Below are 72,089 nucleotides of genomic sequence, written 5' to 3'. Positions count from 1 at the left end.
TTGGTTATTTTAAATGTTTCAGTGGCCATTATGGTAAATACTGTAATTCATAACATAGTCCTATTGCACGTACGAGATCGCCATGTTGTTACAGCTAATTATATATGCATGTCAAAGGTCAATCGGGGATAGCCGTGTTAACGTAAGTTTTACAACAATGGATGCCTGCGTTATTCTTGAAGTCGTACACCGCGGATCTTTTTGATTGGCATTTTTTAATTTTGGTATATAATATATAGATATATCTTTAAACAAAATGGATACTGGCGATCAGACTGGATGATTTCTCTCATTGGAAAATAAAGGCGTTGCGTTCATTTCTGAGCAGCAGAGGACTGTCGATAATAACTTATATAGCTCTCGCTTTTGCCGCAAGTAAACTGCATATGCCTACAGTTGTAGAAATAGAGAAATCGAAGTTAGATTCCTACAATTTTTCTTAAGAGTTGGTGAAGTTGTATATTGCCTGATCCTTTGTTAATTTTTGATAAGTGGGGGGGGGGGGGGGGGACGAAAAACTATCTAAAGTTGTGTTGCAAGGTATTGTTTTGACAGCTTTCCGTACGGATAAGTTCGGAAATTTCTGATTCTATGTGCCTGTTATAGATAATATATATACATTAGCTATGCTCGCCCCAACAGTAGCAACGTAAACATATTACGTCATTTTGTGATCACCACAGTCGATTTCATCTATTCAAATGTAGGGTACCGGAATCTGCCGAAGTTTGCCGAATGCATAATTTGTACTTAAAGGGAAAGGCAACCCTAACCACATTGTTGCTTTTATGAATAAAGTATTACTGACTGATATCGTAAATGATAGTCTTTAACAACAAAAATCCTTGCTTAACGATTAAATCAATATTAATCAATCATATATTTAAATTACCCGCCGCTAAGAGAGCGGTCATTGAAGTTTGATATATGACGTCACACCGTCAGTTCCAGTTGATATTTCATCACTGAGCAGCGCTGTAAACATGACAAGTCACGAACAGTTAAATTTGGAGCCGTATAGATTTGAGCTCATTCTTTCACAAGTAGAAATTAAGAAAAGACGTTTAGTCAAGTCGCAGACCAGACAGACGGTATGTTTCTTCATACAAATGTCACGAACCTCAACTTGTCATTACGCAAATGATGGATCCACAGTTTACATGTACATAGTCTTTTCTTTTCAGATGACTTGGTTGGGTCAGGAATTTCGGCAAAAACCCTTTTTTCACATCTCCTCTTCACATTAGTCTAGTTAACTGATTGACAGAAAGGCATCAACCTATTTATTCGTAAAATCTACCATATGCACATCTTTCTCATCAAAACCGGAACAGACGGTGTGACGTCAAAATTATTGATTTTTGTGATCTTGAATACAAAAGATTTCCACATCATGGCAGCCTCTATAGATGGCGGAAATTTCAATTTTTAACGTTTTCAAATTAGTACTGACACTTATCTAGGCCGTATATGAACAGAATGGTATGACACATTTTTATCAAATGATTAATTCTATCATTTATCATGTAAATTTTTTTTGGGTTGCCTTTCCCTTTAACGTCTTTATCAGCGTAGTTACGTAACGCCGAATGTGTGTGTTTATATGTGTATCAAGGGGAAAAACCAAATGTTGTAACAGTCTAACGGCTCGTGAGAATATAAACTTTGATAAGGAATGTGAGTCCATATATCCTTCCAAGAATCCAGATAAGTAATAGTATATAGACACACTATGTTTGGTTAGTATTCTTTTATTATTTGGTACAATTTACAATTCAGTTAAAGCAATACAAGGTGTAAATGACGGTAGTTTTAACCATCCAAGCATGCACCAATCAACTCTTATCGGTATAACTAATATAATCATCATAAGACCTAATGAAAAATTCAGCAAAATCAATATGGGGATATTGCTTGAGAGTATACTTACAATGAGCGCTTCGTATAATCCCCCATAGTACTCAAACATAATCGCCATGTACTCGGACACAGGAACGATTATTGCCGAACATAATCGGATTGTTGAGATTGAAGTCATACAAAGATCATTTAAGATGGCATTTGGCATGAGTAACTACACATTTCGTTTGTTTTAAAATATTACATCGTTTCATGAACGACTTGAAGTACTATAAGTGTAAGAAAGTATTAAATAATTACAAATTTGACACGCGTGCGCATTGTCTCTCCTCCGAACTGGTGACCTCCGAGGTCAATGCTCATTAGACATAATGAACAGGAATTGCTGTCTGGAAGACAACAAGTCATGAATCGACATTTTCTGCTGATTCGATGGGTTTATTGCTTCAGATCCAGTTTGATTCAATGAAATTATATATATTCCATCACAAATATGTTATTCTATTTGTTCTTTTATTTTTCAATTTATCTACCGTCAGTTACAGCTTGAAAGAAATTAGCGAGCGCGGATAACACACTTATCATTATCATAGACTTGTTCCTATTCTAAAGATATTAATGACTGTGCGTATTCTTACGTAAAGATGAAATTGTACTTAGCCTAAAGTTTTATGATAATGATGTATGCCATCATATTCTGCATTGTTTGTTTATTCTCTCTTGCAGAGAATCATTTTACATTACTTCAGTTAATAAAAGCAGTAAATGGAACGTACGTTAAGCCGATGTAACACAACATTTCTCTATTCTGATTATTTGATATAACAGAAATGCCTTACATTGCATCTCTCTGCCCACTACACCCATAAATTGTATTTGTACCTGCCTGTATATGTTATGTATATACACTAAAGAAATTTACCGTGATTTTTTTTCTCAAGTCTTTAAAATTAAAACGACCCCCCCCCCCCCCCAATCAATATTTCGCATTGTGCAATACGCACATCGCTGTAGAAGATTAAGAAATATTTGAAAGTAAAATTTTTTTTAAATAGATGTATCATGCACCTCAGATAAAGACTGTCAAAGTGTTGCCAATTCAGCCTGTTTTTCGGGACTCTGCAAATGTGTGTTCACATACATACGCAACGTGGGAACAGGCGTGTGTGAGAGTAAGTTTTTCTTGAATATTGTTATCCTTGTGCCTAATCAACATGCAGTGAAAGATGCCTGCAGATTAACACAAAGCTTTTATTTCTGGCCTAGAACCATCAAATACAGGTTATTGTACCTCACACTATGACTGTGGATTTGGAACATGTGACACGAGCAAAGCCCCATACATATGTGTCTGTGAAGGAACTTACCAACAGGAGTCCAACTGTCGACTGAAAGCTTGTGGCGGGGGTTAGTTTAGAATGTTTCCTCTTATTTCACTGTCGACTGAAAACTTGTAGCTGTAGCGGGGATTAGTTTAGAATGTTTCCTCTTGTTTCACTGTCGACTGAAAGCTTGTAGCGGGGGTTAGTTTAGAATGTTTCCTCTTATTTCACTGTCGACTGAAAGCTTGTAGCGGGGGTTAGTTTAGAATGTTTCCTCTTATTTCACTGTCGACTGAAAGCTTGTAGCGGGGGTTAGTTTAGAATGTTTCCTCTTATTTCACTGTCGACTGAAAGCTTGTAGCGGGGGTTAGTTTAGAATGTTTCCTCTTATTTCACTGTCGACTGAAAGCTTGTAGCGGGGGTTAGTTTAGAATGTTTCCTCTTGTTTCACTGTCGACTGAAAGTTTGTAGCTGTAGCGGGGGTTAGTTTAGAATGTTTCCTCTTATTTCATAACGTCTTTTGAGAACAGTATTGAATGATATTTGTTTGATAGACAATGCATCTATTCATTTAAATGAATTTGGGAATACATGTATACATTTTCTTCTATTCCTTTACAATATGTGAAATAAGGAAATTGTGTAGTCATTTTCCATTTCAGATAAGAAAATAAGTGAAAGAATATCAATTACGCGGGTTGAAATTATGATTGTTTACATTATTTCACGAATCCGCACCCTAAGGATGGTCGACGTGAACTCTATATATACGAACCATACTGCATTTATTTATTTTTTCAGGGTTGTCAACAAGACCTCTAGTAACCTCCCTTGTTCTCCCGATCGTTGTTGTGCTTCTTGTAAAGGACTGTGCATGGTGATGACCGGGTTTGGCCTCATAAAATTAGTTTCATTATTTTATTATACATAATATTAATTTTAATGAAGAGTTTGTCCATTTATATTTTACTAAGTATTCAAATGCCTCATGAAAATTTAAATCTATCTTCAATGCTTGTAAAAATATTGTAGAAATATAAATGCTTCTGGTTACCAGAACAAGCTACATGTAAATACTTGTATGTAAATAAAAAAGTAGTTTTGATTATGAGAAATGCCTGCAAATGGTCAAAATATTCGAATTCAGAAAGAGCATACCAAAATTTAGAATCTACTCATTTGAAATAGTAAATACATAGATTTACATAGAAATACCAGGAAGTATGGTATTACATGTATATGAAATATATTATACAAATTCAATATTGGTGCTCACTCGCTTATTACCCGACCTTGGTCCTTATAAGACTGCAGTAACCCGAGCTGCAAGTGCAGGTAAACGTTGTACCAGCCCCCCACCCCACCCCCCCCCCCCCCTCCCATTTCTGATTCCTGTCATGTGCGCTGACGCCAAACAGGTTATATGTTTTAGTATCTTTATTCACACACAATGTCCTCCTGTCCATATTTACATGGTCAGGGTTTTCTAGGTCTTTGACGTTATAGTTACGTGATGGCTATGTAATCCCAATTAGCTTAAAAAAAACAAAAAAAACAAACAATATACAGTCTCGGAGAAATCAGGGTCACAACTATAACACAAGAGCAACTAATTCACTGCAGGAAATCATCTCTAGAACCAAGCTATACTTTAATTTCATTTTTCCAGCTACAATAAGGAAATGGAATGCATTTCCTCCAAATGTCCAATAAAATCCTTCCCTACATGTGTCTCGCTTTAAGAAATATCTTAATACAATTGTCATTAATATTCCAAATTATTTTTACTTAGGAACCAGAATCGGACAAACTCTTTATGCAAAAATTGAGATTAGAATGCAGTGCTCTTAATCTTCATATGTTTCAAAGAAAATTATGCAATTCACCTCCTTGCATTTGTAGAGAAGTAAAAAGTGTTGATCGTTTTCTTTTACGCTGTAATATGTACTCACGAGTTAGGACCAATACAATTGTGACACTGCCATATCCACTTAATGTAGAATTATTGTTATACGGTAATGGAAATTTATCTGAAAGTGAGAACAACGTTTTTTATTTAGCCCAGAAATTTCTTGTTGAAAGTAAAAGGTTCTGAGCCTACCTCTGAAAGCTGTTCTACTATATCTAATACTGTCATATTGTACAGTATATAAAATATACTCATTTGCACCAAGGTTGTAATAAGTAGAAAACCTGAATTACCTCACCCGAAGAGTGATAACCATTGCTTTGTAACAAAAGAAATCCTTTGAGCAAGTGGTGTAAGGAAACAGGATTAAATAATGAAACAAACACTTTCTCTGTAATATCTGGTGAATAATACCTCCATCCGGTGACTGTTATCAAAAATTGTGCATTAGCTCACCTGATTTTGACATCGCGCATAACCTACTAAAACAGTATAACACGAGTTTTATGGCTGCTTTTAGAACTGTAATCTTTGACGACAAGGCAGAAGGAACATCAAGGCAAGGTAAAGGACCCCTAGAGCTATCATTCACCACTTTCAGTTTGGGGCTGTAGTGGTACCACCCGGTGGCTCCCGGGGGTCGGAACATATTTCGAGTCCCTATATCTACTCTAGGAGGGGGACACGGACAATGTAACCATTGATTGAGGTAGAGAATACTAAGGGGTACTCGATGCCATGTAAAGAAGAGCTCTGAGATACTCGAAAGTATTGTTTAGCTCACCTGAACTTTGACATTTTTCGTAACTTGTTGAGAATAATGGGGTTTTATGACTGCTTTCAGAACATAAATCTTTGAAGACAAGGCGGGAGGAACATCAAGGCAAGGTAAATGACCCCTAGAGCTCTCATTTTCCGCTTTCAATTTGGAGCTGTAGTGGTACCGCCCATGCAGTAGCTCCTGGGGTTGGGGAGAGATTTTCAGTTCCATTTGTCTATTCTACTAAGGGCGAAGGTTTCAATTTGTTGGAATATCGCAGGGGATCCTATTCATTACTCGACCCCAGACAGACAAAAGGTCCGTTATACCTGAAAGTGTTGCTTACCTCGCCAGAACTATACCATTTTTTGTGTCTCATAGAGAAGATAATGGTTTAATATGGTTGGTATGCAACAGATTCTTTTAGAAAATTTCGCGTAGTTCTAACTACATTATGTATTTTGTACGAAAGGCGGCCAGTGAAAGAGTAGATAATTGATATTGATTTATATGGTGGTCGCCACATAATTTTACTTCCGACCGCTACTTAATTTCTGGTGGCCTCCACTTAATTTAACTGGCAGTTGTCACTAATTGAATTAAATATGTAGCTTTATCAAGTTTATTGCTTTTAGGGTCAAAAGGTCAATGTCATTTCGAAACTCGTTGAGAAAAGCTTGTAGACATTCTACGGGCCACATATTTTTGCTTGGCTGATACTTCTGGGGGTGGCAGCTGGAGAAGGTGTCTTCAAAATTGTTTAAAATTCACGTCAGACGTAACATACATGTAATACTATCTAAACATTTCTCTTTTACCCAAATTTCAAATTCCTATATCATTGATTAGGCTTGGTTTGTGGTTCGTCCTTCATATCATGTGTCCAGTTCTTTAGTTCAAGCTCACATTCCTACCATTCACTACTACTATAAAACAAGAGGTCCATGGGTCACATCGCTCATCTGATTCACCTTGGCTCTGTTGATTTTCACCTGGTGTAATTTTAATTTTGCTCAAACATTGTGGCCACAACCTCGGCTCAAAGGATCACGTCATAACCGCACTTGAATTCTCAGAAGATGCCTCAACACTATTAAGGCTAACATAACCTTTGCTTTTTCTGGAGAAGGTGAAGGTCAACCTTCGAGTTCCTCCTACTATTAAATATCTTATTAACTATTTAAGGTAGATCTTCCATATTTTGTATATAAATTTCTTATGGCAATAACTTTCATGCAATACCATGATCTATGCTATTTCTACCTTCACCTTTTCCTGTGGTAAGCCCTTAACATTTCATGCATGATCTATGACCTTGTAAACCTTTTATGCATGAAATGTTAAGGGCTTACCACAAGGAATATATATGCAATATATATGCAACTTATGAAAACATTCTTAAATGTACTCGTAGGTTAAACATCAAGCTCACCTGGTTAAAAAAAATTTGGTACGAAAATAAAGAATTTGTATATGAAATATGAGACCCCTACAACTCACCATTCATACGTTATGAGCAAGATTAAAATTTCTGACAGAGCGATAGGAAAAACGATATATATGCCCGCACTATAGTTGCAGGGATATAAAAAACTTGAATCTATACAACGTGGAAACATTTGCAAAGGCGCGGGGGTTGAGGTCTACTTTGTTAATTAACCACAAGTTTGACAGACAACGATGCTCTTAATTGTAAAACTCGCGCTCAATTACTACATGTAATCATTGACTTACATACAATTGTCATGTCTTCTTTGCGTCAAATTTTTCAAAATTTCATATTCTCTAGCACCATTGGTTCAATTTCAACGAAACTTAGCAGACACTATCCCTATGTGTAAGAAATTCAAGTTTGTACAAACGAAGGAGCGTCTTCGCTTCCAAAGGGAGACATTTAAGAAAAGGGAAAAATGGGATAATGAAAGGTACTGAAAGGTGAAGATAACAAACAGTGATCAATCTCATTAATCCTAAAGGGAAAATAGAGAGTTTGGAAAACACAAACCCCTGGTATACCAGAGGTGGAATCAGGTGCCTAGGAGAACGGAGCATCCCCTGTTGACCGGTCACACCCTCAGTGAGCCCTATCTCTTGATCAGGTAAACGGTGTAATCCGTAGTCAAATCAGTATGCCAAGAACTGCCTAACAATTGGTTTGAAACACGTCAGACAACATTTGACCCAATGATAGGTTGTATTGGCAAACTAGATCATTATAACGACCATAGAATTTGCGAAATGCTGACTTTAAACGAGATTGTTTAAACCCCTGTAACATCAATTGTTTAGAAGTAACGAGCCTTGATTTAAAAACTTATCATACGTAGAACATGTTCTTGCGTATCGAATCAGTTGAGAGATATAAACACCATATGCAGGTGATAATGGAATATTACTACATAAATATGGGAAATTGACGATGGAAAAGCTCATCCCGTTTGTCATAAGGATATATCGAATCGACATATTTTGCAGGAAATTAGTTTGAACAATTATAATTTGGCCTGTACAACCCTCAAAGACCATGTATTTCATCCTTAGGTGCCAGCTGAAATAAAATTCATGTGGTCAAGGCATGTACTGAAGGATAAAATAAGAATTGGTATACTGTCTGATAAGATAAAATACTACATGTACAACAAAGTTGTTAAAGAACATCTAGAAACTGGTCACTGCGCAACATTTAGACACATGAAAACAAAAGTACGTACCATCTATCCTTCTGTGTTTAGTAAACCAGAAGTGATAAAAGAATTAGATAGGTTACATGAGGAATATGTTTTGGTTCCAGCTGACAAAGCTAGTAACAACATTGTCTTTGTTTGTAAGGCTCATTATTACAACTGTATTTTAAACGAACTTGGCATTAATTCCACTTTTGGTAATCATACTTATACTCCAACTGCCCTTTCAAAAGACGAAATTTTTCAAAACCATGCTTCAGTTTTAGACACATTTAATATTCCAGTCAATGGGTCGAATGAATATGAGTTACCGTACCTATACTGGATTCCTAAACTACATAAAAACCCTTACAAACAAAGATACATTGCTGGATCCAGTAAGTGCTCCACCAAGCCCCTATCTTTGCTCCTCACGAAAATGTTAACAGCTGTGAAGGAGAAACTTCAAACTTACTGTGCGACTACATATGCCAGAAGTGGTGTTAATCAATTGTGGATTCTAAAAAATTCTAAAGAACTTTTAGTAAACTTGATATCACAGAATTTTTCCCAAATCAATAGCATTAAAACCTATGACTTTTCAACACTATACACGACCATTCCTCACGATAAATTAAAGACTAGACTTTTTGACATCATAGACAGTTGCTTCTTCAACAAAAACAGAAAACGGAAATATTCATATCTAGTGATCAGTCATTCAAAAAATTACTTTGTTAAACACCACTCTGGTTCCACACTCAAGTACTCTGAAGTTGAAATAAAAATATGCTAGAGTTCCTCATTGACAATATCTTCGTGGTGTTTTCCAACAGTCTTGGAATTCCCATGGACACGAATTATGCTCCTTTGTTAGCTGACCTGTTTCTATATTCATATCAAGCAGAATTTATTCAAACACTTCTACGCAAGAAGAAAAAATCTCTTGCTGTGGCACTCAATTCGACATTTAGATATATCGACGACGTTTTGTCTTTTAACAATAATTAAAAGGTTGTTCATAAATATGGGAAGTTGACGGTGAAGAAGCTGAAATCATCCTGTTTGTCATACAGTTGAGTTGTCAGTTTGCCGTTAATGTCTACTTTCAATCTGAAGAACCACTGAACCAGAAAATACAAAATTTATATGAAAGATTCTTTAAAGACCCAACAAAATACCGTACGGTTTCTTCGCGGATCACTGGATGTGGGCGGAGCTCATCTATGGTCATAAATATTTATCTGGAATTTACTTGACCAAGACAACAGAGTGTAGTGTATAGTTTTGATATACATAGGACCAGTCTCAGGGCCCTTGCAGAGTTTCTGTGTCGTCATAGTGTTTGAATAATGGTTGTACTCCTAAGGGTAGCTGACACACAGTCTACACCTCTCTCTCTCTTTCTCTCTCTCTCTTTCTCTCTCTCTCTCTCTCTCTCTCTCTCTCTCTCTCTCTCTCTCTCTTCTTAAGAAATTAAAGTACGAATTATTGTTTGATTTCTGATTGTGTAATTTAAAATACATATGTATAGAGGGGGAAAATTATAATTATATTAAAATTGCATTGTTCGGGGGTCTTTTTTAAAAACAATTGAATTACGAGAAAATGGCAGTTGTGGACAGGTCAATGCTATCAAAACTCAGGTATACAGGGCTTCCTCAAGATCTAAAGAATGCCTGTAGGTACTGCTGTTATTGTTATCAAAACACCTCTCTGGGTTAGCTCCAGACCACAGTTTCTGCAGATGTCACTCCACCTGAGATATATTGTTAAATGTCTGATTGATAGGCTGCTTACAATTTGGGGGTGTTCACTTAAAATTGGGTCTTTAATTAATGCAGATGCAAAAATAACAGTCCCAGAACCACAATAAGGGATTTGGATATACATGTATTTGACATTATTTAAAAAAAATTTCACGAACAACGTACCACAAATTTAGACTATTGCTTAGCGCCCAGGGCCGCAGCAGTGAGAGTTCTTTCATTTATTAATGCCTGCTGCGAGATGGAAGCTCCGTTTAAAGGTCATATCAGAAGCTCCGTTTAAAGGTCATATCAGAAGCTCCGTTTAAAGGTCATATCAGAAGCTCCGTTTAAAGGTCATATCAGAAGCTCCGTTTGAAGGTCATATCAGAAGCTCCGTTTAAAGGTCATATCAGAAGCTCCGTTTAAAGGTCATATCAGAAGCTCCGTTTAAAGGTCATATCAGAAGCTCCGTTTAAAGGTCATATCAGAAGCTCCGTTTAAAGGTCATATCAGAAAGATCCCACTTGACTAATGTTCAGGTCTTAGGTTTGGCATAAGCGGGGCTATAACTCACGACCTTCCGGTTATGAAGCGAACGCCCTACCACTGAGCTACCGCGACCGACCAGGATCAGTAATATTGATTTGCAAACATCGACATGTAGTGTAGTTTCAAGTTTGCTCAAATTATTGCCTCAGGTTGGGTAGGACCAAAGTATGGAACAAAGGGAATATACAAGGAAAACTTCAAAAACTTTTTTCTCAGACAGTGCCTGCCATGCTTAGTCATACATGTATCAATATGCAAGCATCAAAAGATAGTGTAGGTTGAAGCAATATATCCACCATATTGATACATGCATTACTTCAACTGATGAGAGCAATGATTGATTTGATGTACGCATCAATTCATTTTATTGCTCTCATCGATTCCAGTGATGCGCGCATCAAAGTGGTGGAATTATTGCTCGCAACTTTACATTTGGAGATCGATATAAATGATTCGATTATTTTCTAATTGAAGATATCTTTAACTAATTGTAACGCTTTCACATAAGGAATTAATGCGAGCAATAATTCAATATTACTGTGGATTTGTTGAATTGAGGATGTCTCTAATTATATTCATGTAGTTGCTCTCTCTCTCTCTCTAAAAAAATTCTTGCGCGCATCAACTGAATCAATAATATCATTAATTCGATTGAAGAAAGCATCAATTCAATGTTATTGCGCGCATTAATATGATTGATTGTATATTGTTTAACGTCTCTTACGAGAATATTTCACTCATATGGAAACGTCTCGCATTAATATGATATCAATAATTGAATTAAATGCGCCCAATAATTCAATTGAAGAGAGCAATAATTCAATTAATGCGCGCATCAATTCATTCAATGCTTGCAATAATTGAATTATTGCTCTTCAACTGAATTGTAGCGCGCATCAATTCAATTAATGCACACAATAATTGAATTGTTGCTCTCTTTAAATAAAATCATTTGAAGAAAGCAACGATTCAATTATAGCGCTCATCAATTCAGCGAAATGATTAATGCTATCAAAAATTTAATTAATATGCGCAATAATTCAGAATTGAAGATATCATTAATTATTTGCGGAGATATTTAATGGATTTGTTGCGCGCATCAAATGAATTGATGATATCTTCAAATAACAAAAGATATCTTCAATTATTTGAGTTTATGTTAATTTGACGCTCAATACAGCAGTACAAAGTTGATTATATATTTCTTTAAATTGGAGAAAGCTAAATACAGTAAACCAACTATTATTCAGGTGCGATAAAATTTCGCGAGATTCGCGAGAACCTCATTATCGTGAATATCTCTAGTCGTGAACCAGTCCTTGAACGTCTGTCACAGGCCCGAAAAAGGGTCGGTCGCGAACATTACTCGCCGTGAACCAGTTTATCGCAGGTGAATCGCGAAATAAAGTAGCCGGGAATAAAAGTTGGTTTACAGTAAATGAAGTGGCGGTCGTTACATAAATTAAGTAAAAACCACCATCAATTCGCGGCCACCAACTGAATTAAGTGACCGCCGACAGTTAGCCAACAGGTGAATTATGTGGTAAACGCCACTCAGCTAAAGTGGCTACCGCCAGATAATAAGTGGTGGTTGCAATACAAGAAGTGGCTTCCGCCAGTTAAATTTTAAAGTTGCGCCGCCAGATAATGAATGGCGGTCACCACTTTAATTAAATGGCGGTCGCCAGCTCATTTAAATGGCGGTCGTTAGCTAAATCTAAATCAAATCTCCATAGTACCTACCGATGTTCGTTCACAATATTCGGGATACTAAGTCCTACGCACAATTTTCTAAGGAAGACCATTGCATTTTTCAGGCGATCTTAAAAACAGCGTAAGGTATCACACATATTTTGCCTGCTTGGAATAAAATACCTTCTAGAATCGCCTACGAGGTTCAGTGGTCTCTTTGACCCTTCCTGAGAAGATGAAAGACTAGACGTAAAGACCATCAATCTACCACGACCCACTAGGGCCACCACGTGGTACCTCTACGGCTTCAAACAGAATGCGTGGATTGATAAGTCTAGAAATGGAGAATCTTTACGATGGAAAGACGAAATCCATTATGCCCAGTAATCTCTATACATGAAATATATGTATGAAAAATATCAAAATTCAGACACCTAAACAATGCTTCCGGGTATCACAAACCTCTTCTTTAAGTGAGCTAAACAATACTTCCTGGTATCCCAGATCTCTTCTTTACATGGCATCGAGTACCCGTTAGTATTCTCTACTTCAATCAATGCATACATTGCCCCAGTCTCCCCTCCTAGAGTACATGTAGATATAGAGACTCAAAATCTGTCCCCACCCGGAAGCCACCGGGTGATATCCCTACAGCCCCAAACTGAAAGCGGTAAATGATAGTCCCGAGGGTCCTCTACCTTGCCTTGATGTTCCTTTCGCCTTGTCTTCAAAGATTAATGATGGAAAAGCAAGCATAAAACCCCCTTTTTCATTACGAGATACGAAAAATGTCAAAGTTCAGATGAGCAAAACAATACTTCCGGGTATCCCAGAGCTCTTCTTTACATTACATCAAGTACCCATTAGCATTCTCTACCTCAGTCAATGGATATATTGTCCTTGTCTCCCCTCATGGAGTAGAAATGGGGACTCGAAATATGTCCCGACCCCCGGTGGTACCACTACAGCCCCAAACTGAAAGTGGTGAATGATAGCTCTAGCGGTCCTCTACCTTGCCTTGAGGTTCCTTCTGCCTTGTCTTCGCAGATGACAGCTCTAAAAGCAGTCATAAAACTCGTGTTATACTGTTTTAGTAGGTTATACGCGATGTCAAAATCAGGTGAACTAATCCACAAATTTTGATAGCAGTCACCGGATGTATTATTCACCAGATATTACAGAGAAAGTGTTTGTTTCATTATTTAATCCTGTTTCCTTACACCACTTGCTCAAAAAAAATCTTTTGTTGATTTCTTTTGTTACAGAGCATTGGTTATCACTCTTCATGTGAGCTGATTTACAGAAAAGATTTTTGAATGCAATATGATTTCAAATGGATTGGCACATGAAAATAGGATCAGTCTTGAGATAATAAAGCACCTCACATCATATAGTTTTCCCTAGCATATCAATCTATTCATAGGTACCTAATGACTAAGATCGTAATATTCTGGTAAGCTAAATTATCAATTTGCCTTTACTTTCGTGCATGTAAGGTGAGAAATTAATTATTCAAAAAGATCAGAAAATGAAAAGTGTGGTCAATTTTGTTTCCTTCCATCCTTTCATTACAAATTACTGATATAAATTCATTTCACCATTGATGTGCAATCTCTCATGTGAGCTAAGTTGCCCATGAGTGTTGCGATTGACATTTATTAATTCAAAACATGAATTAAATTAAAAATTTCCTTTAAAATACATGTAGGTTTCAAATTAAATATTTTTCTATGAGTACTCTCAGTCCTTTGATGATTTTCCTTGGTGGCTGCTAGCTTCAGCCTGGTAACATTTATATCGTTTGACTTATCTACATGTGCAGGACAGCTAGTAGTAGCACTAGAATCATCATGATTACCACGAATCTGTTTGAGCCCTCCGGCGTGTTCCTATTCACCGGTAACTCTGTCAGGCGTGGAACCGACACGGGCGCACTTGTTCGTTCGGGGTGGTGCGTGTGGGGTACTGGAAAAAAGTGTTGTCCGGGTCAATAAGCCTCTTGTTCACGTAAAGTTTGTCTCTCACTAACACAACTTTGGACTTTTTCTTCCTTTCTGTCTTTGCGATCAGGTACAGTTTCTTTCTTCTTTTCTCTATTTCATCCGGGTATTGTTCGTTAACTGTATTCCTTCCCTCTTAGGTTCTTCGTGGCTTGTTTCACTTTGGATATGTCATTATTATAGATGCAAACTTTGCCACAATCGACCTCGGTTTTCCTCTCCGTTTTGGGTCATTTTTCTTTCCAATCCTATGGATATTCACCTCGACTTTCATCTCTGTGTTTATAAACCCCTTCATTGTCTCCTCACACACTTCATCTTCCTTTTCGGCAAACTCTCCAAAAAGTAGATTATATTTCATTGATCTGCATTGTTCTATTAGATATTCTCGCTAAGATCATCATTTTTCTTGTTCATTTCAACTAACTCTTTTTCAGCAAATCTGGGGCCCGTTTTACAAAAAGTCGTAAATCTTAAGTCCTAAGTCATAAATTTGAAGAACTTACGACAGATCGTAGGACCGTTTTACAAAACGTATCGTAATCGTATATCGTAAATTCTTTTGTCGCAAGTCGTATATGGAACTCTTCAGTGCATGAAGTTGTAGAATTGAAACCCGACGCTTTGACGCGCAGACACTGGGGAGGAAAGAAAATTGGAGCAAATTAACTTTGAATTATATATTTGCATTGCTAATTAAGCGAAGTAAATTTATTCAATTCAATCTATTGATTTACCAAACATGTTGGCATACAATCTTAATTGATACATTAATTAATAAACCACTGATTCATACTAACAGCGCACTTTTTTATCCTTTCTGATAATTTTTCTGTAGTTTTTTTCCCACTTCGTCATATAGGAGTGAGTTCCCTTGTAAATCAGACTCTAAATCTGCCACCCTTTTATCCACTCTTTTCACTTCTCGTTCTGTTGTGCTCACTCTGTTAGTGAGAGATTGCAAGTCCTTCCGTATCTCCTTTAGTGTTCCTGTGTTTGTATCCATTGTCGTTTTCAGAGCGTTTGTGTTCGTCTCTATTTGTGATAACCTAGACTCCATCCTTCCCATACTATCAACTAATGTCCTGACCATTGTTATTTCATCCTTCCCATAGTATCAACTAATGTCTTGACCATTGTTATTTCATCCTTCCCATAGTATCAACTAATATCTTGACCATTGTTATTTCATCCTTCCCATACTATCAACTAATGTCCTGACCATTGTTATTTCATCCTTCCCATACTATCAACTAATGTCCTGACCATTGCTACTACATCTTTCCCACAGTATCAACTAATGTCCTGAAAATTGTTATTTCATCCTTCCCATAGTATCAACTAATGTCCTGACCATTGTTATTTCATCCTTCCCATAGTATCAACTAATGTCCTGATCATTGTTACTCCATCCTTCCCATAGTATCAACTAATGTCCTGACCATTGCTATTTCATCCTTCTCATACTATCAACTAATGTCCTGACCATTGCTACTCCATCCTTCCCATAGTATCAACTAATGTCCTGACCATTGCTACTACATCTTTCCCATAGTATCAACTAATGTCCTGACCATTGTTATTTCATCCTTCCCATAGTATCAACTAATGTCCTGATCATTGTTACTCCATCCTTCCCATAGTATCAACTAATGTCCTGACCATTGTTATTTCATCCTTCCCATACTATCAACTAATGTCCTGACCATTGTTACTCCATCCTTCCCATACTATCAACTAATGTCCTGACCATTCTTATTTCATCCTTCCCATACTAGCAACTAATGTCCTGACCATTGTTATTTCATCCTTCCCATAGTATCAACTAATGTCCTGACCATTGCTACTCCTTCCTTCCCATAGTATCAACTAATGTCCTGACCATTGTTACTCCATCCTTCCCATAGTATCAACTAATGTCCTGACCATTGTTATTTCATCCTTCCCATACTATCAACTAATGTCCTGACCATTGTTATTTCATCCTTCCCATAGTATCAACTAATGTCCTGACCATTGTTACTCCATCCTTCCCATACTATCAACTAATGTTCTGATCATTGTTACTCCATCCTTCCCATAGTATCAACTAATGTCTTGACCATTGTTATTTCATCCTTCCCATACTATCAACTAATGTCCTGACCATTCTTATTTCATCCTTCCCATACTAGCAACTAATGTCCTGACCATTGTTACTCCATCCTTCCCATACTATCAACTAATGTCCTGACCATTGTTATTTCATCCTTCCCATACTATCAACTAATGTTCTGACCATTGTTATTTCATCCTTCCCATACTATCAACTAATGTCTTGACCATTGCTACTACATCTTTCCCATAGTATCAACTAATGTCCTGACCATTGTTACTCCATCCTTCCCATAGTATCAACTAATGTCCTGACCATTGTTACTCCGTCCTTCCCATAGTATTAACTAATGTCCTGGTCATTGTTATTTAATCCTTCCCATACTATCAACTAATGTCCTGACCATTGTTATTTCATCCTTCCCATAGTATCAACTAATGTCCTGACCATTGTTACTCCATCCTTCCCATAGTATCACCTAATGTCCTGACCATTGTTACTCCATCCTTCCCATACTATCAACTAATGTCCTGACCATTGCTACTCCATCCTTCCCATAGTATCAACTAATGTCCTGATCATTGTTACTCCATCCTTCCCATAGTATCAACTAATGTCCTGACCATTGTTACTCCATCCTTCCCATAGTATCACCTAATGTCCTGACCATTGTTACTCCATCCTTCCCATAGTATCACCTAATGCCCTGACCATTGTTACTCCATCCCTCCCATTACTTAATCCACTTCGTCCCATGGGGGACATAGGGCAACCACAGTAGCTTTCCACTTTTTTCTCTCTTGGGCTATTCTTTTGGTTTCTCCCCATGTTTTATTGATGGCCTGTAGCTCTGCATTGATCCCTCTACGCCATGTGTTTTTCGGTCTGCCTCTCTTACGTTTGCCTTGTGGATTCCATTCTAGAGCTTGTTTAGTTATGTTGGTGTTAGGTTTTCTTAAAGTGTGTCCAATCCACTTCCATCTTCTTGTTCTAATTGTTATCTCAATTGGTTCTTGTTTGGTTCTTTTCCACAGTTCTTTGTTACTAATCGTATCTGGCCATCTCGCACCAAGGATGTTTCTTAGACAGCGGTTTAAGAAGGCTTGGAGTGTCTTGATGGATGCTGATGTTTCTCTCCAAGTTTCGGACCCATAGAGAAGGACAGATTTGACATTAGAGTTGAAAAGCCTTAGTTTGGTAGTAGTTCTCAAGGTGGTGCTTCTCCAGACTGGTTTTAGCATGGCAAAGGCTTGTTAAGCTTTCCTTTTCCGAGCTTTTATGTCTTAGTCGGTTCCACCTGTAGTGCTGATGATACTGCCCAGGTATATGAATTCTTCTATATTTTCTACTTCTTTGTGTCTTATTTGTAGTTTCTCTGTCTGAGCAGTGTTTATTTTCATTATCTTTGTCTTTACTGGATTGATTAGAAGGCCTGTTTGTCTTGCTGTTGATTCAAGACTGATGATCTGTTCTTTTGCGTCTTGAAATCTGTGTGATAGCATACATATATCGCCAGCAAAGTCAAGATCTTCCAGGCGGTTTTGCATTGTCCACTGTATACCTTTTGTGTTTTTATATGCTGTTTTAGTTACCCAGTCTATAACCATCAAGAATAGGAGAGGGGACAGGAGACAGCCTTGCCTTACACCAGTAGTGACATCAAACGGATCGGTCAGGTTTCCATCATGAACTATTTGGCAGTTATATCCATCATAAAGCTGTTGAATGATAGAGATGATTTTATGAGGTATGCCATAGTGTTTGAGAATATCCCACAGTACCTGGTGGTCGATACTGTCAAAAGCCTTTTCGAAGTCTACAAAGATCATATAAAGAGATGTTTGCCATTCAATTGTCTGTTCTACTATGATTCTTAAGGTTGCTATCTGGTCTACACAGGAACGCTCTTGTCTAAATCCTGCTTGTTCATCTCTAAGCATTTTGTCTAATTTTGCTTTAATTCGATAGAGTATGACATAACATAGGATTTTGCTTGGAATGGATAACAGGGTGATCCCTCTCCAGTTGTTACATGAGGAAAGGTCACCTTTCTTTGGAAGTTTAATAAGGAGTCCTTTTCGCCAATCATCTGGAATTTGTTCTTCCTTCCAGATTCTGTTTATCAGGCGGTGAAGGGTCTCAACTGAAATATAGTTCATGGCTTTAATTGCCTCTGGTGGAATATTATCAAATCCTCCTGATTTCCCATTTTTAATATGTTTTATTGCTCTGTCTATTTCATCTCTTGTAACTTCTTCAATATTTATGTCTAGTGGTTGTCCCGCTTCTATATCAGGTGGATTCGTCGGTGGTGGTCTATTTAGTACTTCCTGAAAATGTTCTTTCCATCTCTTAAGTTGTTCTTCAATCTTGGTTATTACATTTCCGTTTGTATCCTTTACCGGTGTATTGGTAGTGGGTGGTTTACCACTCAGGTGTCTGGTGATGTTATAGAGAGTTTTGATGTCTCCTTTACTACATGCTGTTTCTACCTCTTGTGCTAGATGTTCTGCATACTTTTTTTTGGTGTCTTTTTTTACAATTTTTCTTCACCTCCTGATCTTTTTGGGTGTAGTTCTTTTGTGTTTGACGTGTTTGGTGTCTGGTTGTAGCTCTTACCACTTTCTCTTTAGCTTGCCTTCTTTCCTATACTCTAGCCCAAGTGTCATCTGACATCCAATGTTTACGTTTGTTTTGGACATAACATATGGTTTCTTCACATGTTTGTATAATGGCATTCTTAGTTTTCTCCCATATAGTATTAATATCTTGGTCTTCCTCTTCGATTGGTAAAACAGAGAATCTGTTTTGTAAGGTTATTTGGTAGTTTTGGTTTGTACAAGGTTCCTTTAGTTTTGCAACATTAAACTTTTTCCTCTTTGGTTCTGTTTTTTTTCTTTGATAGCAGCTTTAGTTTGATGGTAGCCATTAGTAAGTGATGGTCTGATGCAGCATCGGCACCTCTTTTGTTTCTAACATCCTGCAGTGATGATCTCCATCTGTGTGATATCGCAATGTGGTCTATTTGGTTCTCTGCATTTCCTTCCCATAGTATCACCTAATGTCCTGATCATTGTTACTCCATCCTTCCCATAGTATCAACTAATGTCCTGACCATTGTTACTCCATCCTTCCCATAGTATCACCTAATGTCCTGATCATTGTTACTCCATCCTTCCCATACTATTAACTAATGTCCTGACCATTGTTACTCCATCCTTCCCATAGTATCAACTAATGTCCTGAACATTGTTACTCCATCCTTCCCATAGTATCAACTAATGTCCTGACCATTGTTACACATTAGCTGTTGTTGTAGACGAGTCTTCGTAAAGAACATCTCTACAGTCACTTAAAATTTGAGAGGTACTTCGATTTGAGTTGTTCTCTTGATCTGCCATAGTGCTATGCGTGTAATGCAGAAAAACTGCGAGTTCCTCGGAGCACAAAACAGTCAGGTACATGTACATGTAAAGTCTTCAGAAAAGATACATTTACTGCCAACTTTTGGTCCAATAATTTCACTTTATGCTTCTCTACATTCTCCTATTTCTTTTCTTTTCCTTCTTACCTAAATGTTCATTGTAACTTGTTACCTGTAGTGCTATAAAACCCCGGCGGAACGGAGCACGGGAATTATAATTATGTGCAGGGTTTTTTGGTGGTCGAGTTCGAATGGGCTTTTTGCTTTGATCTCGTGGTTAAGGCATATAAATAGGCGAACATGTGTTTGGGCGGCATTCTAGGCACGCTCGCTAGTTTTGAAGTGCTAGATACGTACAGGTAAATTTACTACAAATGTATGGCGGACAGTGATTATAGTATCAAATACAATGTATGGCGGACAGTGATTATAGTATTACCTTACCTTAGGTTACCTTAGGTGGTTTCTGCACGCAGGTCCATTTGGTCCTTTATATGCAGCTCTTCTAGTCTTTCCTGTGCCATCTTTCTTCCGGTGTAGTTTTATTCAGCTCTGTAATCAAATAACATTTCTTGGTTCTCCCAGAATTTGTCAAGTCTATTTTCGCATTGATGCACTTTCTTTGATGCGATTACATTTTCGGGCAAAGAGTTCCAGATGTCTACAACTCTGTTTGTGAAGCTGAATTTACGGAGGTCTAGTCTACTTCTTTGTTTCTTTATTTTCATTTAGTTCCCTCTAGTTATATCATTCTAGCTTAGTTCAAACATTCCTGATGTTACTCTCTTGTCATAAATTCCATTTAGTATCTTGAATGTTTCAATCCTGTCCCCTCTCATACGACGAAATTTTAGTGTTGGCAGCTTTAACCTTTTTAATCTCTCTTCATAATTTAAGTTTTTCATCTGGGGTAACATTTTTGTCGCTCTTTTCTGTACATTTTCAACTGCCTCGATGTCTTTTTTCTTGTACGGTGACCAGACGCTACTTGCGTATTCCAAATGTGGACGTACCAAAGACTTAAATAGTAATGTGAATGTTCTATTGTCCATGAAGCAAAATGAATGTCTCATTAATCCTGCTATTAACTTTGCCTTGCTTATTTGAATCTGTATGTGCTTTTCAAAATTTAAATTCGAGTCTATTGTTACTCCTATGTCTTTTTCGATATCAACATTCTCTAACACTGTTCTTTTTCCATCATAAGTTTTCATGGTGTAGTTATTGTTCATAATATTTTTGCCTCTATCCAATATTGGTAATACTTTGCATTTGTCCGGATAAAATTTGAGAAGCCATGTTTCACTCCAATCGAAAAGACTGTCCAAATATGATTGTACCACATTAGTACCGTCATCACTGTTGATTTCCTTGAAAAATTTATTGTCATCGGCAAACAGAAAAACCTCGGATAAAACATTCTCTAGTAAGTCATTTATGAAAATTACAAATAGCACTGGTCCTAAAACTGAGCCTTGCGGTATTCCACACTTAACTGGGTGCCATTTAGCTATAGACGAATTAACCTGTACGCACTGTTTTCTTCCGGACAAGAAACATCGGACCCATTTACAAATTTGCTCACTAATTCCATATGCTTTCATCTGGAGCAATCTTTCATGGGGAACTTTGTCGAAAGCTTTATTAAATAGAACGTATATGAACAGTTTTTGTTTTGTTTGATTTGAAAATTTTATGTGTTTGTTTGTAAAGGATAAAGTGCTAGCGAGCTGCTATCCAGCTGATAACATGAGTTTCTTATTTTATGGAAATCAGCATTTAATCAATTTATATTCGCATGAACGCAGTGAGGGAGAATATAAAAACACGTCCTACCTGTTCGACTGACTACCCACTATTAGTGGAAATCTCAAACGACATGTTCATGCTAATTTTATTTTGTTTCACGGGACAGGTTTTCTGAAATTTGGAGATACTCCTGTATTTTAACGCTAAAATTCGTACAAATTGTTTATTGCTTAATTTTAACTTAAATTAATTTAACTAATTCTTGCCGATACTTATTTTCAAAAATGTTTGAATCAAGACTTAATTAAGTTCCAATTGGTTTTATTATATATTTGAATAACTTTATTTTACTGATCTTCCACGCAACACTTGACCTTTAGGGATGTGTGCAACACCTTCTTTTGCTAAATTCATCAAAAGAAACAATATTGTTAAACTGAGTTTAATTATATAATTTAATATATCATAATCATCATGTTCAATCTAAAACCAATTGAAATTGTACGCTGAAAATGTAAATGAGTTATAGAAGTTGTGTGTTATGAAGTTCAAAAACATTTATGATAAACTCTTATGAGTTAAATCAGAATTGAGGCGTAGTACATTAACATTTACAAATGTTTTATAATATTTCTTTCAATTCAATTCAATTAAATTTTTTCGCTCAAACCATGTTAAACGGTACATGAGGTACAAGAAATATGATACATGCAAGAAAAATCGTCAGAGGTTCAGATATGGAACAATGTTACTTTCTTAGATACCAGAGGGGAACATACTATGCCCTGCATGTATAAATAAACATAATAGTAATACGTTTAGAACAATTACGAAGAACAACAGACAATCTAAAAATACTTGAGTAATAGAAACACAGAGATTTCTTAATACACGTATTTTCATATCTTGAGTTGACAATAGATTAGAAAACTTTAGAATATTTGGTCTTTCATAAAAAAAAAAAGTTGTCTATGTATTTTTTCCTTAATTGTGAAAAAGTTGGACACTGTAAATTTTAAAAATGAAATGGAATTCATCTCCTATTTCTCCTTTACTACAAAATGTACATAGTCTTTCATTCTGGGGAATACCATACCATCTTCATGTATCTATGGGTAAAAGGTGATTTAAAGTGAGAAATTTCATAGATAATTTTCTTAATTTTACAGGCAAAGTAAGCACATATTTCTCTAAACCAAAACAATGTTTGAAAAGTTTATAAACCTGGTCCTTAGAAGAGTCATCAACATCAGAAGACCACTTCTGAATAAATTGATCTTTCAAAATCAGATTAACTGTTGTAGATAACCATTTAACATTTATACAATAACCTTGCTAATTCCAAATATTTGAAAGTCCACACATGTTTAAAAAATTTTGAACACAGTCATTCCAAGGGTTTTTATATCCAACTTTATCATATTAGGTATAAAATATCTATAAACAATATTAACAATTTTATTTTCTGAGAATAACAATTTTGCCCAGTATATGTAATCATTCTTGTATAAACCTTGATATACATCGGGAAACGCCCAGATTCTCCGTATATCATATAGTTAGGAGTTGAGGTTTTCAAATATTAAAATTAGTTTTCAGAAATTTTAAATGTACACGTTCAATTATATCTAGATTTTCATAACCCCAAATTTCACATCCATAAAGTAAAACAGGTACAACCACTTTATCAAATAGATCAAGTTGACATTCTACAGATAAATTGAATTGTCTAATTCTATATAAAAAAATTCTCTGTTTTAATTTTGGTCATTATATCTTTCAATTATTTGAACTAATTACACCTAAATAAAACATTCATTAATCCCCCTTATCTTTACTGTGGAATTTTGAATGAAATATACCCGGGTTTCTTCATTACCAAAATCGTAAATATAGAATAAAATTTTAAACTAAATCATGGAATTAAATCCAGCTAAATATTAAGATGCTGGACACAATGCAGAAATGAAATATAGAATCAATTGTGAGTGATTGTTCAGGTAGAAAGAGGTCATAAACACAGGTAGCAATAGCTGTAATCGACGAGGGCGTAGGCATGTTACCGTCTTGACCAATCAGCTAGCTGCATCTAACTTCACCTGAATGTAACCACTGTACCCTAGGTTGTGTAGAGCCACCTCCTGTAATTCTCACTTTCATTTTCCAAACGATTTGTATTGTATCCTTTCTATAAGGCATGGCTAGGAGTCCTTATTTCTTGCCGTATATCAATAATTATATGTACATATTTCTTGTATTCATTTTTTTCTTTCTAAGTTCTGTGAGCATCGATATATAAAAAAAAAAGTTTAAACGGTTTTAAAAGATTTCTGGCCTTTTGTCTTAGTAACAATGTGACACATTTGATTATAACATAATGATAAATCTACTGCAGTTTGGACTCTTTATAAAAGGCCTAACTTGTACAAATCGAATTAACTTAGTACAACTTATGTAGTGTTACGAAAACGAAACCGGATGCGCTAGAAATGAGAAAATCTAGTAGACTAGTTATTTATTATTTATATTAATAATTATTTAGGTGAGTATGACGGTTTGCTTTCTATTGGTAGATATCATTTTCATTTTTGCCATAATCGGATTCTACGTTGTTTTAAAGCATGCAAATTTTAGTGTGATTAATTGTCTCGGTTTAAAGGGGGGGGGGGGTGCTCTAACTTTAGAAGTCTTTTAAAGTTCACATTCGAATGAATAAAAAGATGATGATTGTAATATGATTTGACACTTTATATTGATCTTGTACAGGGTAATTTAAACTTGATATAAAAATTTGGATTCTGTTGTACACGATGCAACTGTTACATTTTGTAAATTTTGCTACTGTCTGTAATGTCACTGACAGAGATACAAATATCTGTGTTATAACTGCTGTGTTGTATTAACCAGACTCAACGATGCACGAGTTATTTGCCAAAGTTCTTAATGAGAAGGATTTATCAAAGGCTGGAGATCTGTTTTCTCTGGAGGACCGGGACATCGTGGATGACATCAGTACAGCGCTGGAGAAGATAGGAGACATAATAAACACTGAAGATTACGTGAACAATGACAATGACCAGAGTGTGGTGGAAATCTGCATCACCAGAGTTACAACAACCATCAGGTTCATACAATCTAATGACACAGTTCCAAACTAATTAAAATTAGACTTGTAGACCCACTCCTCTACAATGCGCTTGTATCGAAGCATATCGTGGAGGAGCGGATCTGCAAGTCTAATTTTAATTAGATTGGACACAGTTCCTAAACACATTTCTGATTCACTGACCCAATTTCAATATGTTCAAAACCACCAGAGCACAAGTGGCAGAATTTTTGTATAGGTCCAATAGAAAGCCTAATGCTGTCAGTCTTAGAATATGGTGAAAATACTCGGGCTACATCCTAACAAATAGAATGTAATCTTCTCATTATCATTTGAAATATTACAGGGAAATGGACACCATTGAGGACCACTCATCAGGGCTGGTGCGCCTCCTACAGTTGTGTCAGCAACATAATCTGAACCCAGTCACCCAGGACAAAGATCCTCCTCATGCAAAAGTGGCCTCAGATATTATGAGCTGTTTGTTCACAGTAAGGAAAATGATAATGACCAAGATCCTCAGTATCTATGCTTATTACCCAATGGTTTAAACTTTTCACTCTTCCATTGGTTTAAACTTTTCACTCTTCCATTGGTTTAAACTTTTTACTCATCCATTGGTTTAAACTTTTCACTCATCCATTGGTTTAAACTTTTCACTCTTCCATTGGTTTAAACTTTTCACTCTTCCATTGGTTTAAACTTTTCACTCTTCCATTGGTTTAAACTTTTCACTCATCCATTGGTTTAAACCGACCACTCACCCAATGGTTTAAACTTTTCACTCTTCCATTGGTTTAAACTTTTCACTCATCCATTGGTTTAAACTTTTCACTTATCCATTGGTTTAAACTTTTCACTCTTCCATTGGTTTAAACCGACCACTCACCCAATGGTTTAAACTGACCACTCACCCAATGGTTTAAACTGACCACTCACCCAATGGTTTAAACCGACCACTCACCCAATGGTTTAAACCGACCACTCACCCAATGGTTTAAACTTTTCACTCATCCATTGGTTTAAACTTTTCACTCTTCCATTGGTTTAAACTTTTCACTCATCCATTGGTTTAAACTTTTCACTCATCCATTGGTTTAAACTTTTCACTCTTCCATTGGTTTAAACCGACCACTCACCCAATGGTTTAAACTGACCACTCATCCATTGGTTTAAACTTTTCACTCATCCAATGGTTTAAACCGACCACTCACCCAATGGTTTAAACCGACCACTCACCCAATGGTTTAAACTTTTCACTCATCCATTGGTTTAAACTTTTCACTCATCCATTGGTTTAAACTTTTCACCCATCCATTGGTTTAAACTTTTCACTCATCCAATGGTTTAAACTGACCACTCACCCAATGGTTTATACTAAAAACTCTCACCCAAGGGATTACTGACTACTCACCCCATTTTTTAAAACTTAACGCCCACCCAATGGTTTAAACTGAGTGCTCATTCAATGGTTTAGATTATCTCTTGTCCAATGGTTTAAACCTAACACTCACCTAATGTTTAAACCTAACACTCACCTAGTATTTAAACTTAACACTCACATAATATTTAAACTTAACACTCACCTAATATTTAAACCTAACACTCACCTAATATTTAAACTTAACACTCACCTAATGTTTTAAACTCAACATTTGTCCAGTTTATGTGGGCGTGTAAAACTTATTGCTTATTCTACGACAATTATTGCAAAGATCAAAGGAATGCCGCGGTCATTATTCTACGATATATTTTCATACGTATTAACCGATTATGAGAAAATGCATACACATCTTGCTTGCACTTCCGAGTTTTGCTGATGCGACAAAGTCGATGACTGAGGATTCAATTTTATAATCACAAAAATAAATCAATATATGTTGTAAAAGAAATTCATAAATGACCAAAGAACATTGTCATTCAGTATAAACCAATCATCTGCATTCCGAGAGGGATACCTGTACACATGTAAACATGGCAATGCACAGACAAGTTTTTCTTCAACTGTATTCAAAGTAGTTGATATGATCCATTAACATCAAACTAAATACTTCAAATATTTTTTCAAAATAGATTTAGAATACCCATACCATCTTACCTTTTTTTGTCAGTGAAAAACAATGTAGGCCGTATCAGAAACTGCCATGACGTCACAGTGACTTAATTCTTAGCTATATAGGAAACGATCGGCTGTATATTTCAGAGCCTTAGTGGAATAGAGATAAAGTTCTTGTTTTTGTGTATTTTACAGGATAACCGCTTTGGTCTTGAAATGTTGTTTGAAAAATAAAAGCCTCAGCTAACGCTTCTGCTTTTATATTTCATAACAACATTTCTCGGCCTCGGAGTTTATCCTGCAACATACATGAAAATGTAATCATAATTTCTTAAATCACCACATGCCGAACAAATTCTGCATGATGTACTTCTTTTTGTTACAGTTTGATTGAGTTAGCTGCTCAGAAACTCAATGTGCTGTAAAAGTTTTTATTTATTTACGTTGGGGGTTAAGTACGCATTTTCCCACATTCAACATTACGCATGGGGGAAAATATGCGATAACTGAATATAATATATTTTGTATCAAATATCTATAGCTGTACGTGTGGGGGAAATTTACACACTTATTACAGCAATTAAACACTTGAATGAAAATGTTGACTGTTCCCCTGTATGATTGTAATGTGCTCAAATGACCTTAAGATTTGAATATAAAAGTAGTTTTAAAAAAATGTTCCAAATTCATTTCTTCACATTTTGATGTAAATCATGTGCAGTGTTAATATGCATTGCTTACCCTTTAGAAATAGTTGTAGTGTTATGACCTTGAAAAGCTTAAAAAAAGAATTGTATCGTTAGTTATTAACTTACTTACAAAGAAAAAAAATTCCTCTAGATGATTACTAACCATTGTTGTACAAAATTATAAAATCAACTGTCAACCAGATTAAATTCAAGACAATAAACTCATGCTTTGAAAAACATTAGATATTCAACAGTATAGTTTATCAACAGTGGTCATTAGGTGTCATCGAAATCACAGGTCTGCAACACGAAAAAAAATCACAGGTCTGCAACACGAAAAAATCACAGGTCTGCAACACGCAAAAAATCACAGGTCTGCAACACATAAATAATCACAGGCCTGCAACACACACATAGATAATATTGATGTCACAGGCCAGTAACATACACATAGATAATATTGATGTCACAGTAACACACACATAGATAATATTGATGTCACAGGCCTGTAACACACACAGAGATAATATTGATGTCACAGTAACACACACATAGATAATATTGATGTCACAGGCCAGTAACACACACAGAGATAATATTGATGTCACAGTAACACACACATAGATAATATTGATGTCACAGGCCAGTAACATACACATAGATAATATTGATGTCACAGTAACATACACATAGATAATATTGATGTCACAGTAACACACACATAGATAATATTGATGTCACAGGCCAGTAACACACACACAGATAATATTGATGTCACAGGCCTGTAACACACACATAGATAATATTGATGTCACAGTAACACACACAGAGATAATATTGATGTCACAGGCCTGTAACACACACATAGATAATATTGATGTCACAGGCCTGTAACACACACATAGATAATATTGATGTCACAGGCCTGGAATACCTGTGAAAACTACACACAGCCCCAAACCTGTAGATAGGTAGCACTATGGATTAAACAACAGGTAGAATTAAACAAGTAAATATTCTTTTCTAATAAAGAATAAATGAATTAAGCGATTTGAATGTAGTCAAACTTGATGAAGGTACATATAATATGCATGCAACTTTAATGGATATTGATGATCCGACAGAATCTCCATATTGACATTTGGGCTAGCAAGTCTCTCTGTGGTCACCTCATTTAGAACTACAGGTTTCTACATGGCTCAATCAAATTTCAGTTTAATCCCTGATCCATAGCTAGTGTCAAGATTTTAATGCTGTGTAATTTAAGCATGTTTTGTTGTCTGGTTTCAGCACTACAGTAAGTCTAAAGTGATGAAAATGGCAATCCCGGTGGTAGTAAATTTCCTTGGCATTGATAACAAGGAGTTGAGTCGTAATGTGTCCAGTTATCTCTCCCTGGCAGCACTGGACAATGCTGACCTTTTGGCCAAACACATGGAAATCATCCTCAATAGTATATTTAGAGGTTTGTATCAAAATTGTATGTTGAAGAATTTTGAAGTTGTGATGTTAGATCAGGTAAATTAAAGATTAAGATAAATATATTTATAATTTCAGTAAATGATAAGTTACAAATCTAAATATTGTTGCTATGAATAGTTTCGCTGATTTCTGCTGAGTTTCTGTGCAGTGTGAATAGTTTCACTGATTTCTGCTGAGTTTCTGTGCAGTGTGAATAGTTTCACTGATTTCTGCTGAGTTTCTGTGCAGTGTGAATAGTTTCGCTGATTTCTGCTGAGTTTCTGTGCAGTGTGAATAGTTTCGCTGATTTCTGCTGAGTTTCTGTGCAGTGTGAATAGTTTCACTGATTTCTGCTGAGTTTCTGTGCAGTGTGAATAGTTTCGCTGATTTCTGCTGAGTTTCTGTGCAGTGTGAATAGTTTCGCTGATTTCTGCTGAGTTTCTGTGCAGTGTGAATAGTTTCAGTGTTTGTAGGAATGTGTCCTTATTTTGAGCCAATTTATGAATATTGTTTAATTTTGAGCTGAAATGGCGACTGTTTGATGGATTTATTTGATTTATTTGATGGATTCATTTGATGGATTTATTGGATTCATTTGATGGATTTATTGGATTTATTTAATGGATTTATTTGAATTATTTAATGGATTTATTTGATGGATTTATTGGATTCATTTGAGGGATTTATTTGATTTATTTAATGGATTTATTTGAATTATTTAATGGATTTATTTGATGGATTTATTGATTTTGTAGGAAACTATATCCTGAGCACAGTCCTTCCACAGATCTATGCACAGAATAGCGATCCAATCATAGACTGTACAGACAGACTGACAGACATTCTGGATCAGTGTGATGTGTCTGAGAGAAGCAGTCTGTTCCAGGTGTTTTCCATGGTAGCCAAAAACAAACCAAAGGTAAATTATAAGATTTTAGGAGAATTGTGCTGAAATTAGCAGTAGCTGAACAAACAGATATTTGATAAAAGTTCTGTTCTTTGGCAGAAACTAGGAATATTGAAATTGATGAAGACTAAATCAGGTGTATAATGTAACAAATACGGCGAAATTTTGTAAATGTGATCCGAGTCGACTCGGAAGTTTCTTTATGGAGTGCTTCTGTTTGTGGATCTATACCCTGATTTCTTGCAAAATTAATTAGGGCTTCACCATACAACAGGTGCCCTATAGTCTCTTTGTCTGTCTATCAGTCTGTCCATCTGTTAGCACTTTATATTGTACACGATAACTTAAGTTTCCAGAGGAATATTTTTAGAAAGAAATATGATACTTAACCCTTTCGATTTTAAGATTTATTGGCTTTGTTGTTACAGAGTTATCAGACTTCGAATGTTTTAATATGAACAAGATAATAACCCTTTCTATGGCATGCAATAGCTTGAGAAGATTTTCATAGAATTTAAAGATAATACTCAGATTCCTAAGGTAATCACTCTGTAATAACCCTTTCTATGGCATGCAATAGCTTGAGAAGATTTTCATAGAATTTAAAGATAATACTCAAATTCTTAAGGTAATCACTCTGTCTGTCCGTCAGCACTTTCTACAACACATGGAAAATATAAAGTGCCTTGTAAAGATTTTCATAGAATTTAAAGGTAACGTTCGGATTCCTACAGTAATCACTCTATCTGTCTGTCTGTAAGCACTTTCTAAGGCACATGATAAGTTTCCGTGGGAATATTTTCCTAAATTGTATACATGATACTTTGATTAGACAAAGAAAGACCCTTACAATTTTCAGATTTATCACAGGACTCTCTCTGACTTGTCACTTTTAAGTACAAATTTTTGTCATGAATTTATTGGCAGGGACTGCATGATAAAGTTTTCAATATTGAATCACCTGATAAAAAGTGGTACAATGTATCCCAATATCAATATAATTAAATTCAGATTGTAACTATATGGCTAGGTTTCTCTCTGCTCTTTTTATCAGTGAATTGTAGTGATTCAGCGATAGGCGTCAACCATTGAAAAATTGTCGCTAGATTGCTACCGATGGTAACAATCAATAGCTGAAATCTGATATCGATGTTGGTAAAAATTTATTGTGCCGGGTTTAATCTTCATGCATTTTTAATATCTGGAACCGGTGATAAATTGAAATAGTGTACAATGACCGCCGCTACCGAGATCTATCCATGTGTAGTGATTCAGTGATAGGCGCTAACCATCGGAAAATTGTCGCTAGATTGCTACCGTTGACGACAATTTATGTGTTTTTAAATATCTGGAATGGGCGATAACTCTAAATCGAGATAGTGTACAATGACCACCGCTACCGAGATCTATCCGTATTCCGGTGCATGGTATTCTGTTGTCTGGAAGTATTTTGTATCTAAGAAGAAAAACGAAGGACCGCCTAGCAAACATAACAGATATGGAAAACACAGGAGTCGGCAGTTTTATCTGTTAAAGTCTACATTGTAACCAACAGCCATTGAGCTTCACAAGCGTAGCATGTCTGTGGTTGTTGTCTTTACAGATAACATTGCCGACTCCTGTGATCAAACTTGCTTGTTTGTTTTTAGTTCCTATAAATTTTATTGAATATACATGTATAATTTCTATTCCAAAATTGGGTGGTGTTTGAAGTTTATTATGATTTTTATGCCCCCCTTCAAAGAAGAGGGGCATATTAGTTTGCACCTGTCGGTCGGTCGGTAGACCACATGTTGTCCACTCAATATTTTGAGAACCATTCACTTGATGATAATGATATTTCATATGTGGGTTGGTTATGAGTAGAAGAGGACCCCTATTGTTTTTCAGGTCAAAAGTCAATCTACTCTGGACATAGGAATATAATGTCCGCTCAATATCTTGAGAACCCTTTGCTTGAAAGACATCAAACTTGGCACACTGGTACATCCTAAGAAGTAGATGACCCCTATTGATTCTGAGGTCACATGGTCAAAGGTTAAGGGTCAAACTGGACATAGGAATATACTGTCCGTTCAATATCTTGAGAACCCTTTGCTTGACAGACATTAAACTTGGTATTCTGGTACGTCTTCAGGAGAAGATGACCCGTATTGATTTTGAGGTCACATGTTTAAAGGTCAAGGGTCAACCTGGACATTGGAATACACTGTCCGCTCAATATCTTGAGAACCCTTTGCTTGACAGACATCAAACTTAGTACACTGGTGTATATTCAGGAGAAGATGACTCCTATTGAATTTGAGGTCACATGGTCAAAGGTCAAGGGTCAAACTGGACATAGTAATATACTGTCCACTCAATATCTTGATAACCCTTTTGCTTGACAGACATCAAACTTAGTACACTGGTACATCTTCAGAAGAAGATGACCCATATTGATTTTGAGGTCAAAAGTCAATAGTTGAACTGGACATAGTAATATATTGTCTCCTATATTTTAAGAATTATTTGCTTGATTGACACCAAACTTGGTACACTAGTACAGCATAAGGAGTAGATGACCCCTATTGATTTTTAGGTCACATGGTCAATTCACTCTTGACATATTTTGAACTGATGATACTACTATCAATTAAATGATGTGTGTGTATAACACTTTTCAATTTTGCACCATGGGAGGCATATGTGTTTTACAAACATCTCTTGTTCTTATATACCTTTGGCATAGAAAATAGGACTAACTTACAATTCCGTCTTGACAAACATCATGGCCACGAAATTAATAAAGTAAAGCAGACAAAAACAAAAGTCAAACCACTGATGGTTCAGTTGAAAAAAGATTAATTTAGAAATTAAAGGGGTTGAAAATAAAAACTGTTGCCTTGTCAGGGCTCGAAATTAATATATGTCTGTCAGTCTGTGACTGGTTAAAAGTCTGACGGACTGACATACATCTGTTTTAGTCAGTCCAATGGGACTGGTTAATTTTCTAAAGCATCATTTTGGAAAATATATTTATGGAATCTTATATACATGCATTTGGCATTCCTTTGTAAATATCAGACAAACCCAGTTAATAAATATAAATTTCACATAAATGTTACAATATTGCCTGAGGCATATATACATGTAGTTAAATTTTATTTTGATAACATTAACGAAACATGTTTAATTATTTCTGGAAAACTCTGTTGGACTGGTAAATTTTTCTGCGGACTGGTTGAAATTATACTCCATCAGTCCGACTGGACTCGTGACATAAAAAGTTAGCTTCAAGCCCTGACTGTTGTTTGTTATTCAGTAAGTTATTAAACAACTGCAGTAACACCTTCCTGTGCTTAATTTATTTACTTGAATGAATGAAATACAACTAAGTTGAATTCTCCGTATAATCTTAATTATGTGAGATTATGAATCGAAAGATACCTCTGATTCGATTTGATAATCAGTTGTAAATTTCTTCTGATTCTTGAACACTAGTGATATGTAAATATTGATTAGAACTAAACTTTCCCATAAATATGTGTATTTTCTATTGTAGACATTACAAGCACAAATTACTGTAAACATATGAATATTGTCTATTTCAGACCTTAGAACCACACATTCACAAACTGTCGGAGTACCTCTCCACTTCAGTGCTAGCCCCATTAGTCTTAGTGATGTTTGTTGACATGGCGATTGCCAACCCAAAGCCTTTCGTTAGTTTTGCTCCCGTCCTGAAGGCTTCAGCAGAGAAACAGCCCATTCATCTGATCCACGTCCTGCAGATCATGGGAGCCATTGGTACCATCAATGAGGTCAGAAATAGTCCTGTGTAGATTATTTAAACTTCAGAATATGTGAACTCTGTGCGCGCGCGCGTGCGTGCGTGCGTGCGTGTGTGTAAAATAACCCCACCATAACAGCTACTAACATTTTATGCTGTGTTGTCACTTTATATTTTTATTTTATACATATATTTACGTTTATAATGTTTTTGCCTTTCATGTACATGTATCTACAAATTATAATGATAGCCATTTCCTTGTGAATGTGTTGCAGAACTTTGTGAACAATGTTTGTTTGAATCTTGATAAATATATAAATTCATCTATTTTAATGGCTAGGAATTTCGACAGAAATGAAAGTAGAATGTAAAATGAGAAATAAATTTCATTTTTATACACCCGCATAAAAATGCGGGTGTGCTATACCGCTGTCGTCCGTCTGTCCCTTTAACTTTGTCTTTGCAATGCCTCCTAAATGCTTTGGGGAATTTTTATGAAACTTGGTACAAAGAAAGATCACAATGTGGAGCTGTGCATATTGCAAGGGGAATGCTGTCCAATGTTTTTAAAGGAGTTACAGCTCTTGGTCTTGTTTTTTTTTTTAATATTCAAAATACTTTGTCTCTGCAACTCCTCCTAAGCCCTTTTGGGGATTTTGATGAAACATGGTACAAAGAAAAATCCCAATGTGATGTGTATATTACAAGGGGAATGCTGCACCACTATATTTGAAGGAGTTAGGGCCCTTTGACTTAGATTTATTTTATGCAAGTATCTTGTCTTTGCAATTCTTCTTAAACCCTTTTGGGGGATTTCAATGAAACTTAGTACAAAGGAAGATCACAATGTGTAGATGTGCATATTACAAGGGGAATGCTGTCCCACTATTTTTGAAGAAGTTACATCCCTTGGACTTAGATTTGTTTAATGCAAAATACATTGTTATTGCAACTCCAACGAAATCCTTTTGTGGATAATCCTTTCTTACTTGTTCAAATTCCTGGGTCAATATTGTATTCGGGCGTAACATGTACCGGTTTAGCGGTGCCCAATTTTTGAAAATACATGAGGGTATAAACTGCCATGCTTCACATTGGCATACTTTTCTGGAAGCACTAACACTAAATTAAATTTATTTCTGAAATGTACACACACACACATACAGTATTACTTTAATGATTATGGTAAAATTCCAATAATCTTCTATTTTTGATTTGATAACAGGAACAAGCTCAACAGAGCATGGCTTACTTTGTGTCCAACTTGAATCAGACTGACCAGTCAGTACTGACCGTCATCCTGCAGGAGGTCAAGGCCCTGAGTCTTACTCACCCTGAACTGCTGGTCGAGAACATGGACAAAATAAGCAAACTGTCCCAGAGTGGTTCCAGTGCGATCCGCATTCTTGTACAGCAGCTGAAGGATGATGAAAAAAAGAGGCAAGCATTGGGCTGAATTAACCAAGTACTGAATGAAACTACACCTTGCATAAATTGATAAGTTTTACCATTATTCAGTTATTTATTGGCATGATTATATTGAGTTTGTGAAGATTTCATTTGAATTTTGTACATACATGTATATAATGTACAATGTTTTACTTTGTAATTTTTGTAATTGTATATGTACTTTTGACAGACAAGAGCAAAATAAACTGCATGCAAATGTTAATTGTCATTTATCATTATTTTTCTTTTAAAACAGCTATTGTCTTTGTATGTGTGATTGCACATACAGCTACTGACATTTATGGTGTTACAGATCCAATGCTGTAGAGAAGGAGATGAAGTCTGTATCCAGTCAGACAGAGGGAGCTGTGACGGTCATTACAGTGGGAAACCCCCCAAACTCAGCCAACCCTAACGGCATAACGGTCAGACAAGTCCACATCCCCCCCAGCTCTATGTCCAGTCAACAGAGTCTAGGCAAATCATCCAGGTAGATTGAACTGCAAGAAAATATTAAAAGTACAAAAAAAAACTTGGTATAACAGTTATGGACAAATGAAGCACAGAAGAAGCATTTAATAAAAATCTTAAGTAAAAGTATCAGATACTTGTGTACTGTGGGAAAAAAACGGAATGCCCTGGGTCAAACAAGCACCTGCTCTTTGCTGAATCAAAATATCTCACAGATTTATGTGTTCAAAATATACAAGCACCTACTCTTATGCTTAATCAGTATATCTCACAGATTTATGTGTTCAAAATAGACATCTGCTCTTATGCTGAATCAATATATCCCACAGATTTATGCGTTCAAAATAAATGGACATCTGCTCTTATGCTGAATCAATATATCTTACAGATTTATGTGTTCAAAATAAACAGACATCTGCTCTTATGCTGAATCAATATATCCCACAGATTTATGTGTTCAAAATAAACAGACATCTGCTCTTATGCTGGCTTTATACATTTTATAGATTGTATGCTTTCAAAATAAACAAGCACCTGCTCTTACAGGTTTGATACATTTGATAGATTTATGCTTGCAAAATATTATAGCCATTCATTATTGGCACTAAAAATAAGATATTAAAAAAATTGTAGAATACAATTTATTGAGTAAAAAAAAAAATAACACTTGAAATTCAGGAGATCCCCCTAGGTTGAACCCAAGCCTCCTAACATAGTGCAGACTCAAGTTTGTTAAAATCATGGCCCCTGGGGGTATGATGGGGCCACATAAAGGATCAAAGTTTTACATACAAATATATAGAAAAATCTTCTTCTCAAGAACCACTTGGCTGGGAAAGTACAAATTTACATGAAAGCTTCCTGACATAGTGCAGATTCAAGTTTGTTAAAATCATGGCCCCTGGGGGTAGGTTGGAGCCACAATAGGGATCAAAGTTTTACATTCGATTATGTAGGGAAAATCTTAATACATGTATGGGCCAAGGTGACTCAGGTGAGCGATGTTGTGTATGGGCCTCTTGTTATATCGGGTAAATGTCCCTGTAATTAGAGATTTAAGGGCTTATAGATGTTGGTCTGTCTGTCCACAAAGACTTTTGAATGGATGGTGATAGGGCTTTCATATTTCAAATGTGTATTGCTTGTGACAAAACATTTCTTTGAGTACCAAAATTTTTGACCTCATGTCCTTAACTTGAAGTTTTGCCATACAGGGGCATAGATCTGTATTTCACAAACACAGCTTGTTCCATCTGATTACTCTTACAGTTTCCAAGCTAGTACTTGTAATTTTAAACAATGCTTGCATGGGTAATCTAATGTATTATTGTTTGCGTCCCAAATTGTTGCAAGTTGAGCATGACTACGTCTTTGAACATTGACAGAGCCAGTGTGTCCACAGGGCGGTACGACCGACCGGTCAGTCCGTCATCAATCTACACAGACAGAATGTCCATGATAAGCTCTGGAACGGCCAGCAGTCAGCATGGCCCCTCTGTGAGTAACAAAAGGGAAAGCTCTTTTTTCGCTGAATGAAGTTTTATAAATGGAGATGTTCTAGAAATTTACTGGATGCTTAGAATTTCCTTTCTTGTTTGAAATTAGAGTCTTGTGGCATATTTAGACACACCAAGTGACCAAATATATAAATATTGTATACATGTATTGCAGATTGAGTCCATGCGTGATGGGGTACAACATTTCTGTGACAAACATTTCTCTACAATACGCAACTTTATCAGTAACATATCAGCTCGCATTCCTCTACCAGAAGTGTGCAGTGTCATCAGTAAGCCAGCTTCCTATTGGCTTATTTGGAATGTAGAAATATTGACAGTTTTCACACCATTTAAACAGAAAATAATGAATTTTCATTGTATGTTTGACAGATGGCCGACACAAGCGCTTTCTTAGACTGAGCTTCCTGTGTGGTGGTAAGGGAGACCAGTGTATCTACAGCAAATCTTATTTCACACTCGATACAAAGCTACCAAAAACTTGGATCCACCTCATGTTTCTCTCTACACAGGTAAGATAAGAATGTTTACTGAAATCATATCTTACTTGAATGATACAAATGTTTTATTTGATATTACAGTCAAACTTTGTTATCATGAACTTGATGTAGTTGAGAAAAAACTTTGGAGATATCGGAGGGTTCAAAATATTGAGGAGAAGATTCGTAAAGAAAATGTAGTTGGGACTTCCAACTCACTTCGAAATATACATGTATGTATGGTATTCAAGATATCGATGTTTGAGATACGAAGTTCAACTGAAGTTTATATGTACAGTTTACTACAGATAAATTGAAATTTAAGGGACCACTGATTATTTTCCATATATTCAAAGTTCAAAATAAAGGAAGTGATTTCTTCAGTCCATTAAGTTAATTTTGACATTGATCCCAATCTAATGAACTTATGCAAGCCTGAACAATATTCTGTGGGCTCATTTAAATTTGTGGGGGCCAATTTTCATGGACTGCCAAGATTTTACAGTTTCATAGGGATGGTTTCTGTACACTGAAGTGCACAGAAAATGAAAAATGAAGTAAAAATAATTGAAGTTCAAATTGCATACATATATAAGAACATTGAGCCACGGTAATGGTCGGTTCAGAATTCTGTACACATCAGTACTTTTTATAATCGATGGTCAGTTTAGAATTCTGTACATCACAGTACTTTTTATAATCAATGGTCAGTTTGGAATTCTGTACATCACAGTACTTTTTATAATTGATGGTCAGTTTAGAATTCTGTACATCACAGTACTTTTTATAATCGATGGTCAGTTCGGAATTCTGTACATCACAGTACTTTTTATAATTGATGGTTGGTTTGGAATTCTGTACATCGCAGATATAAGCAGTATTTTAAAATAACTGATTTCGATTTAAGTGGAGTAAACTGTACTACACTTCTGTAGGTTCAATCAGACGTGTTCACCCTAAGAATTACAAAGAGAGAGATCTACCTTTTACCATTGTCATTTACAGGGAGTTTGCTTGTCAACTTTTCTTTACCGCATTACCTCCCCCCCCCCCCCCCCCCCCCCCCTCCTCCATTCTCCCCACTCCTTAAAAGAACAACAAAGTCATCACAGACAAGTTTAATTATTTTTCAAGTCAATACTCACCACTGAATTAAAAATATGAAAGAAAATTTATCTTACTGATAATATAATACTGATAATATATAATAAATTTTTATGCATGTCTTTGATATCATTTTATTTACTAGAACAACCATCAAAGTTTAATATCATTTATTTCAGTATATAAAAGAATCTCCAAATCAGTTCAGTGCTAATAATCGGCAGTGCCATGCTAGACGGACTGTTTTACGAAATTTATTCACGTTATCTTCTGCAGGCCAAAGCATCATCAGCATTAAGTCAGCATGATTACAGTATAAGTCGCCTGAAGACATGCTGGGACTCGCTACAGACTGACCGATCTACAGGAAGCTTTCTAACGCTGGTCACTTCATCCTTCCCTTCAGCAAAGGTCAAGTTCTATCACACACTGCTTATGTTCTAAAGGGGGGGGGGCAGTAGTTTCCCCATGTATGACTGTATGCCCTAGAGCCATGTAGATGTGTTTCTGATGAACAACTTGGGAACAATGTAAACTTTAATATTGAGATCAGTGTCTATCAAACATGTAAAAATTAAAATTGGGTCTGACCCAGAAGCATGAAAAGTAAAATCAGGGCTGGCTGTCAAATGCATGAAAATGAAATCAGGCCTTACTGTCAAAACAAGAACATTGAATTTGGTATCATTGAGGAAATGATTGATATTAGCTATAGGTGATGTACCAAATTAGACCTATACTATACAACGGGAAGGGGAGGCAAATGGTATGATGTCTAATTCAACTTTGGAAGTTAATTATTGTGTCAGTGTTAATATATTGCATTAGAATTCTTCTTCATTAGAGAGAAGCTGATCTGTAGCTAGGATGTATCCCATTTATATGATATTCATTAGGAACACCTCTGTCTCATTACAGGACCAGGATATCCTCATCCACGAGTTGCACAGTTTTCGATTTTTCGATGTGTTTGAGTTTAATGCTGCCAAGAAGTACTGGGCGTGCTTTATGTGTAATCATCCTGAGAAGATGTGGGATCTAATGAAGAACGGCACTCCGGTCATCGCGGTCAGTTTAAACAAACATCAAAATCCTTTACATGAACATCGGTTACTGTCAAATGAGAAAAATTTGGTGCCCTGTTAAAATTAGTGTCTTTGGCGCAAGTGGCCTTTTGCACCAAAATTAGAAAAAATTTCCATTTCATAGGTATTTTTCGAAAAGTTGCAGGTCATTCTATTGCGGACTCCTATACCCATACCAGAAATATTCGCTTACATAATGTCAGAAGGTCAGGGTATTTTGTATACACACTAACACAAGTGAACAGGGATTGTTTAACATTGGAATATTGCGAACAGGGATCAACTAATTTACTGAAGATTAATCGTATACTCATCATTTACACCTACAAAACTTGCTCCCCAATTATCACTTTAGTGCCTGAAGATCAAAACGTAATGGTGATGCATATGGATTGTCCACGCTGACAATTCAAGTAGATTTACCTGTATCACCTCTGTAATTTTCTATTTACTCCAAACAAAACATTGTTTCACAAAGAATTACGATTGCACAATCATTTATTCGACCATATTTACATATAATTATATTAAGGTAGCTCACTACACTAAAGCTTATACTCTTTGTGATTTATGACACTGCGTCACAAGATGGCAATTTAAATGTTTTGTGAAGTTACTTGTATCGATCGATTTATTTGTCTATCATCGTAGCTCAGTGGTTAAAGCATTGGGTTGGTGAACTGCAGATCTCAAGTTCAAATCTGCCAGAGTCTTTTGTTCATATGTGTTGAAATTTTTTTTTTGAAAATCATGTTTTTATCCAAATTTGCAAATTTTCTGCCTTTTTGGCATATATACATGTACATATTATATCTTTTAAGATTAAATCAATTCATACTGATTTGAGAAATTATTTCAGAGTGTAGTGAGCCACCTTAACTGGGAGATACGAAAACATCATCACTTACTAAAAGTCTGCAATAAGATAAATGAAGTCAGAACTATACTCATGTAAAAGGATACATAAAACCTACGTCAATGCATTTAGAATTCCTGTGTTTTCAATAGAATTTAACAAGTCCATTCTGCTTTTGATTTTGCTCGGACAAGCCACATGGCAATGACTGCCTTCAAAACGGCGAGTTTAAGAAATACGGAGGGTGCACTGTTGTAGGCCGTCTGAGAATGAAATCATCGTACCAAACTTGGAATTGCTTTCTCAATGCACCTTAGCATTCTTATGTTTGCATATACTAGTACATTACTAGTGCCCGAGTAAGAAATCAATCAGAAGATATTAAGCATACGCTGGACTGACCATGGAAAAAAACGATAGGCATGTATCAAACCACAAACTCGACACCAAATGTAATTTGCAACAAATCGCAAATGCCCTAAAATTAATTTGCACCAATGTCTTGGCACTTGCGTTTGCACCAAAGTTCATATGCGCCAAATTTTCTCGTTTTAAAGTATGTTATCCATAGCCATTTGATGTTGTCATCACACTCATCCATTACTTTTGTTAGCCGAGTTGCGAAGCAAATATAGGCTTTTAGATTTGGTGAAGGATGGGTGTCCAGCCGGGCGGGCGGCGTCCACAATTAGCTTGTCTGGTCTCTAACTTTCATACTTTTTGGGTCATCTTTGTGAAACTTACATAACATGATTACATCCAAAAGAGGAAGGTTCCTATTTATTTTGAGGTCAAAAGGTCAAGGTCACTTTGTCACTAAATGCCATAGATTTGAGCTTGTCCGATCTCTAACTTTCATACTACTTGGTGCGTCTTTGTCAGACTTGCATATTTTGATCACATCCAAAAGAGGAAGGTTCCTATTCATTTTGAGGTCAAAAGGTCAAGGTCTCTTTTTCACTATATTCTATAGATTTGAGCTTGCCTCTAACTTTTATACATGTACTTGCTGGTGCATGTTATCAGACTTCAAATCCTGATGTCATTCAAGATTCATGTTGCTTTTGAAATCCAAAGGTCAAGGTCATTATCACACTAAATACCTATTGTGGCCATTCAAAGCTTCATACTTATAAACTATATTAAATGTGTGCATGTTTTTACTTCGTGAATGCAAGCGTGCAAAATTTTCCAAACTGGAACTCGGCCATACAGTTTTAGCGATTTTTATTTATGATCATTTGATATTGGCCACCACTTTTTCCTCCATCTCTTGCCATTACAGCAGTCACAAAATGTGTTTAAGTTATTGGATTATACCTCTCCAACTCTTGCTTGCCCAACACAGTGGTCACAAAATGTGTTTGAGTTATTGGATTTTACTTCACAGGGTCAACTGAGGGAGAAGAAGGGAAGATGGAAGTTTCTGAAGCGCTGGAAGACGAGGTATTTCACTCTCTCTGGGACACAGATTACGTACAGCAAAAGTGACCAGGTACGTCAGATTTCAGAGAGGGTGTAGTAACGCAGCAGGTGTTAAGGGTGTAGCTGCAGAACTGTAGCTCTGATAAAATATTTTGATGGAACAGAGAGCTACAGATCCACCCCTTATAAAAACCTTCGATTTACAGGGCACAAAAAGCTGCGCACGGTTGAGGCCTGATATCGTTGTATTCTTGTGTTGCTGTCTCATAACTTTAATATAAAAAAATTCTTAACATATTTTCCTACTATACTTGTGTCCAAACATACCTTCAAATATTCATTAAAGCCCCATACGACCGGAAAACTCCCAGCTTCAAATGATTTCATTTGTTGACGTAGCCATGTTAGGTAGCCGGGTCAATTCGAACCCTGTTGTTGTTGGTATATATTCATAAAATTCGTTATAAGTTATATACTTGCTCTTCATTTATTATCAACACAAATAATATATAGAAATTAGAAAATATAGTTTTTCTAATGGTAAAATAAGCTCTTGATTAATGAAAATGCTACAAAAGTCCTTAACACTCATGTGGCAGGGATGGAGATCACACCAGACTAATGAAAGCCATATTGCTGTGAATTTAGCTATTTGAATAATCATTATACCCCCCGCAACAAGTTGTGGGGGGGGGGGGGGGGGGGGGGGGGGGGGGTATACTGGAATCGGGTTGTCCGTCTGTCTGTCCGTCCGTCCGTCTGTAGACGCAATGGTTTCCGGGCTCTAAAGCATTATCCTTTCCACCTACCGTCACCATTATCATATATATGGACTACCCATGGGATGAAGATGTTCCCTATCGATTTTGGGGTCCAAAGGTCAAGTGCACTGGACATCGAAGTAGGAATATGGTTTCTGGGCTCTAAAGTGTTATCCTTTCCACCTACAGTCACCATATCATACATATGGACTACCCATGGGATGAAGATGTTCCCTATCGATTTTGGGGTCAAAAGGTCAAAGGTCAAGCGCACTGGACATCAAAGTAGCAATATGGTTTCCTGGCTCTAAAGCGTTATCCTTTCCACCTACAGTCACCATATCATACATATGGACTACCCATGGGATGAAGATGTTCCCTATCGATTTTGGGGTCAAAAGGTCAAAGGTCAAGCGCACTGGACATCAAAGTAGCAATATGGTTTCCTGGCTCTAAAGCGTTATCCTTTCCACCTACAGTCACCATATCATACATATGGACTACCCATGGGATGAAGATGTTCCCTATCAATTTTGGGGTCAAAAGGTCAAAGGTCAAGCGCACTGGACATTGAAGTAGCAATATGGTTTCCGGGCTCTAAAGCGTTATCCTTTCCACCTAGAGTCACCATATCATACATATGGACTACCCATGGGATGAAGATGTTCCCTATCGATTTTGGGGTCAAACGGTCAAAGGTCAAGCACACTGGACATTGAAGTAGCAATATGGTTTCCGGGCTCTAAAGCGTTATCCTTTCCACCTACAGTCACCATATCTTACATATGGACTACCCATGGGATGAAGATGTTCCCTATCAATTTTGGGGTCAAACGGTCAAAGGTCACGCGCACTGGATATCGAAGTAGCAATATGGTTCGGTTTGTCATGCCATTTCTTTTTTACACTCAGAAAAGATGTAGTTTATACCTATTACCAACACCCTTTGGGAGATTGGGGTAAGCGGGGGTTATTCTTAGTGAGCATTGCTCACAGTATCTCTTGTTTAAAATAATTAGCTAAAATATTTGTGGGGATATTAGTTCACATCTAGACGTTATTGTGCAAGTATGGAAATGAACCGGGATGGGAATTGACTGGCTACCTAACATGGCTACGTCAACAAACAAAATCATTTGAAGCTGGGAGTTTTCAGGTTGAATTTGTACATTCTACACTATTGGAACTTTGCGGACAGAGACCGCTCTACGGATTTTGTTCCAATTGCACAGGATTATTTGTCACAATATGTAGTTGATCATATTCCACCACAATTTTGATTCTACAAATTTTACAGGAGTTATTGGACTTTTGTACTTCAACTTTTTTTGTGGTAGTGGGGGACATGGCTATATACACATAGCAATCTTGTTTGAAAAGAAATGAAAGTACTCTGTATTGTTATGAAGATGTGCACAACAGAATAAAGAAAATGTTTATAAATCTCTATTTAATATGAAGGTGTGCACAACAGAATAAAGAAAATGTTTATAAGTCTCTATTTAATATGAAGGTGTGCACAACAGAATAAAGAAAATGTTTATAAGTCTCTATTTAATATGAAGGTGTGCACAACAGAATAAAGAAAATGTTTATAAGTCTCTATTTAATATGAAGGTGTGCACAACAGAATAAAGAAAATGTTTATAAGTCTCTATTTAATATGAAGGTGTGCACAACAGAATAAAGAAAATGTTTATAAGTCTCTATTTAATATGAAGGTGTGCACAACAGAATAAAGAAAATGTTTATAAGTCTCTATTTAATATGAAGGTGTGCACAACAGAATAAAGAAAATGTTTATAAGTCTCTATTTAATATGAAGGTGGTGATATCCTTAAAGTTTACTCTGGAATCATTAGAATTCGTGGTGGCTCAATTTTCATGGAATTCGTGGGTACCCCTCACCCATGAATTTACATCCTCAACGAATAAAGACATTCCAGAGTTATCTTTCTTACAAATATATAAATCCACAAAATTACGTACCCACGAACCCGTAAAAATTCAGCAATCCACGAAAATTTAAATGATTCTACAGTATGTGATAATCCTCATTTAGCATTGATGCATTTTTTAAAGTCAGAACAATGTCATTTTGTACACAGTCCCAATCTACAACACAAGGATTAAATATATATTATAGTAAATAAAGTTAGATTCAAGTGTGCTGCATGTTAGACCAAAAAAAGAAGATTTTTCTCTGTGTTTGAATACATATAATGGTTATGTACTCTAATCCTACTTATAATTAGGGGGCAACAGACTACAACAATTCATCAGCGGTATTATGAAAGTAAGGAATTCACACCTGAGGGTTCAGTACTTCAGTTAGGGCAAGGATTGCAGATTTTCTGTATGTTCTTTTTCTCACCTGACTAAAGTATTCAAGTTCAACTCCATTGATGGACTCATGATGGGTTTTTTTTTCTACCATTACTTGTAAATTATATTGATGAAATCTGAAAACTTGAAATGAAACAGAATTACTAAATTCCATATTTGTCAGAAATACAGAAGTGTTATAGATAAATATCGGGAAAAACATACCCAAAAACGGAAACAAAATGATTCAGGGTATGATTTTTCCTCTGTTCAGAGGAAATCCTCTGATTGGCTCAATTTAAACAAAAAAAATGGAACACTCTGAGTTTGATTTAAAGTGACAGAAAATGATATATTTCCAGGTAGGGTTAGGTGTTTTCCTTCATTTTTGACCAGTTTTCCCTCTGATTTCTAATAATTTCAGTTACAGCCCTGAAACATACATAGACTGAAAAACTGAAAAGATGATATGAAGTAAATATACTATGGTATAAAATATAGAAATTCGTTATGACAATGGTGGATGATGTCATGACTATGTGAGATAATAAAATATAGAAATTCGTTATGACAATGGTGGATGATGTTATGACTATGTGAGATAATAAAGTATAGAAATTCGTTATGACAATGGTGGATGATGTCATGACTATGTGAGATAATAAAGTATAGAAATTCGTTATGACAATGGTGGATGATGACCTGACTATGTGAGATAATAAAGTATAGAAATTCGTTATGACAATGGTGGATGATGTCATGACTATGTGAGATAATAAAGTATAGAAATTCGTTATGACAATGGTGGATGATGTTATGACTATGTGAGATAATAAAGTATAGAAATTCGTTATGACAATGGTGGATGATGTCATGACTATGTGAGATAATAAAGTATAGAAATTCGTTATGACAATGGTGGATGATGACCTGACTATGTGAGATAATAAAGTATAGAAATTCGTTATGACAATGGTGGATGATGTCATGACTATGTGAGATAATAAAGTATAGAAATTCGTTATGACAATGGTGGATGATGTCATGACTATGTGAGATAATATGGTTCCTTAAATTTGGATATACGTGTAATTAGTTCAATAGTGTTTGAGAGAATGTGTTGAGGTTTACAGAAGAAATCAGATAACAATTATAGGTCATCTTTGTGACTCAGGTGACCTAAAGTTCGGTGATAGAACATTCTTCAAAGATTATTAACCTGTAATACTTGAGGGCCTCATACATCACATATATTTCAACAGATTAGAAAACAGTATATCAGTGGTTTTATTTTTAAGTCTTTAAGTGATTACATGTAATAGCTGGAAATGTTTGGTATGTTTTCTAGTTGTATGAGTGTGACAGATAGATAAAGCAGAATCTATTCATAGAACCATTTTCATTTACCTTTAGAATTCTAATTATTAGTATTCAGGTACATGTCTTTTGATTTTTACTGAAGATCAATTGTATTTTCAACTGAACTACATTTTAAAAGATAGATTTAGTTATGTGAGCTTCTAAATATGCAGCATTGTGTAGGCCTAACCTTTCAAATTATCTAGTAAGTCCAACACGATACAGCACTCAGTCTTAATAACATCAACTCCACAACATCCAACATGATACAGCACTCACTCTAAATAACATCAACTCCACAACATCCAACACAATACAGCACTCACTCTAAATAACATCAACTCCACAACATCCAACACAATACAGCACTCAGTCTTAATAACATCAACTCCACAACATCCAACACGATACAGCACTCACTCTAAATAACATCAACTCCACAATATCCAACACAATACAGCACTCAGTGTTAATAACATCAATTCCACAACATCCAACACGATACAGCACTCACTCTAAAAAACATCAACTTCACAACATCCAACACAATACAGCACTCAGTCTTAATAACATCAACTCTACAACATGGAAAGAGAAAGCCCAATTGATTTCAAGGTCAAAATGTCCCTCATCAAGGTCTCTGTCAGTAACTGAATGCAGCAAGTGAGCAAATGTTGAGATTGCAGTGGAGAGACTCTGCTACATACACTGTAGATGGGAGTGTGTAGATACCTATTGATGTTACACTGTAGGTGGGGTGTGTAGATACCTATTGATGTTACACTGTAGGTGGGAGTGTGTAGATACCTATTGATGTTACACTGTAGGTGGGAGTGTGTAGATACGTATTGATGTTACACTGTAGGTGGGAGTGTGTAGATACCTATTGATGTTACACTGTAGGTGGTGTGTGTAGATATCTATTGATGTTACACTGTAGGTGGGAGTGTGTAGATACCTATTGATGTTACACTGTAGGTGGGAGTGTGTAGATACCTATTGATGTTACACTGTAAGTGGAGTGTGTAGATACCTATTGATGTTACACTGTAGGTGGGGTGTGTAGATACCTATTGATGTTACACTGTAGGTGGGAGTGTGTAGATACCTATTGATGTTACACTGTAGGTGGGAGTGTGTAGATACATATTGATGTTACACTGTAGGTGGTGTGTGTAGATATCTATTGATGTTACACTGTAGGTGGGAGTGTGTAGATACCTATTGATGTTACACTGTAGGTGGAGTGTGTAGATACCTATTGATGTTACACTGTAGGTGGGAGTGTGTAGATACCTATTGATGTTACACTGTAGGTGGGGTGTGTAGATACCTATTGATGTTACACTGTAGGTGGGAGTGTGTAGATACCTATTGATGTTACACTGTAGGTGGGAGTGTGTAGATACCTATTGATGTTACACTGTAGGTGGGGTGTGTAGATACCTATTGATGTTACACTGTAGGTGGGGTGTGTAGATACCTATTGATGTTACACTGTATGTGGGAGTGTGTAGATACCTATTGATGTTACACTGTAGGTGGGGTGTGTAGATACCTATTGATGTTACACTGTAGGTGGGAGTGTGTAGATACCTATTGATGTTACACTGTAGGTGGGGTGTGTAGATACCTATTGATGTTACACTGTAGGTGGGGTGTGTAGATACCTATTGATGTTACACTGTAGGTGGGAGTGTGTAGATACCTATTGATGTTACACTGTAGGTGGGAGTGTGTAGATACATATTGATGTTACACTGTAGGTGGGAGTGTGTAGATACCTATTGATGTTACACTGTAGGTGGGGTGTGTGGATACCTATTGATGTCTTAGTGTACAAGAATGGTGCCCTTAGAATTTTGTGCTGTTAGGGGTTGCCCCACTAGGTGTTGCCCTTGTGATATAAATAAATTTACACCTATATATTTTAATCCTTTTCAGCGACACGAGACACTGCCTGTCAGTAAAATTCAAAGCGTGAAGGCGGTGAGGAAAGGCTATCGTGATATTCCGAAGGCATTTGAGATTTTTACAGCTGACCAGACATACACATTCAAGGCTAAAGGTCACCAGAACATTGAACAGTGGGTGCAGTGTCTACATATTGCTGTGGCTCAAGCACATAAGGGAGATAACTCCAAAAAAGGGACAGGCAAAGCAGAAGTGTGTCCGTCAAGACAGGATAACTTAGTGATCGAAAGACCAAGGTCTGTGATGGATACCAAGTTATGACGGAGTTTTAAGTTCACTGTTCCGCTCTCTGTTGACATCTGTGTTCTGGAATTCCTATACTTGTACAGTCACAGGTGATAGCAGTTTTCATTTTAGTTAAATATTGCCAAAGAGTTTTACAGTTGAAGGCAGATTATCCACAACATTACCTTCAGAAGGAATAACACACCAAAAATATTGTAAGGGATGTCAAGTTGATGGTATCAAAAGAATTTTCAGTTTTCCTTTTTGTGCTAAAAATTGCAATTTTATTGTAAAAGTCATCCAAAAAACATGGAAACCTCACACTGTGTAGAAACTCGTGATTTAATTTAAACATATTTTATTCAGAAACTCGGCTCGTGATTTAATTTAAACATATTTTATTGAGAAACTCGGCTCGTGATTTAATTTAAACATATTTTATTGAGAAACTCAACTCGTGATTTAATTTAAACATATTTTATTCTGAAACTCAACTCGTGATTTAATTTAAACATATTTTATTGAGAAACTCGGCTCATGATTTATAGACTGGCGGCTCCAGCCACTGAGCTAATCATTAAAAATAAAAAACCTTATCACAATGAATAAGGAATATATTGCTGATGTTTATTCATGCTTTTCCTTTTAAACTATTGTGACGAAGTGTTATTCCTTCTGAATAAATTCTACAAAGGAAACTGTTCCAACACGGTTATTCAGCATATCATGGAAGGTTTTCACAAAGAATGTAAATGAAACTTCTGTTAGTTCAATCTTTTTTTTTTATTTTCACAATTAATAATTATATACTTGTGAAATTTTATACCAAGTTTTATAAATCACCTCCAAACCCATTGTGATATCGATAATCTACAAAGGGAAGAAAATCAGTCTTGTTTTGCTTGCTAGTTTCTACTGTCCTGTGCGTATGACTCAGCAATTTTACCTGTTTGTGGTTTAAGGTACATTGATGTAATTAGTAGATCCATACTGAGAGATAAGCATTACAATTCACGGGATATTGTCCTAATAATGTTTTACATTCCAAATAACGATGCTTAGGTTACCTAAAGTCGGGTCATTGAACTGTACACCAGTTGGTTACACACCACTGTAGTTTGGATGGACGAGGGTGGTGGTGTCAGTTTCTTTGTTGTTGATCTATGAATCTCAGATCCTTTTCTTTTTTCTTACTGCACTATGACCTTATTACACTCTTTATCCAGCAGTATATTTTTTTTTGTAACATATGATAAAGTGATAATATTGTTAAACTAATTAATTATATAAAAGTATTTATTCGAATTTTATTGTTGAATTGTTATACATTTTTTTGTTGTTGTAACTTTGAAATTTTTACTGTAGAATATTAAGACCCTGGCAAACATATCAGCTGTGTTATAGTGTAAATATATGGAGACATGGCATGAAGGTAAAATCCAAACTTTATCATCTCTGTTCATGCCTTTATGACAAACTTCATTGGAGTACATTGTAGCTATCATCATCATAAAATGGTCGGGACAATTTCATTATAGTATTTCCGATTTCTGTCGATTTGCCCTTCTATCATTCCATCTTAGTTGTAGTTTTTAGAGAGTTTTTTTGTTGCTATGGTTACAAATGTCGAGCTGATATTTGTCATGTAATGTACACATCAAGGTTAGATTTCATTCTAAATGACCAACTTGAGCAGAGTTATGGCCCTTGAAATTTGAAGAAAAAAAATTCTGTGTTTTTTTGACTGTACATGTATATAGAAGAGTTACAGATCAAAATTTAGTTTTATTTCAATTGACCACAGCAGAGTCATGACTTAAGTTTTTCAGAATTTTCCCCCTAAGGTTGTAAATAATATGATTTTTGGCATGTAGTTATAATATTAGATAGTTACTGATCAAGTTTAAGCTTCATTTAATTTACAATGAGCAGAGTTTGATACAAACGTTTTAATGCAGAAGTTCACAGGCCTCAGACAAATAGATGTTGACCTGATTTTTGGAGTGAAATGTGATGAGTCACACATCAATGTGGTGTTTGGCTACTGGGCGGGGCTTTCGTGTTGTACCAATACATCTTGTCTTAAAAATGCCTAGCTACCCTTAGTTATTAGCGTAAATCGAGTATAAATCAATTTAAATGGTAATCTGTCTCTGATTGCTACACGTTGTGACAACCCAGATTGTAGGTATATAGAATCTTCTTTGTTGGATGGTTTACATGTCGTGAACAAAACCCTCATTTTGTACGGGGTCTTTTGTAGTGTTTTTAACTCACAATTTTTTTTTATGATTGTTATTTAGTAGAACCCATTTTAAAGTGATTGAAAATAGGACACAACTCATAAATTCAAGTGCCATATTACTTACTCTGAATTCAAAAACGACACATGAAGTGGATGTGCAATAAACGATGGAAGGTCATTCATACGTTTCATTCAGGAGGTTGTTGTTTTCCCCCTACATCACTGTGATTTGCTTTCCCGTAGAAAACTCGTTGACATTTACCAAACCAGCTGCAGTATCATGCACTGTACATGTAGACCCCCCCCCCCTTTTTTAATGAAACACACTGTGTTGACTGTGTAGTACAAATTATATATGTCTTTCAGTAGTGTGATGATATACAGCAATATTTATTAAGTTTTATTATACCCTTTAACAAAGTTTTTATATGTATATATATCAGTTGTCATTACTAAAATATTTTTCTGTTTTGTAATTATATATGTAAAATAAACTGTAAGGAAACATTAAACAATTTATTTCCTTCTAGGAACACTGCATTGTTGTTGTGATGTTTTTTTACTTTATGTTTTGTAATGAAAGGATTTGTCACAATAATCTCCACCCACTTCCTTAAATTTACATATTTCATTTTAGTGAAGATTATTTAGAATGAAGGACACTAATGACAAAAAATGGGTTGATACATACAACATAGTATATATTTTAACTCATCTTATCTGAAAGCTCGAGTGTCTGTAAATTTTTTACATTTTTGATAGGGCTGAAACGATACGCCCCTTTCACGATATGATACGTATTGCAATACTTATGCCACAATTCAATATTTTCAATACATTTTACAGAAGAAACCAATAACAACTTTTGAAGAAAAATTTTATTTCAAAGATTCAAGGTCACAATTTTAAAAGCTAAATATTTCCAAACCACCAAACGGTAAGACGCCTGTTGGCTCTGTAGTTTAAACTGATTTTAAGTTCATTATTGTTTTTGTCAGCCTCGAGGCTAACAACAATCTGACTGTTATGGGACACCATTTTGTGCCTCATGCACATGTTAAAATAAAAAATATAAGTCAATTTAAACCAGACATATTTTACTGAACCTGATTTTAAAAAATGTATCAAACCGAAGATCGGCCCAATTAATCGAAAATTGAATCAAGCGTTTAAATATTGAACAGCATCAATATTTCAGTGAATCATTTCAGTCCTAATTTTTGAACTCTTCTCCATAACCCAGTGGTTATGGACAATTTCAACCAAGTTTGACAAAAAGTATCCTTTCAAATTTGTTCAATTGAAGGGGGAAATAATCACAGAAATAGGGTGGGGTCATCTAAAAATCTTCTTCTCAAGAACCACTAGGCCAGAAGAGCTGAAATTTAAATGACACCATCCTGACATAGTGGAGATTCAAGTTTGTTAAAACCATGTCCCCCTGGGGTAGTTTGGGATCACAATAGGGGATCAAAGTTTTACATGCGAACATAAAATCTTTGAAAATCTTCTTAAGGAGGTATGGTACACCAGAGAAATTTGATATGGATGAAAAGTGGAGGATATGTACAATATTTTGAAATTGAAAACTTTCAAATTTACTTTAGTTAGTCAAAAAATGCAGTTTTAACAAAAAGCAATCTGAAACCCCTGCTGGACTCGAACCCATGGCTATAGATAGTCAAAATGTGTAAGGCCTGGCTCCATCAGATCTGGTCTGCGGATGGATCTTAGGAGTATGCAAACATAGATATTCAACATGCATATGTAGTTCACGTTTAGCAGTGACAGCAAAACATGGAGACAACAGGATCCCGTAGCTTGGCAATGATGAAATGCTTTTTTTAATGAACTGTAGCGCCCGTAAACGTGTTCTTTGAGTAAACGCAATGCAGCCGATTGGACACTGTTTCTAGCTCCGGAACCAGATGCAAATCATCGCGCCACTTTTTTCCATATTTCCAACGACTTCTTCTCTTCTTGAACAGCAAGCTGTGTCATATATTGTAATTGGGTAACAATCGACTATTTAAATTCTTGATAAGAGTGTAATGTGCATGACTATAGAATACAAAGAGGAAAAAATTCCATGTGCAAATTGTAAATCTACAACGTACGTATAAAAAAAAAAAAAAAAAAAAAAAAAAAAAAATCTGTTGACCGGTCACACCCGCCGTGAGCCCTATAGGGTATGATATGATTGGATATACAACCTACAGAGTGATCTCCCTTTGAGTTATCAAATATGATTTATGAGATTGATTGATTGTTTTTCGTCCCGTCGAGAATTTTTCACTCATATTGAAACGTCACTCAGTGTGGGTGAAGTACCACAAATTTAGACCTATGCTTAGGGCCGTGGTAGGGAGGGTTCTTTATCGACCTCCGTTTTTAAGGTCATCAAAAGACCTGGGATTCTCACTTCTAAATGTCGAACATTTAACGAAGGAGCAGTCACTAAATGCACCTATTAGTCCATGGGCCAAGACCAGATTTTTGGGTTATTGGTACCACTTAAAGTGGCAAATTCTAGTGAAGCAAATGGAATGGCGTATATCTGTAGATGATATTGTGCTATGATAGCAATCCCAAAGTAGTAGCTTACTCATAGCTATCAGACATTGAATAGGATACTCCATAAATCACAAAATCTGAGGCTACGAATGTATGAAATAATAATACCAACACATATTTACCCTATTAATGAAGAGTAACTTGTTATTACAGGGTATCTGAGATACAAATAAAGCACAATAAACAGTTTAGACAGTAGTTTAATGCATACTGTAGCATTACAAAGGAGTCGTCTAGCAGAATAGCAGTATCAGAATACAGTGCTATAACTAGTATTACAAAGGAGTCGCCTAGCAGAATAGCAGTATCAGAATACAGTGCTATAACTAGTGTTACAAAGAAGTCACCTAGCAGAATAGCAGTATCAGAATACAGTACTATAACTAGTATTCATCTGTGTATGAATCTCCCGGTGCTGTTTCTTCATTTTCATCGTCTTCCCTTTGGTTTGTGCAGGTCTGCAGTTTACACATGTATGTGCATTTCAGCTGGTTCACCAGGCACACACAGAGTCTGGAAGTTTGTAGGCGCGGACACATTTGCATGACAGCAACTGCAACACGGTCCCTGGAGCTGGTGATCCACACATCCACTGAATGGTCAGCTTACCTTCCTCATACGTCGTCCACCCACAGCTCTTTGGGTCTGGAACAACAGGTTGCCTCTCAAGGCAGCGCCACCATATTGCAGCCTGGTAGTTGGCACGAAGAACATGCATGTGCAAACTGTCCTTGCATGAGGACAGCTTGGTGGATTCCACATCTCTCCGTTTTGCATAGAAGAGGTGGTAGTGGAGATCATTGACGTCACAGATGGTGGTGGAGGATGCATACATGCGGTAAACAAACTATTGCATTTTGTCAAGTAAGTGTGGATACATTCCATTCTTCACCAAGCTGATGGAAGGCCTTTTTGTAGGTTTTGTTCTCTCAGGAGCTTCAGTGCATCCAGCTTTCCGCGAGCTGCAAACTAACTGACGGTGTCACAGCCTGTGAAGGCATACAATCCAACAAGATCCCGACATCTTCACCCAAAGAGCTTGCAAACGTCAATATACTGGGTCCGGTTCTGTGTACCTGCCTTCTGATACAGTGGGCAGGCCAGCTAAGCCAGACACTAACGATCAGCACATCTGTGTTGTCAGCTGTGATGACTATGGATCCTCTGCAGCATGCCAGACATGAAGAAGCATTCGTGTATCAGCCCCCTCTTGTGTTGTCTTCAGGGCTTGGATTTCAGCCCACTGGTCCTTGGTGAATAGGTAACATACCTCTCCACATGTCACATTTAGTGACTTGTCCTGCCACTTCTCCCTCTTTGAAGGCTGCTTCCACTGCTTGACCAGGAAATTGATGAGGCTCATCTTGTTCTCCGGGGTTCTGAGGGATTTCTTCCACTGCAGTATGTTGTGACCAGGCGCAATGTTCTTCCACTGCCACTGTTGGAAACTCTGTTGCATCTCTCAGCATTCTTGATTGACGTGTCCCTGTAGACCTCAAACACGATATCAATTCTGGCGCTGTCAGTACCTTCGTGCAGAGCTTGATTCAGTGCAGAATCTGCTAGCTGTGCAAATGTCTTGCCGCCCCCTTTGAGTTTGTGGATTAGACTCATGCCATCAATGATACATGCTGAAGGTGTCGGAATATCTTCTGCTGGTGACACTTTCTTTTCCAGCTCTCTTGCTAATGCAGCTTTATTCGTATTGCGTAGAGAACCATTACTGTTTGCTAGTGACCATGGCAGTGGTCCTAATGGATGTGCTAGAACCGCTTTAATAAGTATATCTCTGCTTTGAGCGATGATAATCATGTGCACAAAGAAAGAGGTTTCTATCTGCCTTCAGGGTGATCTGTTGCACTTTGACAACCTTCTTTTTGTTGATGTTGCCGGAGGTCTTCAGGTTCTGTTTTTCCATCTTGTCATAGAATTTCACTTTGGGTGGCTCTTTCTCCAAACGATCTTCCGTGAATATTTGATATGCTTCTTCTCCGACTTGGTGAGTTTTCAGCAAGTCACTGCTCAAGAACATTTGGTGGGGCCATGATTCCAGTGGACAAGTTGACAAACCCTGTGTGATCATTGCTTAGTGGATTTACCCAGCTGTTCTCCTTTAGTTCCTCAAATGTATGGGCATCCGCCTCGTCTTTCTTTATCCTGAGGAGATGCAGATCGGAATGATTGAAGTGCCGGGAACTGTCTATGCCAACTATATATCTGAGCTCCCCCAGGTATGAGCTTCTGTACTCGGATGTCAGGTCGTACCTACTGATAGCTCCTGGTTTTAGGCTGAAGCCTTTTGTTCCACCAGGGATCTGTGTGTCCTTGTTGATGGTTTCTTCAATTGTCTGGTCGACTGGGATTCTGGCAGAAGGGTTGCTACTTCCAAGTTGCACAGAGAATCCCTGGCCCTGCATGAACTGCTCCTGTACATCTGGGTGGTCTTATCTCATGTCATTCATTGCATTGAAAATGGAACTATCACATGTTCATCATGTACTCTGTCTTGTATGTAAATTACACTTAGTTTCTGGGACGTGTTTTACAAAAGAACTTACGACTTGCGACCAATTTTACATACTGGAATATTCCCGTTTATTGTAAGATTCAATCACTCCAATGCCAAATAGTAAACAAAAATCATGTTGAAAATTAAGCCTCAGAAAAGTTTGAAATCATTCATTTGAACTAATAACTGTATAATACCATTTAAGACCTGCGACTTTGTCGTAAGATGTTTTGTAAAACTGGCCCCAACTGGTCTGTAGTTTCGTTTTTAATAAATTGTACTTTCTTCCTACAAAAACTATGAAAAATAGGAGCTTAATCAAAATTAATATTAAACACTGGCCAAGGTCAATTTCCTTTAGCATCGTGTACAGGAAAAGGGAGAATAATTCAGCAATACCAGCATATGCCATGGGGCGGCATGCTAATCTTATCTGAAAAAAGGGGGTACCTTGTATATCATGACTAATCTACTCATTTAGAAATGCTATCATGCCTTAATACACATATATAGGTCCTACAAACAAAATGGCACCATAAAGGATTTTGCCACCGTTGGTGGTACCAATACCTGGCTCAGCCCATGGACTATGTCAGGGTGTCAAGTCCCTATTTATTCCTATATTTTCCTATAAACTTGAAGTTTCCTTTTTTTCCCTATAAGTCGTTAAAATCCCTATAAAGCCCTGTATATTGAAAAAAAGAAGACAGTATGACAAAAAGGGAAAGAAATCCAGGAGCTGATGGTAGATTGATATTTATTTAGAGTGTTAGGAAGAAAATAACCATGATGATTGTATAAGAACTGGCTATTGGATGGAAAACTGTCCACATCTGAGACGATTTTGTCTTTGTTTATGTTTAATATTATGTCTTCTCCAGTAAGATACTCATCGTCGCAAACCACGGGTTATTGTTTCATTCTATTTCACAAACGTTTGTGAAATAGAATGAAACAATAACCCGTGGTTTGCGACGATGGTAAGATACTATGCTTGCTAGATTTTTATGCAGAAACAATAAACTTTTATACAAATTCTTTATTAGAAACCCTATGTATACCTATATATCTGCTGTAAAAATCCCAATATTTGCCCTATAAACTGCAAAAAAAAATAAAAAATCCTATAATCCTATATTTTTTAAGACCAAAAGTGGCTTGACATTCTGCTATGTTAACGTCTAAGGTTTGACGCGGCCATGGCACTAGCGGGGCTCGAACTCAATTCAACTTCGTGCTCATTTTTGAATAATTAACGTTAAAAAAAAAAACCAAAAAAAAAAAAAACCCAAACAACAACAACAACAACAGCGCTAGTTTTGCAGTCTTCTTTTTTTTAAAAAAAAGATAAGCTTGTACAAAACAACAGCGCTAGTTTGATAAGCTTGTACAAAACAATAGCTCTAGTTTTGTAATCTTTACAAAAAGATATAATGTTGTAGAAAACAACACCGCTAGTTTTGGTTGGTTTAATAATTGATTGTATATATATTGTTTAACGTCCCTGTATATCTCATATGGTGATGTCAACATTGCTAGTGAAGAGCTGCAAAATTTAGGCCTATGCTCGGCGCTTACGGTCTTTGAGCAGGGAGGGGTCTTTATCGTGCCACACCTGCTGTGACACGGGACCTCGGATTTTCCGGTCTCATCTGAAGGACCGCTCCATTTAGTCGCTTCTTACGACAAGCAAGGGTACTGAGGACCTATTTTAACCCGGACCCCCTCGGGACGCGCTAGTTTTGAAAGCTTTAAAAAAAGAACCCTGCGTTAGTTTTGAAATCTTTATAAAGAGAACCTTGTAAAAAAAACAAAAAAACATTGAGTGTCCATTGAGTGTCTAAACAGTGTAGATTACTTTATAATTTGTTGATTAATCTATTCATATGATTCACTTTTACTTGTCCGTGTCTATGCATTACCATGTTATGCCCACAGCGGACCAGGTTTGGAGTGATAGTCATATCATGCTAGGTACACACTTTGTCACATTGCACCGAAATAAATCAAATTATGCGCGACATTAGCCGATTTTGTGTCTTTTAACCTTGCATAACATACAGAAAAATGTTCAATATGATGTACAAACGCGACGATTCGGACATTGTTTTTTCTAAAATTATATTTTCATCTCTTCTCTATATGAATTAAGAGTTTTGGTATGATTTCCAAAACAGGTTTAAATCATATTTCATATATTGGTCAGGTTAGCCCAGTGGTAAGCTTATAACTAACTAATAATGCAAGGGTCGGTCCCTGGTGCGATTCCTGATTGAGCCACAGGTGCTTGCATGTGGACAGGACTTCCGGTAACCCCCTTCTTGTATTTTTGAATGTTCAATTCCTTGGGTATTTCGGAAGTATTTTTAAAAATGTCATATCACCGATCATAATAAAAACGGTTTCTATGCGAGATTTGTGTATTCCATTGAAATATATAAACTCTGAAGTTACATATTTTATCAAAAATACGTCCGAAATACCCAAGGAATTGAACATTTAGAAATACAAGAAGGGGGTACCGGAAGTCCTGTCCACAAGCACCTATGGATTTTTCGATCCATCCTTTGCTACATCCATATATACAAACTTTTGTAATACATACGTGTAGGAGTTGATTTTATATTTTTAGTTCTTGCAACAACCAGGAGCAATGAAAATATACAAACTCTAAAACAGAACCTGGTAATATACCCAAGGATTTTTTTTTTTGATTTTTTTTTTTTTTGGTAGAAACAAGATAGGATGCAAGAATGTCACAAAAAATAATATACCATTGAGAAACAGTGCGTACAATGTCCTAACTCCCTGATCTGATGCACACTAATTACTAATAAACCCCAAACCGTGGCCCATTGTATAGAAAATGATGTCATCCGTAAATATTAGTTTTATAAAGGAGATAAAATTAAATTACCCCTGTTTTAAGGTCACGTGGTCTGATCGGTCGGACAGATTCGGATCAATGCGCATGTTTACATTAATACTTGTAGGTTCGCATATATAGGTTTAACGCGAGAGAAAGAAACACGATAAAATGTACAGAATTCTGCTTCCGATCGTCCTAATTACAAGTAAGTGTACACGTCATTGTTTTTTGATGATGTCTCTATTTTCCTTATAAGTTTTCGTTGATAATACTCAATGTTTGTCGATCTTAACTTTTTTTGAATTACAAAACTATTTACCCTACCGGGTGTTATGAAAGAAATACTGATCGCTTGTTTGTGTTTAAATGTTCGTGAAATATCTTCCATTTGATCAAACAAATAATTACTGTAATGGGTCCAGTGTTACTGACTGACACTTCAGGGAAAATTTGTGATCTGTCCGTCAGGTAGGTTATTTTTACGGAGGGAAAATCTCTGTACGTGCTAGCTAGACTGAATAGACTGTGATTTAAGTGGCGAGGGAATCTACACAACAGAATGGGATTAGTGACAATAATACTGACAAATGCTGTCAACACGTGAGCTGGAAATTGTCCATCACGCCAGTCTGTCGATCAGCTGGTCTATACAGGGCAGGGTGACGTTTAATACACTAATAATGACGATAATGAATGCTTCCATTTCCATGGCCAAGCTTTTTTGACACGCTACTCGATCGGAAAACAAAAGTTTTTGCTAGGAGAGAATCTGACTTCAAGTAAAATGTGCATAAAAACAGGACATATTTAATGCACGCTGATTCATATGGTCAATTCAGTCTTGATTTTTTGATATATCTTTTAAACGTTTTATTCAGTGGTGTGTGACCCAAGTATGTACTTTTTTTGCCCCCCCCCCCCCTCCACCACTACCACCAAAGGGGAGAAGTGAAGAAGCCGAAATGGCGTACTCTTTGTAGAAGAAAGTATTACATATATATGTATGGATACGTGCGGAGTAATCCGTTGCTATTTTAGCATGTAATGATACTAATTGTTAGCACAGTCTACTTTAGTATTTTACATATCGGCAATAACCATTACTATTGTTAGTACATATACATGTACAGTCTACTGTAGTATTTTACATATCGGCAATAACCATTACTATTGTTAGTATAGTCTACTTTAAAATTGTACATATTAGCCACTACGTGTTGATGTGCGCGCCGAAAAACAATTTGAATTTTATAAATGGAGCAGGGTTTTGAGTTTATTTTACACTGATTACAAACTCACCGTGTACAATGCCACATGCGGGGACCGTGATCGGTGTAGCGCGGGGATGTGATTTCGAAGCGAAGAAAGTAGGTCAATAAGTATTCAAAGACTGATTGTGTTTAATCAAAATAAATCTAGATAGCCAAAAGTATTGCACGGAAGACAGTGGTTATTGGCAAGCTAGCACTAGCAACTGGGGAGTTTAGAACTCTTTGGAAATACCCAAACACTTCGACAATATACAAGTAGGGTAGGCGCCGGGTATATTTTTCGGTGTATTTAATGAGAAATATCCACTCCTACTGCATAAACTCCAAAGTTTTTTTGACCAGAAACATTACCTTTGAATGGGACTCAATATTCGACTGAAAAAACCAACACAAAAGCATGATATGCCGAGTATTTGACTGAAAACCCTGTGTGGCGTAGGGGGGTGAAAATCTTGTGGCGTAGGGGGACTGAGACTCGCAAAGTTTCTTACCAAAATCCTCATCTTAAACACAGTGAATATATAAATATCAAATTCAACCTTGTTCAAAGTTACTCTGATATTCGTACGATAAACCGATAATGATGTGTGTGACTTTCTATGCCATTACATTTTCATTAAAAACATTTTCTAAAATACCACAATACCAGATGATTAAGACAGTTTCATATTTTAATGAAATTGACATGAACTATTGATAATTTCAGATAATGCAATGATCAGAAAGAAAAACAATCTTTGGTTAAATAAACACAGACACCTGAGGTATGGATACTACTTAGCCCCCTCCCCCCCCCCCCCCCCCCATTTTTTGCACCATAATATCTTTTAAATGTGTGGATTCCCTGTCTATCTCACCCTAATATTGATTTATGTACAATCGTTTCACTTTTTTGAAAGCTTTAGATATTTACCTTGTACTGGTATTAAGGAGGTATGCTACACCAGAGAAATTTGATGTAGATGAAAAGTGGCGGATATGTACAACAATATTTTGAAGTTGAAAATTTGCAAATTTGCTTCATTTTGTCAAAAAATACAGTTTTAGTAGAAGGTAATCTGAAAAAAATTTAAAACCCCTGCTGGACTCGAACCTGCGATCTACAGTTCAGCAGTCGGTATTCTAACCCACTGAGCTACTCGGCTAGGTAAATAAATAGAAAAGGAAAAGTCAAATATTACTGATATCGATTTTGTCATCCATTTTTCTAAAGGAAGTCAGCCATTATGACGATGTAGAGTACCACCTTAAAGCTTACAAACAGTATGAAACGATTACATAACTAGACATGAGGATGAGATAGACAGTCATGTCTAAGGTTTAATTCTGTCAAAGTTATGATACAATTACATGTAATACCAAGAATTTCACGAATATCCAGAAATAAAGCAAGATGAAAGCATATGATATAAATGTTTTCAGGCACGTAGGATTTTTTCCCCCAAAAAAAGTGGGGAGGGGAGGGGTGGGGAGGGGTGGGGGGAGACGTCCACTTCACAAGCGTCTGAAAATTCTTGAAAAGCAAAAACGAAACAAATATAACAAAACCCAGTTTAAATCCTAAATCGCGGGGGATGGAGGGCAAGAGATTGATCGGTTCCTTAAATTTTATAATTCAAATATTATTTTATTAATGGAGGTATTTTATAGATCAAACTTTGTTTGTAAAATTAACTAACTATGCATGTACAGTAAAAAACACTCCCTTCTATTGCTACGTGTTTGATAATTATTTTTGTGTACATTTGAGTAAGTTGATTTACACTAACATTGATTTTCAAAAGATCGAATTACACATGAGTAAACATATTTCAACAAAAATATTGCATTAGAGAAGCGTGTTCGATAAAATTAACATGTTGCGGTCATTGACTCCTGATGTACATGTATATTTTTGTCCACAGTGTGAAATGATTACAAGATAATACTTGCATGCTTTGTTTCTACATGTAATTTCTGAAAAGTAATAATGAAAACTTGATATTTTAATGACATCCTTACCCTGGTATAATTTTTTTTAGGACTGCGAAAAATCACACAAGGGACACATAAATATAATCAATGACTAAAAGTATTGTACAGCGTCAGCAATATCATTTCAAATTGTCAGTAATTACACTATTCCTTAACTGGCACTTATTTACATGTACAATCAGAAATAGTAAATCCTTATAATGCTGCAATGAATTGAGGACCGCAACCAAACTCAGCCAGAGTTTGTTTGAACATGGACCGCAAGCATTCTCTCGCCAAAGGGTGCGTTACGCAAGATTCTCTTACATCTCTGTCAACACTTGCAATCACGTGACAATACAATCAAATGATATACACAGCCATTCTCATTTCCTTTCCTTTTAAAAGTTCTGGCAACATGTGATACATCAGGCTCTTTCATAGCGCACTGGCACTTTGATAAGTACATTTTTACCATTAAGCTGTTTGTCTCTTATTTTACAAGTGTTATGGAATGTTTTACAGCCTTCCTTACTTTTGATTCCATGTTTACAGTGATCTCTACCACGTGAATGACCTACATTCATACGCATATTACGAAGTAGTTCCAAATTTAGTATCAGAAAACCGTGATTTTAAACATTTTACAGTAAGCACCCATCAAATTGCACCAAAAGCATTTCATAATATGACTAAATATTTAGTCCAAAACATAAATGTTGAATTATTAGAAACTTTTACAAGATTTCTGTAAAAAGCCGTTGACAGAGGTCTAGTGCTCGTACAATCTAATTAGAATTAGATGTTAGATCCGCTCGCTACACAAACATCTAACATCCCATAGAGGGTCACGTCAGAGGTCAAATTTGCAACAGCCAATCAAATTTCCACCTTCATATCGCAATTCCATATATTGTTTACGTAAGGAAGAGAAAAAATGGCGGCACCCACGATCGTGACTTATTTATCGCGTGTTTTGTTTAAATTTTAAACTATGGCGACATCGGGGGATCTTTTCATGTATACTTCAACAAAGATGACGTGTAGCGAGTATGTTAGCGGATCTAACATCTAATTTTAATTAGATTGGTGCTCGTAGCGCACGAACCTTTGAGTGGAGAATAGGACCGCAACGTGTTATGCGCCACCTGTATTCAGGGGGAAATATCTCGCGCTGCACTGTGAAAAATGCCTTAAGTTTGATTTTGACGCATATAATATTTCTCGCACAAATCGTATATATGTGCTTGTTTGGTTGGGATTCCATCATTTCCTCTACATGCAATCAGTTTTACTCTGCAAAACACACATAAGTTTAAACATATAGATAACAGTCAATCATACACTGTGATTTTACTTGGGTTCCCTTTGAACAATATGATTTGAGAATTTTCCATATAATTTTGAATAAAGACAATATTCGCTGTGCTGAAGATGTGTATTTTAGTGAGAAACTTTGCTTACGTTAAAATGATTCTCGGCCCCCTTACGCCACAAGATTTTCACCCCCCCCCCCCCTACGCCACACAGGGTTTTCAGTCAAATACTCGGCATATCATGCTTTTGTGTTGGTTTTTTCAGTCGAATATTGAGTCCCATTCAAAGGTAATGTTTCTGGTCAAAAAAACTTTGGAGTTTATGCAGTAGGAGTGGATATTTCTCATTAAATACACCGAAAAATATACCCGGCGCCTACCCTACTTGTATATTGTCGAAGTGTTTGGGTATTTCCAAAGAGTTCTAAACTCCCCAGTTGCTAGTGCTAGCTTGCCAATAACCACTGTCTTCCGTGCAATACTTTTGGCTATCTAGATTTATTTTGATTAAACACAATCAGTCTTTGAATACTTATTGACCTACTTTCTTCGCTTCGAAATCACACCCCCGCGCTACACCGATCACGGTCCCCGCATGTGGCATTGTACACGGTGAAACTGGGTCCGCCATTATCAACACGGAGTAAGATATCTGATCTACAGGGCACTAAATGTATTGCTTCTCATATACAAGCCCAATCTTTAAAAGCTTTACAGATCATCAATACAAACATTCAGACACTGTAGAAATAAGTGAAGAATATACATGTACATACACTTATTTTCAATATCTAGATAAACAACAGGGCCAATACGAGCATGAAACTAGTGATATAAAAAATAATGACCTTGTGAACATCTCGTTCTGGTATTAATGTTATATTAACCTATAATTTCTACTCGAGACTTACTTAGAGATCTACTTTGCTAGGCAATTAAATATAAACAAGACAATGCCGATATTTATATTTTCATCCATGTTTTAAAGGGACTGATTCACGATCTCCCCCCCCCCCCCACCCCCCACCCCAAATTTTGTTTTACGCTTTAAATGAAATATTTGTCACATGTCTAATGTTTAAAAGGTTTCACAAAAAGAATAAAAATTATATATCTTGATAGAAGCTCATTATAGAGAGTTTATTACTTGCTGTGTAAACAAAGATTGAGGTGTGTTATTGTTTACAAGGTTTTCAAAATGAATGGATGTCGATCCAAGTTTTGTTATGTATATCGCATTTCAAGTATACTTTAGGTGAAATGTGTCATTTGAAAGTTAAAACTTTGTGACTGTGCAAAATTAAGATGATTTAAATTACAAAATTAACATTTCACTGGTTTGTTTGTAAACATAGGAGGACTCGATTCTTTGTTTACATAACCCATACTTTAGGCTAAAATATTGCTCTTCTTGCATTCAGAGGGTCCAAGTTTTGGTAGTCAACATAAAATGAGTTAATATTCTTAATTTTTAATGACGATGTAGTATACCCCCTTTATGTACATGTATTTGTATTAGGAATGTCTCCTTGCAGCTTGTTATGGTGATGATCAACTATACAGGTGCCCCTCGAACCTGCCGAGGAACGCCTACCTCAAAACATTCGGAGAGAGATGTTACCAGTTTAACAATGTAGAAATATATTGGTATACGGCCAGGGACACGTGTTCATCACGCGGGGGAATGTTGGTCCAAATCCGGACTGCGGAAATCCAGCAGTTTGTCGTCAATACTCTTAGCAGTCTACACTGGAACCGGAACGGGGTGTGGATAGGCGCACACGACCTTGACGATGAAGGTCATTGGAAATGGGTTGAAGGTAATCTTGATCATTAGTCAACGATGCACGGAGTTAGGGGTTGGAGTTCTTTGAATATTCCAGTGAGAGATTGTGCCAGACCATCTGATATTGTTCATTTTTTGGAAGAAATATAAGAAGTCCGATTGTACACGGTGTATAATTAACTGTTTGTAATAAATGTAAAGTAAATGGACTCGGATTTCAGGGCATCCTTTAACCTACACTAACTGGGCCCCGGATCAGCCTGGAGGTTGCACCCTCTTTTACTGTGGGGAGGACTGCGCATGTCTAAGGAGAGATGACTATAATCGTTGGCACGATTATCCCTGTGATGTGCCTGGGTACACTTATTCTTTTGTTTGTGAATTCTGTAAGTACTATTTGTATTTTAGAATAGCCTGTTTCATACCTATGTCCAATTTCCATGATCCAATACTGAATAAATAATCAAATACTGTAGATAAAATAGTGAACGTTTTGTCGCCTTAGATATGGGTCCTGCCACAACAACAACGACGACAACAACAACAACGACGACAACAACAACACCTAAACCAACAACAACACCCACCACCACCACCACGCCTACCACTACAACCACGCCTACCACTACAACGACCGCGTCAACTTCAACAAGCACCTCCCTCTCGACCACCAGCACGCCTCCAGCTACAAGTGATTCCGGAGATCCGCCAGTTCTGCTAGGTAGTGTTCTTTATTTACAAATTTTTCTCTATACTTTCTGACACTAGGTACTGAGGTTGAGAACCAACGACTTGCTCAGCATAAAGCCTCTGTACTGAATTGTTAGTAATGTCATAATTATGTATTTTATGAGCATACACATAAAGTGTGGATAGCACAGGGGCGGATCCAGGAATTGCGGTTACGGGGGGCGCCACTTTATGAGGCAGGAGGTGTGGGGGCGAAGCCCCCGGAAGCTCCTGGATTTTACAGATTTTATAGGGCTTGAAATATATCTCCTATTTAGTCTTTTGTACTATTTTCTATCATTTTTTATGAGGTGAAATTAATGAAATGACGCAAATTTTAAGGGTTTTGGGAAAAAATTAAGTTCTCCCAATAAAGTAATTCAAGAAATCAATAGATTTTGTCATTTATTTTTCCGGGAGTGGAAGAAATTATTGCTTCTTACATTGTTTTGTATATTTTTCTAAACAAGATACCATGATTTACGGTAAGTTTGGAAATTTGTGGGGTGGGGTGGGGGCGCGCGTCGACTGTGCCCCCCCCCCCCCCCCTTAAATCCGCGACTGGGATAGCATGTATAGATCTTTTGTACATACCCCCTTCTACCCAATACGAAAATAAATATAGAGGCAATACTTTCTCCAAAGTATGTGATTTCCCCACCGATCAGCTTTATACTAATACATTAAGTATTATCACATAATTTGGAGAAATCAATGCCTCTATTATTTTTTCATTGTGCGCATACCATCTTTACACCTATCCACACTCCAGGTATCTGTGGTTAGGAGATAGAACTGTATGGAACTTATATAAAATATATTACCGATTTCACAGGAGGACTTCATCAAAGTGTTACCTTGGATTTATTCACTAAAGGCTCACATGCATAAATCTACACGCACTTTTCTTACAATAATATTGAACATTGTAGTTTTCATAAATATATTCTGTGTAATGGTAACTGATATACCACATTAACTTGCAATCGGTCATTGGATAAGAAAGGTTTTTGAACATGAATGGTCATTGGAGGAGAAAAATAATCATTCGACAAGTAGCTTGTTTCTTGTTGACTGGGCCCGCACGCATCAAGGTTGACGCGATTGTGGTGTCGACTACATGTATATAGTATATTCTCGGCCCATGTCCAACTGTATATTTATAGAATAAGGTACACATTGAATGTGTCCGGGAGCTCCCGTGGTTAGGGTATTTATGAATACCTCTCCCGTTTACGTGCTGTCCGTTGTTATAATTTATAGAATAAAGACTCTCGGCGCAGCTATATACCGGAGATGGGTTACTTAAACAGGTTCACAAAAACACCGCGTGGATAATTATAGGATTTCTCGTATTTCCAGTCCTTAAAGCAATTGATACAAACAAAAATGGGATGCATAGCTTAATTCGGTTGTAATAAGTACGAATATAATATTCCTAATAAATGAAGGACTTGTCAATTTTCTACCATGTTCAAAGTTGAAGTATATTACCCTGTATACAAAATTGAGAAACCATGGGGATAAATTACAATGTACAATGTATACGGTAAATATAGGTTTAACGTTTATATTGTAATAGATATTACCTTTATATCGAAATAAATTACCCTTATATCGAAATATATTTACCGAAATATATTACCCTTCTATCGAAATATATTACCCTTATATCGAAATAAAAGAGTATTCCATATCTCTTTCGTATTTGGATATTTTCTTGAACATATATAATTATGTTGACAGCAAACTAATAAATCTTTATGACAAACGAATGACTTCAGCTTCTCCATCGTCAACGTTCCATATCTATGTAGCAACATTCCATTATCACCAGCTTATGTTGTCTATATCTATGTAGCAACATTCCATTATCACCTGCTTATGGTGTCTATATCTATGTAGCAATATTCCATTATCACCTGCTTATGTTGTCTATATCTATGTAGCAATATTCCATTATCACCTGCTTATGGTGTCTATATCTCTCAACTGATACGATATACGAGAGCGTGTTTTGCGTCGAATAAATTTTTAAATCGAGGCAGGCTACTGGTGTTAAATGGGTTTTAACAGTCTGGTTGAAAGTCAGTATTTCGCAAGTTTTATGCTGGTTATAATGTTCATATTGACAAATACAACTCGTCTGGCATTAGGCATCTTCACAAGTCAAGGGTTATTGAATGGTTACCTCGAGGTAACGAATGACTTGTGAAGATGGGCATTAGGTCGAATGCTGTCTTGTTTCATCTCAATTGTTAAGCCGTATCACATACTGATTTTGACTATGGATTCCCCGTTTACCTTATTAAGATACAGGGCTGATGGCGGGTGTTACCGGTCAACAATGGATGCTTACTCCTCCTAATATATTGGTCTCACCTCTGATGTGTACATAGATCAGTGTTCGCCCTACTCTTGGTTTTGTATTCTTTACAGGAGTTATGAGATTGATCACTGTTCGTTATCTTCACCTTTATAGGAGTTATGAGATTGATCACTGTTCGTTATCTTCACCTTTATAAGAGTTATGAGATTGATCACTGTTCATTATCTTCACCTTTATAGGAGTTATGAGATTGATCACTGTTCGTTATCTTCACCTTTATAGGAGTTATGAGATTGATCACTGTTCGTTATCTTCACCTTTATAGGAGTTATGAGATTGATCACTGTTCGTTATCTTCACCTTTATAGGAGTTATGAGATTGATCACTGTTCGTTATCTTCACCTTTATAGGAGTTATGAGATTGATCACTGTTCGTTATCTTCACCTTTATAAGAGTTATGAGATTGATCACTGTTCATTATCTTCACCTTTATAGGAGTTATGAGATTGATCACTGTTCGTTATCTTCACCTTTATAGGAGTTATGAGATTGATCACTGTTCGTTATCTTCACCTTTATAGGAGTTATGAGATTGATCACTGTTCGTTATCTTCACCTTTATAGGAGTTATGAGATTGATCACTGTTCGTTATCTTCACCTTTATAAGAGTTATGAGATTGATCACTGTTCATTATCTTCACCTTTATAGGAGTTATGAGATTGATCACTGTTCGTTATCTTCACCTTTATAGGAGTTATGAGATTGATCACTGTTCGTTATCTTCACCTTTATAAGAGTTATGAGATTGATCACTGTTCATTATCTTCACCTTTATAGGAGTTATGAGATTGGTCACTGTTCGTTATCTTCACCTTTATAGGAGTTATGAGATTGGTCACTGTTCGTTATCTTCACCTTTATAAGAGTTATGAGATTGATCACTGTTCATTATCTTCACCTTTATAGGAGTTATGAGATTGGTCACTGTTCATTATCTTCACCTTTATATGAGTTATGAGATTGATCACTGTTCATTATCTTCACCTTTATAGGAGTTATGAGATTGGTCACTGTTCGTTATCTTCACCTTTATAGGAGTTATGAGATTGATCACTGTTCGTTATCTTCACCTTTATAGGAGTTATGAGATTGATTACTGTTCGTTATCTTCACCTTTATAGGAGTTATGAGATTGATTACTGTTCGTTATCTTCACCTTTATAGGAGTTATGAGATTGATTACTGTTCGTTATCTTCACCTTTATAGGAGTTATGAGATTGATTACTGTTCGTTATCTTCACCTTTATAGGAGTTATGAGATTGGTCACTGTTCTATAGGAGTTATGAGATTGGTCACTGTTCTATAGGAGTTATGAGATTGGTCACTGTTCGTTATCTTCACCTTTATAGGAGTTATGAGATTGATCACTGTTCGTTATCTTCACCTTTATAGGAGTTATGAGATTGATCACTGTTCGTTATCTTCACCTTTATAGGAGTTATGAGATTGATTACTGTTCGTTATCTTCACCTTTATAGGAGTTATGAGATTGATTACTGTTCGTTATCTTCACCTTTATAGGAGTTATGAGATTGATTACTGTTCGTTATCTTCACCTTTATAGGAGTTATGAGATTGATTACTGTTCGTTATCTTCACCTTTATAGGAGTTATGAGATTGGTCACTGTTCTATAGGAGTTATGAGATTGGTCACTGTTCTATAGGAGTTATGAGATTGGTCACTGTTCGTTATCTTCACCTTTATAGGAGTTATGAGATTGGTCACTGTTCGTTATCTTCACCTTTATAGGAGTTATGAGATTGGTCACTGTTCGTTATCTTCACCTTTATAGGAGTTATGAGATTGGTCACTGTTCGTTATCTTCACCTTTATAGGAGTTATGAGATTGGTCACTGTTCGTTATCTTCACCTTTATAGGAGTTATGAGATTGGTCACTGTTCATTATCTTCACCTTTATAGGAGTTATGAGATTGGTCACTGTTCGTTATCTTCACCTTTATAGGAGTTATGAGATTGGTCACTGTTCGTTATCTTCACCTTTATAGGAGTTATGAGATTGGTCACTGTTCGTTATCTTCACCTTTATAGGAGTTATGAGATTGATCACTGTTCATTATCTTCACCTTTATAGGAGTTATGAGATTGGTCACTGTTCGTTATCTTCACCTTTATAGGAGTTATGAGATTGGTCACTGTTCGTTATCTTCACCTTTATAGGAGTTATGAGATTGGTCACTGTTCGTTATCTTCACCTTTATAGGAGTTATGAGATTGGTCACTGTTCGTTATCTTCACCTTTATAGGAGTTATGAGATTGGTCACTGTTCGTTATCTTCACCTTTATAGGAGTTATGAGATTGGTCACTGTTTGTTATCTTCACCTTTTCTGTGGTCTGGGTAGCTCAGTGATTAGATCACGTGACTAGTAATACAGAGCATTGGTCCCGGGTTGGATCTGTGATTGAATGATTCATCTAGATATATTTCTTCTCTTTCTTGCTACAGTAACAATTTCCATACATGTACAACCTTCTGTAATACACGAGTGTTAACTTGTACAACCTTCTGTAATATGCGAGATGTTAACTTGTACAACCTTCTGTAATACGCGAGTGTTAACTTGTACAACCTTCTGTAATACGTGAGTGTTAACTTGTACAACCTTCTGTAATATTACGCGAGAGTTAACTTGTACAACCTTCTGTGATACGCGAGTGTTAACTTGTAGAACCTTCTGTAATATTACGCGAGTGTTAACTTGTACAACCTTCTGTAATATTACGCGAGTGTTATATTGTACAACCTTCTGTAATACGCGAGTGTTAACTTGTACAACCTTCTGTAATATTACGCGAGTGTTAACTTGTACAACCTTCTGTAATACGCGAGTGTTAACTTGTACAACCTCTGTAATACGCGAGAGTTAACTTGTACAACCTTCTGTAATATTACGCGAGTGTTAACTTGTACAACCTTCTGTAATATTACGCGAGTGTTAACTTGTACAACCTTCTGTAATATTACGTGAGTATTAACTTGTACAACCTTCTGTAATACGCGAGTGTTAACTTGTACAACCTTCTGTAATATTACGCGAGTGTTAACTTGTACAACCTTCTGTAATATTACGCGAGTGTTAACTTGTACAACCTTCTGCAATATTACGCGAGTATTAACTTGTACAACCTTCTGTAATACGCGAGTGTTAACTTGTACAACCTCTGTAATACGCGAGAGTTAACTTGTACAACCTTCTGTAATATTACGCGAGTGTTAAATTGTACAACCTTCTGTAATATTACGCGAATGTTAACTTGTACAAACTTCTGTAATATTACGCAAGAGTTAACTTGTACAACCTTCTGTAATATTACGCGAATGTTAACTTGTACAACCTTCTGTAATACGCGAGTGTTAACTTGTAGAACCTTCTGTAATACGCGAGTGTTAACTTGTACAACCTTCTGTAATACGCGAGAGTTAACTTGCCACAACCAGGAACTATTCAAAATATGCAAAGTTTACCATTTTTCATAATTTTGTAGAAACTAGATGGGATACTAGTGAAATGAACCGGAAATGTTACGAAAAATTATTATTTACATAAGTGGCGCATGACGTTGTAACCATGATAAGATTATAGCATTTAACACAATTCTAATCTTATCCACAAATTTGAATTA

The 72,089-nt window shown here is 36.4% G+C and overlaps 3 protein-coding genes and 1 long non-coding RNA gene across 7 annotated transcripts in view; 3 read left to right on the top strand and 1 right to left on the bottom strand.

Annotated features, from left to right (window-relative positions):
• The window catches only part of LOC125671294 (uncharacterized), a 6,617-nt gene extending 2,317 nt beyond the window's left edge, over window positions 1-4,300 (top strand). For both annotated transcript variants that reach the window (XM_048906879.2, XM_056140163.1), the window contains exons 2-4: window positions 2,916-3,032; window positions 3,127-3,267; window positions 3,984-4,300. In XM_048906879.2, coding sequence (XP_048762836.2) covers window positions 2,916-3,032; window positions 3,127-3,267; window positions 3,984-4,063 — 338 coding nt within the window. In that variant the 3' untranslated portion in view covers window positions 4,064-4,300. The remainder of the gene's footprint in view (window positions 1-2,915; window positions 3,033-3,126; window positions 3,268-3,983) is intronic.
• Window positions 4,301-24,217: 19,917 nt separating this feature from the next.
• Window positions 24,218-51,578, top strand: LOC125671302 (ventricular zone-expressed PH domain-containing protein homolog 1-like). Its single transcript, XM_048906891.2, has 15 exons — window positions 24,218-24,316; window positions 24,682-24,898; window positions 25,227-25,371; window positions 28,916-29,090; window positions 29,842-30,005; window positions 33,587-33,796; window positions 34,991-35,205; window positions 35,528-35,704; window positions 37,071-37,182; window positions 37,357-37,474; window positions 37,575-37,714; window positions 39,062-39,196; window positions 39,704-39,853; window positions 42,117-42,221; window positions 48,541-51,578. Exons 2-15 carry the CDS (start codon window positions 24,690-24,692, stop codon window positions 48,829-48,831), a joined length of 2,346 nt encoding a protein of 781 aa, XP_048762848.2. The 5' UTR covers window positions 24,218-24,316; window positions 24,682-24,689; the 3' UTR covers window positions 48,832-51,578.
• Window positions 51,579-59,044: 7,466 nt separating this feature from the next.
• The window catches only part of LOC125671305 (uncharacterized), a 14,522-nt gene continuing 1,477 nt past the window's right edge, over window positions 59,045-72,089 (top strand). Inside the window, exons 1-5 of one of the 3 annotated variants that reach the window (XM_056140147.1) lie at window positions 59,045-59,197; window positions 65,068-65,352; window positions 65,540-65,704; window positions 65,824-66,039; window positions 66,518-66,532. In XM_056140147.1, the coding sequence (XP_055996122.1) occupies window positions 59,161-59,197; window positions 65,068-65,352; window positions 65,540-65,704; window positions 65,824-66,039; window positions 66,518-66,532 (718 nt within the window). In that variant the 5' untranslated portion in view covers window positions 59,045-59,160. Of the gene's footprint in view, window positions 59,198-61,010; window positions 61,028-65,067; window positions 65,353-65,539; window positions 65,705-65,823; window positions 66,040-66,517; window positions 66,533-72,089 lie in introns of those variants that run through there. The other 2 variants (XM_056140154.1, XM_048906892.1) reach the window with 2 other exon arrangements.
• Window positions 68,397-70,880, bottom strand: LOC125671307 (uncharacterized). The gene is made up of 3 exons (XR_008795898.1): window positions 70,788-70,880; window positions 70,702-70,744; window positions 68,397-68,478 (listed from the first exon to the last, which is right to left on the bottom strand). It is a non-coding gene; the product is annotated as an uncharacterized LOC125671307 (long non-coding RNA).

This window comes from Ostrea edulis, chromosome 1, assembly GCF_947568905.1.
Source record: "Ostrea edulis chromosome 1, xbOstEdul1.1, whole genome shotgun sequence".
In the NCBI taxonomy this organism is placed as follows: Eukaryota; Metazoa; Mollusca; class Bivalvia; order Ostreida; family Ostreidae; genus Ostrea; species Ostrea edulis.
Note: the sequence above shows the minus strand (reverse complement) of the source record. Positions and strands in the feature narration are given on the sequence as shown.

What these genes read in the sequence shown, in the direction of transcription:
- LOC125671302 (XM_048906891.2), top strand. Translation starts at nt 24,690, where the DNA reads ATGCACGAGTTATTTGCCAAAGTTCTTAATGAGAAGGATTTATCAAAG. An exon ending in AGAGTTACAACAACCATCAG is followed by an intron (nt 24,899 to 25,226) that starts GTTCATACAATC and finishes GAAATATTACAG; the next exon opens with GGAAATGGACACCATTGAGG. An exon ending in TCATGTTTCTCTCTACACAG is followed by an intron (nt 37,715 to 39,061) that starts GTAAGATAAGAA and finishes TATCTTCTGCAG; the next exon opens with GCCAAAGCATCATCAGCATT.